The sequence below is a fragment of the Vigna umbellata genome, chromosome 4 (genome assembly GCF_029865625.1).
Source record: "Vigna umbellata cultivar VRB3 chromosome 4, Vumbellata_1.0, whole genome shotgun sequence".
In the NCBI taxonomy this organism is placed as follows: domain Eukaryota; kingdom Viridiplantae; phylum Streptophyta; class Magnoliopsida; order Fabales; family Fabaceae; genus Vigna; species Vigna umbellata.
The window spans coordinates 41,162,462-41,234,550 of record NC_142168.1 but is presented as its reverse complement, the minus strand read 5'-3'; the positions used below and the strand labels follow the sequence as shown (position 1 = coordinate 41,234,550).

Genomic DNA, 72,089 nt, shown 5'->3' with positions numbered 1-72,089 from the left:
GCCGACGCCAAGACTGGAAGAGGTGGTGGCGCGGTGGCTGGTTTCGGTGGCGCAGTGGCTGGTTTCGGAGGAAGCGGTGTTCGGCGATGAATGGGAGCGCTTTTCCCTCACGCGCGAAGAGAAGAAGAAGAAGGGGAACGTGGTGTAGTGGCCGGCGATGGCTCCGGTGGCGTCTGTCGTCGTTGACGACGCCGCGAACCGCGGCTAGCGGTGGCCAGTTTGTGGGGAGGCTGAGTCATGGCCGTGGGTGGCAGAGATGAGCGTCTCTGTTTTCTTTCCTTCAGAGGAGATGACCCTGGGTCTCAGGGCTGCCTACACAAATGAAATGAAGTTGGAGGAACCCCTAATGGGTTTCTGATTAGGGTTAAGAGGCCTTGGGCTGGTGCGGTTTGCTTCCCATCTCTTCCTGCCACACGTGCAGCTCCATTCGCACCCCTTTTCATTTGGGTCGAAGCCCAGTTTGTTTCTGCAAACAAAAATAAAAAACAAGAATTGGGCTTGAGCACATTATTTCAGGATGCACCTCCAACTTTACTGCTGCACCCCTATCTTGGGACCTGGATAAGAAATCTCGAGTTGCACTCCTGGTTTTTTATCTCTGCACCCCTATTCTTATTGGGTTGTTCTCTTGCTTTATTTTTATGCTTTTGTTCTTTTATTTTTATTAGTATTTGTTTGGTTATTAGTTTTTACTGTATGTAACCCCTTGTATGATAACCCCACTCCTAGATCTTGTCTTTTATTTTCATTTTAGTTTATTTGCTGCACTTTAAACACGAAAATGACGATAATAAAAATAATAATAAAAAATTACAAAAATGTTTTAAAGGTTTAAGCACACGTGTGACCGCTCGCGTCGTCCTTGTGCTAAAAACCTTTTCTTCTTTTCTTAAATAAAATTTCAAAAATATGTTTTAAAGGTTTAAGCACACGTGTGACCGCTCGCGTCGTCCTTGTGCTAAAAACCTCTTCTTCTTCCTTAAATAAATTTACAAAAAGTATACGTTTTGAAGGTTAAGCACACGTGTGACCGCTCGCGTCGTCCTTGTGCTAAAAACCTTTTCTTCTTATTAAATAAAATTTCAAAAATATGTTTTAAAGGTTGAACACTCGTGTGATCGCTCGCATCGTCCTAGTGTTCAATACCTTTCTCTCTTATTTATGTAATATTAAACGAGGGTATGAGTGCTCGTGCGATCGTCCGCATCAGCCTAGCACTCAATACTCTTAAGTTTTCCTAAATAAGTAGATAACGGTATAAGTACTCGTGTGATCGTTCGCATCGTCCTAGTGCTTAATATCATTATTTCTCTTTTAAAAAATGATTAAAAATTTTTAAATATCATTCTAAAGGTATGAGTACTCGTGTGACCGTCCGCGTCGGCCTAGTATTCATTACTTTCTTTTTTTCTCGAAAATATCAAAAATTATATAAAATCTTAAAAAAATTAAAGAAAACATCTGCTTTTTCAAATAGCAAACAATCTCTCAGCCAGAACTACGTGATCCTTGATTCTCCATCAAAAATGGAGATACGTAGGAGCAAGGCCAGTCCTTGTCAGGTTCATTTCCCAAAAATACAAAATCATTTCCAAACCAAATTCTCAAACAATTTCTTAATCAAAATTTTCAATATAGTTTCCAAAAGAACTACGTAACCCTGATTTCTCATTTTGAATGAGAATACGTAGGAGCAAGGTCAATCCTTGTCGGGCCCAAAAACTAAAAATGTATTTTGTTTATTTAGAATTTTGTTTTAGGGATAGTTAAACATTTTGAAAACCACATCAAATTCGCGTATTTAGTTAAAGGTACTGCTTTAGGGCAGGCGTTGTAGGGTGCTAATACCTTCCCTACACGTAACCGACTCCCGAACCCAGAATCTGGTTTTTACGGACTGTGTCTTATCATTTTATGGTTTTTCCGTAGTTTTCCAAAATAAACTATGGTGGCGACTCCAAAATCTCTTTTCAAAACCCGTTTCTTTTTGGATCGTCGTCCCGTCGCGATTCCGGTTGCGACAGATGGCGACTTCACTGGGGATTTTTTTTAGAGAGTCAAGCCATTTAACTATATGTGCGAATTCAATGTGGTTTTTCTTTATGTTTTTCTTCCCTTTTTCTTTATCTATCTTTGATATTTGAATAATCGCATGTGAGTAAATCTGCCTGTTGGATATTGAACCCTAGGGTAGACAATATGTTTATATCTGCCTGGGGATTTTTCTGGTTGTTTTGCAGGTGAGGGTTTGGGTATGCATTACATTCTCCCTTCACACACGCACCTTATGCATATCATGAGTGAGGCCCTATACCTGGGTCTGAGCGCAACTTAGAATTAGAGGGGTTGTGTAGCGGTGTCACTCTGGGATGTACTTCCTGTTTGGCTATCGTGAGAACCCCAGCTAGAGTTTGTTCTCTTCATTTGTGTCTTCACACCTAGTTTATTACTCGACTGTTGTGGAGATGCTATGAAGGGGGCCATAGCTCTAGTGACCGTCGACCTTTAAGTTTAGGGAACCATCCTGGTGAGATTGCATATGGTTGACCTCGAATCCGAAGCGTTGAACCTTATCTAGGGCACAAAGGGAGATGTGTGCAGCCTTATAATCCTCATTGTTTCTTAATAAAATCAGGCACCTTATACATATCTTTATACCTTTTTATACACCTTTTTCTTTTCTTTCTTTTTCTCATGCATTTTTATGGTCTTGTCACTGGTTCTAGTCAGGAAATTATAAATTTGTGACTAAGCCTTTGAGATAAAATGGAAATTAACATGAGATATGAAGTCAAGGGGGGTTCAAGTTTAGACAGTTTAAGGGAAAGGTTAGCCATTGAAGTAAAGGAGGGTAATATGGATGGCTTGAGAGAGCAGCTGAAGAAAATGAAGACAACAAAAAGGATGCATTCAGGAAGGAGTAGGGGAATTTGTTGAGCATGTTAGAGGTTGAAGTTCAAACATCGGCCATTGCTGTTTTAGCCCAGTACTATGATCCACCACTAAGATGTTTCACTTTTCGGGATTTCCAATTGGTGCCTATGATGGGAGAACTTGAGCAAATCTTAGAATTACTTCTCAAGGGCAAAGCTCCATACAAATACCTTGGACAGAATACCTCTATCTTGCAGCTAGCAAGAATCATAAAAATACAACCTTGAAGTTGGAGAGTGAATTCATATTTACAACAAGGGGCCTTACTCAAGGATGCCTAGAGTGGTTCTTGCATTGATTGACCAAGGAGGAAAAGTGGGAAACATTCATGAATGTACTAGCTTTTATCCACTATGGTGTCTTTCTCTTTCCTAATACCATGGAGTTGATCGACTGTGCTGCCACGAATGCATTTGCGGGATACAAAGTTCGCTCTGTGACGCCGATTCTATCGTCCTAGCCAAATCTTATGGGACCCTTTAGTCAATGCTGTGAGCCAAGGAGAAGGAAGATGTTACATTGTCTACCAATGTTGTATCTGTGATTCATCTCTCGCATGAGTAAGGGAGCCTTGAATGCTTCAGGTCTTGTGGAGGAGTTACTACAATGTAAACCAGAAATTGAAGGGGCAAATGAATGGGTGTAGCTCTGCGCAAGCTTATAAAGAAAATTTAAATGGCGTGTTTTCTTAACAACAAAGATCGTGTATCATACACCATTGCGGGAGTTATCCTGATGTCCCCCTCATGGGTATCCGATGTTGTATTAATTATAATCCTATGCGTCAGCACAAAAACAATTCTGGGTATCTGTTGAGAGGATCGCCCACGCCTGCATCTCTTGCCACACGGCAGATCATATGAGAAATGGATATTTGCTGAAATGCTCCATCAAGTTAAGGAAGCTTGGGGGAAATGTTGTTCGCTTCGAGGAAAGGCCCAAGATCATGGAGTTTTGATGAAGGTTCCCTTAGCCAATAGATCACAGAGAGGGTTAAGACAATCAAGTTGTCATTCAATGTAATTTCTCCAGACCCAAATTGTGAAAAGTAATTTCACACTGCTGAGTAGCGTGTGAAAGCAGCAGTGGGAAAACTAGAGAAGAAATGTCATCGAGCTAAGAAAAGAGGCATCAAGAATTTGTAATTCATATGAAGAAGCATATTGTTGAACAAGGGCGAATTGGAGGATAAGTCTCTCATAACTAGCTTCCCTCGTCAGTGAAGCCATTGAAGGTGTTCTAAAGTTATTAACTAATGTTGAGTCTGCAATGCCGATCTTTAACCCGCCTAAGGGGATTGAAACTTTCTTCAATCATTACTAGAAACTGATCGGAGAAATGAAGAATCTGATGGATGAGGCTCGAGTCAGTTGACCAAGACTGCCTATGACTTACTTTTTCGGAACTTCTGAATAATGAGCCACACCCTATTGACTCTGTTTCATGTTAATTTCCAAACTATACCGGGGCAATATTCTCATAACCTTATAATTTCCGACTAGAGTATTTGAACTACATTGTATCTTCTTTTTCTTTTCATTTTCTTAATTTGTTTCATCTAATAAAAAAAAACTTAAAAATACGGCTAAACAGCCAAGATACCCTAAAGGACTCGAACAGTTTATCAAATCTTGGAGAACCAAGGAGAAGTTCAAGAAGGGATGAAAGTAGGTGTCCAACAATTGAATGAGCAAATGAGTTGAATTCTAGAGCTTCTGAATGCCTTGCAAAGCCTTGTAGATTCGCGCTCATCACGAGCACAACAAAGAGTTCCAAGAGCACAAACTTTCCCTCCTTATGGTCTCCCCTAGAATTACATTACACCCTTGGGAGTGGACTCGGGACAACTTTGCATTCAAAAGGCAGAATATAACGCAGTTGAAGGAAGAAACAAGCTTAGGGCAACCACTTTCATGGTCCCTGCAGAAATGATTCAACCACGCCTTGTGAGTAAGACAATGACGAAGGAACCCGAGTTGAAATCTGCTCCTCGTGTCATTACGCCAATGGATGTTGAGGCTGACAGACATAAATTTGAAATGTTTGCGAAAAGCGTGAGAGCCATAGAAGTTGGAGGAAGCCTTAAGTTTGAAAATGTTGTAGGGCTATGCTTAGTCCCAGATGTGGTGATACCTCCCAAAGTATAGATGAAAATGAGATACCACTTGTCTTAAGACCCATCTCATGACATATGGGAAGGAAATGGTTGTTCATGCATGTGATGAAAGTTGCTAATTCATTTTTCCCAAGATAATTTGGTTGGCATGACACCAAACTGGGGCACTCACCTTGAACCGTCGTGCATCCGGTCTTGGGAGGATTTGGTAGATGCTTTCTTGAGGTAGTACAAATATATCAGGGATGGGGCACTGGATTGATTACAACTGCAGACCTTAATGAAGGAGTCCAAATTGTTCAAAGAATATGCCAAAGGTGGAAAGAGACTGTTGCTCAAATGAAGTTTCATGAGAGTGACAGGGAAATGGTTACCACATTCCTAAATACTCTGCAATCATCCTTCTGTGAGACCATGATGAGCAGTGTTTCCCTAAACTCCTCAAACTTGGTGATAATCCAAGAAAGATTTTAAATTGGTGTGAAGACTGAAAAGGTCGCACAAGGTTCTACTATGACAACAAATGTGAACAAGTCTGGTCTAAGCCTGGAATAAGAAGAGAAGAAAGAGCTCAATCACATCCCACTGCTCAAATACCGTTGGCCTACCCTTTGAAACTGCTTTGAGACAAAATTGGACTCGACCCAAACTCAACTTCCCACCAAACTGTTAGGCAAACATGTTGATCAAGACAAAGGGATTATGAGTTTCAATACTATCCATATGACTTATGCAACATTTCTTCCAAGTCTCCTGCATGACAAGGCTCGGTCTCTACTTGTTACATGAAACCTTTAAAGCCTCAATACCTAAAGACTCGTGATGCAAAAGGTAATTACCATGGAGTGGCTATCTGTCATTCCACCAAAAGTGCTGGTTGTTCAAGCGTAAAGGCAAACTTTGGTTCATTCAAGATGATTAAAGTGTGAAGAAAGTTAACCCAGACACTGAGGCAAGGCTTGAGAATGCCTCTACAAGTGCCATGAAGAAACGAAGTGGGCTTTAAGATCACACAAGAAATCATAAGTCATTATACAAGTGAATTTGATGTTGTGGAGTGTCTTGCTACTGGGAAGTATGCTCATCGGTATCACGTCTTCATCCATGACTTTGGATGCGAGCATTCACCACAGGGTTTCTCCAAGTAGTGCTGGAAATCGAGTCCTGAAAGGGTATCGTGGAAAAAAGGAAAACAAAATTGAAAAAAAATGAAATGAAGTCAATCTTGAGTCACTTATCTTTCTTGCAAATCGTCAAACTTTTGTTTTTCGAAAATAGAAAAGAGCAAAAGAAAAATGATGAATAATCAAAAGGAAAATTGGGATGTCAAGTTTTTCTAAGGTCAAGTGTTTAATAAAAAAATAACAATTTGACACTTTCTCTCGAGACGTTTGTGCGCATTTTGCTTGAAAACCTTCACCCTTCACTGTTCCAAAATAAAGGATGTTCCCCAACAAACACTGTCACTGCCCTTAGTAATGATGTAAGCCTTTACACTGGGGCAGATTGGCCTGGCCAAAATTTCCTTGCTTGCGCTAGTTGGGTGATCCCTGAATCCATTGAGACAAACAGAGGAACTTTCAAAAAGAGAATAAGTCCACTAGATTGAAAACCCGAGAGGACAGTCTAGAAAGGAAAGGAAAGGGAAAAATCACTCATGTTGAGGTCATCTAGTCGTAGAATTAATCTTTTGAAAAGAAAGCAATCAGAATTTGAAATGATGTGTGGCCATCTTTTCTTTACCAAAAAAAAAAAAAACAAAATAGATCCATTGTCACCCTGTTTTGAGCCAAAAATAAATCCTTTTTCAAAATTATTCCCAAGCAAGGGTTGTCATCAGTATGAGTCAACTTAGGAAGCAGTTGAAGAGCGCTCAATGATCAAACGGAAGAGAATCCTTCAAAAGGGTAAACAAAAAAAAAACAACAATAAAAAACAAAAAAATCACAAAGTGATGATGAAAAAATAAAAATGGAGTTCAAGAAAAGCAAAGTGCTCAAAAGGTCAAATAGTTGACACAATGCCAGATGACAACCCTTGCTTCAAAAAATGTATCCGATAAGCATTCATTTGGGCCTTTAACCCTTTCTTTCGATACCTTCTAGCCCTAGCCACATTACAAGCCTAATAAAGCCCACGCAGATTGAATAATGTTTGCTCAAATTTTCATAAAACTTAATTTTGCGATAATACAAAATGACTTGCAATGTGTCAAAAAAAAAAAAAAGAAGAACAAAAAAATAAAAACAAAAAAAACAAAAACAAAAACAAAAACTTTGAAAACGAAAAAAAAAAAAGAAAAAAAAAGTAATGTCTCAGGAATAAGGGATCTCTTTGCCAACTAAGCAAAAGCATGCAAAAGCAAATCAGACCAATTGGGGGCACCCTTTTAGCTTATCCTTTTCATGCCCACTACCTCTTCCAGGTAAGAACCCATACCCGAAAAACTGGTGCAGATTTGTGAATATCACACGAATTCTTCGCCTTGCAACTCATTGACACATAATCCTAGACTGAAACAGCTTTGCGGGTTTCACCTGAACTATCATGAATCCAAACCCAATGCTCATTTTCCCAAACACCAAACTGGGGCAACTTTTGGGTGTCTCGTTTCCTTTAAGCAATGTATAAGGAATGATGTGCTTATGTGGCTGTCCCAGACTTCTCCAAACCATTTTAAATAGCTCACATCCTTCACTTGCCAGTAAATTCAAGCATGTGTGCGTCGATGTCTCGAAAGAAAAAGTCAGAATGTAATCATATCAAACATTAGACCTCGAATGTATGACATTCCTCAATTTCACAAAACATTGAAAATAAAGATCAGTTTGATGATGATTGCAAGTAAGATGAATGACTTAAGCAAAAAAAAAAAAAATTAGATGAAACACAAAACAAAGCAAATGTTTTCCATATGTGTGCATACATCAAAAGAAATTCTTTCAGATCAAAACTCTCTTCATTCATATGAATGGTTGTCAAATCCTTCTTCAAAAATACAAAAAGAATAACATTATGGTCTTATCTTCAAGTCATGTTGTTTCTTGTTGATAATTTTTTCTCTCATTTGGGGTTTTAATACACATCTTTACACCCTGTTCAGTATTCTACAATGGTTTTTACGCCTTGTTTCCCATATCCTCATGTCAGGACATTCTCTTTAGCGAATGGTCACTGATGCCTTTTCAAAAATCAAATTTCTGTCAAAATTTCAAAAAAAAAAAAAAAAAAAAAAAACCATTTCACAAAATTACAAATTTCAAGAATTCCAAAATTTGAAAGCCCAGTTTCACTAGCCCACCAAGCCCAGTTTCGCCTGGCACTCTAAACTCAAGTTTTTTCTATCGGCCCTCTGCATGGCAATGGTCGGATTTAATTTTCTGCTCTGTGAGTTTGGCCCTCTGCGAGGCAATGGTCAAATCCAGGTTTTAGTTTTCTGTTATCGGCCCTCTACATGGCAATGGTCGGATTTAATTTTCTGCTCTGTGAGTTTGGCCCTCTGCGAGGCAATGGTAAAATCCAGGTTTTAGTTTTCTATTATCGGCCCTCTGCATGGCAATGGTCGGATTTAATTTTCTGCTCTGTGAGTTTGGCCCTCTGCGAGGCAATGGTCAAATCCAGGTTTTAGTTTTCTGTTATCGGCCCTCTGCATGGCAATGGTCGGATTTAATTTTCTGCTCTGTGAGTTTGGCCCTCTGCGAGGCAATGGTCAAATCCAGGTTTTAGTTTTCTGTTATCGGCCCTCTGCATGACAATGGTCGGATTTAATTTTCTGCTCTGTGAGTTTGGCCCTCTGCGAGGCAGTGGTCAAATCCAGGTTTTAGTTTTCTGTTATCGACCCTCTGCATGGCAATGGTCGGATTTAAATTTCTGTTCTGTGAGTTTGGCCCTCTGCGAGGCAATGGTCAAATCCAGGTTTTAGTTTTCTGTTATCGGCCCTCTACATGGCAATGGTCGGTTTTAAATTTCTGTTCTGTGAGTTTGGCCCTCTGCGAGGCAATGGTCAAATCCAGGTTTTAGTTTTCTATTCTTTCATCTTTCTCTTTTGGAAATCCAGACGAAATTAGTGTTTCTTTCTTTACTTAGCTTTTACTCTGATAATACAAAAATATCAACTTTTCATATTATCCAGTAATAGCTAAGTAAAGAGGGGCAGCTGTCAACACCCAATTTCGTCCGGATTGACTAAATAACGACTCTCTTTTTATTCTGCCTTATTTCTATTTTCCTTATTTTTATTTTTATTTTTATTTTTATTTTATTTGTTATGTTATTTTATTTCTTTAGTTCACTTTATTATATTTTATTATTTTATCCTTTTTGTCTTTCTTGGTTATTTTATTTTATTTTACTATTATTAAGTTATTTTACTTCATTTTATCTTCTTAATTTTATTTTACTATATATCATTTCATTTTATATTATCAGGGGTTTTTGATCCTTTTTGGGCATCCGTAACCACCCCTATGCTCTACACACATCCGTAACCACCCCTATGCTCTACACACACCCGTAACCACCCCAACCTTCATCATCATTCCCTCATTTTTCCTAGCCTCTGCCCACTCCAACCTTTGTCTCACCAACGGCCATCACCATCTTCATCCCCTTCATCTTTCATTTTCATCTCCAACACTTAATACCCGTAATCATCTCCAATACCTGTCATCATCTCCATCCCCTGCTACAACTCCCATTCACCATCACGGGCACACACAAAATTTCTATTCCTCCATTCACTCAACAGAACCTTATTCTCCCATCCAGCTTCGACTTTATCTTTCAAAATAAAAAAAAAACACACGCAAAGCCATCTTCATTTTTTCTCACACACACAAATTGATTCCTCTTTCACTAGAACAGAGAAACACCTTCTTCATCATTTTCCATTCTTCCCCCATCTTGTACCTGAAAAACAGAAAAGAACTCACTCGGTTCCTAACCTCAACCATGTTTCCCATCACATAAATTCATTCCAGCACCCAAAACAGAAAATGGATATCAGAGGGGTATGGGAATAATCGTCGGCTGCAAGTTCTAAGTTCAAATGAAGGGGGGTAACTGTCGGAGTTCGGTTGGTGGCAGTGTTGTGTGAAAAATGAAGGGGAAGGGGATTTCCCCATTGCAGGCGAAGACGAGAAAGAGGGACGAGAGAGAGGCGCCGCGGCTGGAGACGGTTCCGGTGGCGCTTGGGGTTGCCGCCGACGCCAAGACTGGAAGAGGTGGTGGCGCGGTGGCTGGTTTCGGTGGCGCAGTGGCTGGTTTCGGAGGAAGCGGTGTTCGGCGATGAATGGGAGCGCTTTTCCCTCACGCGCGAAGAGAAGAAGAAGAAGGGGAACGTGGTGTAGTGGTCGGCGATGGCTCCGGTGGCGTCTGTCGTCGTTGACGACGCCGCGAACCGCGGCTAGCGGTGGCCGGTTTGTGGGGAGGCTGAGTCATGGCCGTGGGTGGCAGAGATGAGCGTCTCTGTTTTCTTTCCTTCAGAGGAGATGACCCTGGGTCTCAGGGCTGCCTACACAAATGAAATGAAGTTGGAGGAACCCCTAATGGGTTTCTGATTAGGGTTAAGAGGCCTTGGGCTGGTGCGGTTTGCTTCCCATCTCTTCCTGCCACACGTGCAGCTCCATTCGCACCCCTTTTCATTTGGGTCGAAGCCCAGTTTGTTTCTGCAAACAAAAATAAAAAACAAGAATTGGGCTTGAGCACATTATTTCAGGATGCACCTCCAACTTTACTGCTGCACCCCTATCTTGGGACCTGGATAAGAAATCTCGAGTTGCACTCCTGGTTTTTTATCTCTGCACCCCTATTCTTATTGGGTTGTTCTCTTGCTTTATTTTTATGCTTTTGTTCTTTTATTTTTATTAGTATTTGTTTGGTTATTAGTTTTTACTGTATGTAACCCCTTGTATGATAACCCCACTCCTAGATCTTGTCTTTTATTTTCATTTTAGTTTATTTGCTGCACTTTAAACACGAAAATGACGATAATAAAAATAATAATAAAAAATTACAAAAATGTTTTAAAGGTTTAAGCACACGTGTGACCGCTCGCGTCGTCCTTGTGCTAAAAACCTTTTCTTCTTTTCTTAAATAAAATTTCAAAAATATGTTTTAAAGGTTTAAGCACACGTGTGACCGCTCGCGTCGTCCTTGTGCTAAAAACCTCTTCTTCTTCCTTAAATAAATTTACAAAAAGTATACGTTTTGAAGGTTAAGCACACGTGTGACCGCTCGCGTCGTCCTTGTGCTAAAAACCTTTTCTTCTTATTAAATAAAATTTCAAAAATATGTTTTAAAGGTTGAACACTCGTGTGATCGCTCGCATCGTCCTAGTGTTCAATACCTTTCTCTCTTATTTATGTAATATTAAACGAGGGTATGAGTGCTCGTGCGATCGTCCGCATCAGCCTAGCACTCAATACTCTTAAGTTTTCCTAAATAAGTAGATAACGGTATAAGTACTCGTGTGATCGTTCGCATCGTCCTAGTGCTTAATATCATTATTTCTCTTTTAAAAAATGATTAAAAATTTTTAAATATCATTCTAAAGGTATGAGTACTCGTGTGACCGTCCGCGTCGGCCTAGTATTCATTACTTTCTTTTTTCTCGAAAATATCAAAAATTATATAAAATCTTGAAAAAATTAAAGAAAACATCTGCTTTTTCAAATAGCAAACAATCTCTCAGCCAGAACTACGTGATCCTTGATTCTCCATCAAAAATGGAGATACGTAGGAGCAAGGCCAGTCCTTGTCAGGTTCATTTCCCAAAAATACAAAATCATTTCCAAACCAAATTCTCAAACAATTTCTTAATCAAAATTTTCAATATAGTTTCCAAAAGAACTACGTAACCCTGATTTCTCATTTTGAATGAGAATACGTAGGAGCAAGGTCAATCCTTGTCGGGCCCAAAAACTAAAAAATGTATTTTGTTTATTTAGAATTTTGTTTTAGGGATAGTTAAACATTTTGAAAACCACATCAAATTCGCGTATTTAGTTAAAGGTACTGCCTTAGGGCAGGCGTTGTAGGGTGCTAATACCTTCCCTACACGTAACCGACTCCCGAACCCAGAATCTGGTTTTTACGGACTGTGTCTTATCATTTTATGGTTTTTCCGTAGTTTTCCAAAATAAACTATGGTGGCGACTCCAAAATCTCTTTTCAAAACCCGTTTCTTTTTGGATCGTCGTCCCGTCGCGATTCCGGTTGCGACAAAAGGATTAAGGGTAATAAACACTAGGCTGATGCAGACGATCGCATGAGTATTCTTACCATAAATTATTAAAACGATTGAGGGAATTAAGTACTATGCTGATGTGGATGATTGCATGAGTACTCATACCATTATTTAATTATTAAAAGGATTAAGGGTAATAAGTAAATATTTTAGCTTATGGTATCGTCTAAGCTGATATACGTGCTTTTTGGAATATTGCCTTTTAGGGCTTGAGGGTTTAGTATGTTTCTTTCTTTCTTAATCTTTTTTAGGCTTATAGAGGGTTTGGTCAGAGACATTGTCTCGACACCTTTTTGCATCTTGAGAGTTTAACTAAATACCCTTAGGTACAGATAGCTTATGTGTTTATCATAACTCTCTTTCCACGCTTTGACTTGTGAGTCATTTAACATTGTGTCTGGAGGCTTTTATCCTACTTGTTTTCCTAAGGCTTTTCTATGTTGATGGATGATTTGGGAATCTTTTATCTAGCGTTTGTGTTTCTATCTATCCAATTCTTTGGGCTTGGGTATTTTTAGCTTCTCACCTCGTTTAATGTTATTTGATTAAACTTCAAAACATGAGAGCGTTTGGACGTGTAGACGATTTTGTCTTAACATGGGTGTGTGCGTGTATGTATGAGAGAGGGGAGGGGGTGTTTGTGTGTGTATATGTGGAATTGAATAAATTGATAAAAGTTGTGTGAGGACATTGAGGTTTAATCAATTAGCCCATAATGGTAACCTTTTATTAAGTTTTTAAGCCAATTACAAATCTTTTAAAATAGTGATCAGTACCAAAAGTGGAACACTTTGAGTAAACTATAAGCGTGTGTTCATTTGCGTGGATGCTCCTATTCACGCTGATATGCGAAGATTAGGACGTTCATTTGTGTTGATTTAAGAGCGAGTGAGACCGTGGATTTGAGGAATGGATGAAGTTTTTGTATATTCGCAAAATGCTCGGATTTGTGCGATTCACGATGAAATGAGGAAATTACGCTGCTATATTAAGATATTTACTTGATAAATGTTGAAGTATTTACTTCTCATGCGCAGACCTCGAGTGCAGCTGGAATCAATTCCAGGAAAGTTTATTCAATTCCAAGCCATGTGACATAATACAAAGCAACTGTATTTGATTCCGCAAGCAGTGTATTCGATTCCAACAAAGAACAAAGCACTTGTATTCAATTATAGAGAGAATGTATTTGACTACATCCTCTTCAGTTTCAGAGTTACGTATTCGATTCCAAGAAGACCGTATTCAGTTCCAGCAACGGGTTAACCCATTCCACAAGTTTGGATTGTGTTACATGGGCTTTGAAAGCTTGATGATGACCTTGTGCAGCGGTGAGAGACGTTGTTAATGGTAGCGAGAGTCCATTCAGCAGGTTGTTTGTGGTGGATTTATGGTGGATTTATGGTGGATCTGATGCAACTTTGAACAGGGAGAACACTTTGTCAAGGTGGTTGACGTTTATCTCAACGTGAAGGAGTTTATGGAGGTGGTGCGCGTTGTAATGGAAGCACTGCTAGAAGCCTGCACATTCACTGTAATGGAAGCACTACTAAAAGAAGTGTTTTCCCTATGAAAAATAAAAGAAAAATGTTCCTATGCACATTCTATTTCCTTGAAAAATGAAAGAAATAGGTTCTCTTTCTCTTAAACATAAACTATGCAAAAGCTCTCCTCAGTTTTCTCTTTCTTCCCATCAAAGTGGGTCCCACATGTCAATAATAATAATAATAATAATAATAATAATAATAATAATAATAATAATACAATTTATCTTCATCTTAAAAATTATTTTTTATTTTTCTTTTTTTCTTATAATAATTTCTACAATTATATATAATATTAACTATTATCAAATACTTGGTAGTAAATTATATTACAAAAAATATTAAATTTTAAAATAATTTCATTTTACTAAATTATAATTTATTTACATTTTTAAAATTAATTTTAATAATTAATGTTAATCTTTTATTCTTTATAAACTATTTTACAATTAAATATAACATTAACAATTATCATTTTATATTACATTAATAGAGCTGTCAAAACGGGTCACCCAGCCCGACCCGACCCACCACGGGTTGGTCACTTAGTGAGCTAACCCAACCTGGCTCATTTATTACCAACCCAGAAAAATTCGAACCCGGCCCGACCTACCACAGGTTGGTGGGTAAACGGGTTGGCTCACTGGCTCACTTGTTACAATTTTTGTTAAATAAAAAAAATTACAAACATTCTATAATTCAAATATAAACACATTTCACTCCCAAATTTCATTCCGAACATGGGTGTTTAATTAATTTTGAAAATAAGGAACTTAAATAATTTTTTCAAGCAAAACCAAAATAATAAATATTTTTTTATAAAATTAAAATTAAATTTTAATAAAATAAAATTAGGTAGGTGGGTTGGTGGGCCAACTCGGCCCACCACAGGTTCAACCCGCATGAGCTGGGTTAAAATCTGACCTGCATAAAAAAATTCAATTTTTTCAAACCCAACTCGGCTCAAACCCGTGGTGGGCCGGGTTGGCCCGCGGGTTGTGACCCATTTTGACAGCTCTATACATTAATAACTAGGGGCATTTTGGTAATCTTCAATTTTTACCAATTAAACAAATTTTTTTTATCTGTCACATCAATCAAATCCTACACTAATTCTCATAAACTTTACTCCCAAATCCACTCTCATTTACCTCTAAATCCACTCAAATAAACAACAATTAATTCACCCTCAAATCCATTCACTCACTCTCCCCCAAGTGAACAAAACACAAATTTCCTACATTTGATGGTTTCTAGTGTAGCGTCAAGCGACAAACAGGGAACATCAGGCATTGACTCATAAACAAACTAGGTTAGGGAGTTCCAAGCATCAAAGCGTTTGGCGTCACATTGTACCGTTGGGCGCCAATTCATAATGAGCTTCAAAGGTGTGTAACATTAGGCATTGTCTACATTATGAGTGGTTCTATTTCAGTGAGCTTCAATGGTCTTCAACATTGCACGCTAGGATAACATTGTTGGGTGCTCACTTTTTCAATGAGCTTTAATGGTCTTCAACATTGCATGCTAGGATAACATTGTTGGGTGCTCACTTGCAAGTGAGCCCTTAGAACGGACAATGTTGGAATGTTTGTATGTACTGCCCTTTGTGGACTATGCTTGATATAATAATATTAAATCCACATAGATGACAGATAATTGTGTGAAAATATATTGGAGTTAGTTATTCCTAATGAGGATATACTATCATGCGGTTTGTATTGGATGTATTGACGATAGGGACTGAATTGAGATTATCCCGACTCTATTAACCTTTGGAATCAAATAGATGAAAAATGTTAAAGGTGAGAGTCGAGGGAAGTTCTTGTTCCAACGAAAGTTGAGCTCGACAAGTATAGAATTCATTCTGTCATACTTTATGGATTTGGAAAAACCCAAACATATAATAAATTATAATTCTTGTAAGCTAGAATGATTGAGTAATGATAAATGTCAAATTTTGAGTGTTAGTCAAAACATCAGTCCTCTAGAGATTATATCAATAATATATATTAAATGATTCCTAAAAATTTGATAACATGAATATGGATGATAGATTGTTTGACATTATTTGTATATAACCAAATTTATGAATTTATAAGATTGTTATCCCTTTATTTAAAACTTTTAAGTTTTAAATTCCTATAGCTTACTTATGTATTTTAGCATATGATATTATTATTTGTCTGTCAAGATCTTAATAATCCACGTAAACAAATGATAATGTAAGTGTGATAGAGAAGTAGTTGAGCTGGTTTGAGAGAGAAACTAAGATATGCAGTTAAATTTTATAGGCTTAATACCAATTTTGGTCCCAAATTTTGTCAGCTTTATTCAAAATGGTAACTTTTTTTACGTTCAATGTAATCCTAAAGATCGTAATTTGTGTTTAATTTAGTCTTTTTTGCAAATGTCGTTTAAATAGTTAACGACCAAATGTCCAACTCTACAATCAGTTAATGACATGTCATTTAACTGCTGACGTTGACAACACCTCACCACCATCAAACCCCACTCGACCCGTCGCCATGAAGCCCAAATACACCACCACTCTCCCTTCATTGCGGAGCACCGCCGCGACACTACCTCACCACCATCAACACGCACCTGCAGAGAAGAACCCAGAAACGCGACCCAACGACAGCAATGATAAGCCACTTCTTATTCGCAACACAAGCAACGCCTACCTTGCCACCAATGCCTCAAGTCGTCGCCGCCATCAACACCGCAAGACCTTAGTGCCGCCACCACCATGCGAACCCTAAAAAATTGTAGAGTCGCAAAACCAGTTCAAAACCTGCACACAAAATTGCGATCACGCGAGAAGCATCAACATCGCGCCTCCAATCATCGCCATCAAAACATCTTCATCTTCTCCATTCAATCGCAACCATGTCACGACACCATGTGCAAGCACAATGATCACCGTCATCAACCTCTCCACCATCTCGCTAGTCATAGCACCACCAAGCTTCTTCACATACCTGCAAATCCATCCCTAATTCGCACCGCAAGGAAGAACAGAGAAGAGGCGTATGAGATCCCTTTCCCTAATCTAAAACCCTAATTTTGGGTGGGTAAGGGGCTGACACATGAGAAGGCCTCATTGGCCACATCCACCTCACTACGCCTTAAATTGTCCACTCTAGTAGTTAAATGACATGTCATTTACGGATTGCACAATTGGACATTTGACTATTAACTATTTAAACGATGTTTACAAAAAGGACTAAATTAGACACAAATTACGATATTTAGGATTATATTGAACGTAAAAAAGAAATTAGGACCATTTCGAATAAAACTGACAAAAATTGGAACCAAAATTGGTATTAAGCCAATTTTATATAGTCAAAACTTAAACTTATATTTTAATGTATAGGTTTTGATCTCAACTCCTGTCTTTTTAAAATACTTATGATATTTTAATTCATAGTAAAATGATAATACATTACCTTGTAGATTTTATTTATATTCATGTTATAGAACTACCTAAATTATCTTTTATTACAATTTGGATAAAATACCATAATTGGATTGTTATATATAAAATTAAAATATAATTATACATAAAATAACAAACTTATCAGATACTATCTTTGTGATTTATAATAAATTTATTTTATGAGCGGAAGCAAATTTTATATCCCAATAAATAAAAGTAATATATCTATACCTTTTTATCAATATGTTCAATTAAATTAATATAAAACAATTTATTCTTATTTAATTTAATTTAGTTCTAAAATAAATTTTTAGATATATAGTGTTTCAAATAAAAGTACTCATAAGCTCATAGAAATAGACAAACATTTAAAAGAAGTAAGCAATGTAAAATCATTTGCATAAAACAAAATTCCAAAAAATCACAAAAGCGGTAAAATAAATAATGAAAGCAAAATAAGTAGAACAAAAATGAAAAAAAAAAACAAGAAAATGGAACATGTAATAATGATATAAAACAACAAAAACAAAGAAAAACCAGGAAGTAATAACTAAAAAGTTTTAGGTAAAGAAATAATAATATTTAATCTTATTTTTATTATTTATAAAAAGAATTAATTTTATTATATGTTTTGTGTTGGTTCTCTTGTTCCCGTGTGTATAACCTGTCCACTTTTCTGTGTTGAGTTCTCTCTCACTGTCACTCCCCGCTAACCCTAAATTCCCAAATTTTCGACCATGACAAAGAAGTCGAAGCAGCGCCCTGCACCGGTGGAAGATCCTTCAACTGCTTCCTCCTCCGAATCTGAGGAAGATGATGACCGACCGCATTCTTCTCAACAGCATGCAGCAGCACCACAGGTTTCTTCCTCTGAGGAGGAAGACGATTCTTCAGAAGAAGAAGACGAGAAGAAACTTTCCACTCTCCCTGCTTCTATAAACCATCCCTCCAAGCCTCACCCCAAGTCCTACTCATCTGAATCCGAACCCGACACTGACTCGGAACCAGCTCGAGTCAAACCCAAACCCAAGCCCACGGACCTACCCCAGCCCAAGGTCCAAGCCCAGCGTTCCTCCACGCCGGTGAAACCGGGATCCAAGCGCCCCGCCCACGTAACTGAGCAGAAACGCGCGAAAAAGAAACCAGTTGAGGCTCCTTCTCCCTCCGTTGCTAACGACGAGACAGAGGAGGACGGGAAGAAGTCCGGCGGGCAAGCGAGGGTGTTGTTCCAGAGGATCTGGAGCGAAGAAGACGAGCTCGGCATTCTTAAGGGCATACTTGAGTTCATCTCAAAGACCGGACAAGAGCCTTATAGGTACGTCGACGCTTTCCACAACTTCATTAAGAAGTCACTCCACGTGGAGGTTTCCAGCCATCAGCTGAAGGAGAAGATTCGACGGATGAAGAAGAAGTTCGAGACTCGTGAGGCGAAAAAGAAGAAAGGGATTTGGCCTCGGTTGTTGAGGCCTCACGACCGGGCCGTGTATGAATTATCCAAGAAGATTTGGGGTGAATGGCCCAACGGACTGGTGGAAAAGCCCAAGCCTCTTGCGAAATACGTTACCAAGACTCAAAAGAAGGAATCAAAAGCCGAGGACAAAGTTCCGTCGCAGCCATCAGCGCCGCTGCTGGCGTTGCCGGCGCCTGAAAGTGGTGACGTGAGTTTGCTTTACAGCAGTATTTCTTGTTTTAAAGAGCTGGATGAGGATGAGATGAAGAGAGGACTTACTTTGATTGGAGAATCCAAGAGGAAGGAATTGGAGAGAAGGTGGAAAGTGTTGCAATATTCTGAGATGGAGCTGCTTGCGAATCGCTCTCTACTGATTGGGGAGCAGATTAAGTTGGTATCTGAAGCCCTACAGTCATCCAACAATTAGGATTCATTGTGTTAGGTATCGTTTATTGGTCCTTTGGTACTCTATGTATCATTCCTTTTGTGGATTATTGTAATTTTGGTGTATGTGGCATAGTCTTCTTTTGCTAAGTGTTGTGAAAACTTTCTGCACAGTCCATTGCCTGTTCTCTCTAACTCCAAAGTACAGACATTTACCGTTTTTATTGCTGGGTCTGTTTGTTTGTGCTGAAAAATGTTATTACATAAGAAGAGAAAGCGGGAAATTACTTTTGCTTTTTCAAAACAAGTTTAGCCCAATATGTAAAATTTTGCTGATAAGTGATTATGCTATTAAAGAATATTTCTTTATAAAAAATTTGAACAAATAGACCAAACTACCTTGCACGAAACGCAGTACTGGTCTGATTTTGTAAGTTTGTGGTCCTGATTAATTGTGCATGGAGGGTTTTGTTATAATCTTTGATCCTGCTGTTTATATGGGAGGCCATTTCATGCACCGGGGATCGTAGCCTCTTTTAATTCTAGCAACATGTAGCAACTTTTGTTAACTCTGATGGAGAATATGTGGTGCTAGTGTTGACAGTATGTTCAGTTTGGGTTTGCAATTTGGCATGGCAGGAACATTCATTCTCATCCAGGCTTGGATGGGGATGATGGAATGAAGCGTTTTGTTTTTGTGTTGACTGTCTAATGCAATGTCATGCAAATTTGCCTCTGCTCCTTTGGTGCTTATCCTTCAAAGGTGCAATTTATGTTGTGATACTTCTAAAATTGCTAATGCATATATGCTCTTTACGAAGTGTAGTTTTCTGCTCATAATCTCTTGGACTGATCATATTAACCTCCTTGATATTTGTTTAAATGTCACTAGCTAGCCTCCTTATTTTTTTCTTAAGTCACTAACCTCCCCTCAATACTATATAGCTACTAGTAGAAGAAGAAAAAGGAAAGAATCGAACTTCTCTTCTGGTTATTTGTTTTATTTCTCTTTTTACAACTTCTCTTGCAATCATTCAGGAAGATGTTAGTTAGGCAAGTTCATCACTCCATCCCCCAAGGAATTGATTCTCCTTCCTTTAAGGTAGATAATTCCAGAATCCAACGGTCTGACTTTTCAAATTCACTTATTTTTCTCTGATGGAAGCAGGTCACACTTTGGTACATCTCTGTTGACATTATTTCTAGTTCACAACATTTGATTAATGAGTCTTTTTCCAGACATTATTCTCCTCCGTTTTAGTTTTGCTGAAAGCCCAAACCCTCAACAGAAATCAATAACTTGGTTTTGAACTTTTTTAACCCTAGTGTTGACCATATAAAGTAGTATAATGTACTGATTCGTTGTTGTGGATGATTTTGAATTGACTATCATCTGAACTTGCAGATCTTTTGAAAGCAAGTGAAGGTGGTAAATGAAGTTATTGCCGTTTTGGAACAGACATTACTGTTTATCCTTGCTTTATTTTTTATTTTTTTTGCGTGTAGCTCTGTATAACCTTTTTTTCTTTTTGTGACTCCTTCCCTTTGTCAAGAGGTTCAAGAGTGTTCTGTATTTTGGAAATGAACTAAGTGGTATGCCCAAAACAAGATCAATCCCATGTCAATTACAAGTTTTTCTATATTATAAAATCATTCAAGGTGTCCTTGTAACTAATATACGGAATGCCGGCCATTATGAAATTTTTCTCTTTTGATTTTCGGTTTTTCTAAATTTTGTGCTCAGGAGTGTTTTCTATTGTTGCCCTCTTGCCCTTCAGCTAATACTCTGTAGGCAAAAAATTCACAAAATGGGTTTAGAAATAAATTGGATTGAAACTAAATTTAAATCTGTATTTTCTAAAAAAAGCTAGATTGAGTTTTTATAGATTCTAATTCAAATAATTGGATAAGTCGAAATCCATATTTCTATAAGAAAATAGTTTTGATTTATATGATTTGACTTGATGTTGATTTTAAAATTAGGTATATCTTTTCAAATTTAATTGTACATAAAATATAATTGAAAATTAACGATAATAAATATGTTTACTAGTGGTGAAATTTTATTCAATGTAATAATAGATACACTCACATAAAAAATATAATTCATTTAAATATATATTAATTAGGATTATAAAAGTTATTTTAATGTGATCCTTTTAAAGATGAAATTATAAATATTAGTAAGTTTGCATATAAGCTAGCATAATCATGTTATATTTCTGAGTTAATGCGGGAGTTTTGGAGTTTTCCTTTTCCTAATCTTAATAAGTGTATAAGTGTATAATATTTCTTTTCCTAGAAGGAACATACACAAAAAATGTTAGGGGCAAACCTTATTAAATTATTTTGTTGTTTAGAAAAAAAAAAAAAAAAAAAAAATATATATATATATATATATATATATATTTATATATATATATATATATATATATATATATATATATATATATATATATGTGTGTGTGTGTATGTATAATAATTTATCTTCATGTTTTAATATTAATCTTTTAAATAATATATCATTTTGTTCTTGTGCACCCAGGATCAAGAAAGACGTGTATCAAACATATATAGAAGTCTACAGAAAACATGTGCTAAATATGAAAAACTTACTTTTTAAAAAAAATTATTAATTAATTGCATATTTGTGAAATTTGGAAGATTTCAATAAATTTTCACTGTAAAAATTATTCTTAGAACTGATATTAAAAAACCTATCAATTTTATAATGGATAATGATACTTTAACAACATTCTTTTAACAAATTTTAACACTTACGTGTCATTTTGTGATTGGTCTATATTGGTGTTTATTATTATTATTATTATTATTGATTGTGAAGTAATTTTGAACCAATCAAAGAATGACACGTAGATGATGTTAAAATATTGTCAAAAAAATGTTATGAAAGTATCATTATCTTTTTATAATTGATACTAGACTGATTTATAAACATCTAAATTATTTTCTTTGAAAATACATATTTAAATATAATTTCAATCCAATTATTTAGATTTGGATCTACAAAATTTCAAATTAGTTGCTTAAAAGATATAATTTAGATTTAAATTGGATTTAATCCATACGCACCCCTACTTCTTATGAACTCAACACACCAATGTGAATTTGAAATCTATACAAGAATTCAAACAACTTTTTTATGTATATTTTTTAAGTTCTAATAGTTCACATATATAAATTTATATAAAAATGATATTTTTATTTATAGTTAATTCTATATTTTAAGAGTCTACTACGTCCACATTTTTTTAATGTTACTATAACTCTATTTGTTTCCCGTATTTGAGTAATTTTTCTTGTAGATTTTACGTATCTCATAAATACGGAAGTAGTAGATGAGTCTTGGTTAATTACTAAAAAAGGAAGAGAAAGGATACAAACTCATCAACTCATGTATCTAAATAGATAAAATATTTTTATTCATTAATAAAATATTAAATATCTTTTTCATTTCCTAATCTATCTTTAATATATTTTTTGTTTCTAAATTTTAAAAATTAATGTATATAGTTATTCTATCTCAATTGCATTAATTTTGTTTTACTTATCAAATACATTTTAGAATGACGTCTGGATTGTTTATATTATTTTGACGTGTTCTAACTCTAAAACATTATTTAATATGTTCAATAAAATTAGCGTTATTAGATTAAGAAAACTATCTTCGTTGATTTATATAGTTTAGAAATTAAAATGTATCAAAGTTGAAAAATGGATGAGTTTCAATTTTACATGGACTAAAACATCATTAACGGACAAAATTCTTTTTTGTTTTTTTATTTTTAATTATGTAAAAGTTAGGGTTTATTTTTTCTTTTACGTTTACTTTCGGTTGTAAATAGTAATTGTTAGTTGAAATTTGACTTTATTTGGACTCCAAAACTTTGTGAAATGTATGTGCTCTAGAAAGTCTCATATATTTTGCCATGGAGAAATGTCGTAAGATTTCATTTTGATTTAGAATTTGAATTTTCCTCTTTATTTTTTAATTCAATTTTTTTTTTATTTGGCATATAATATTCTAGGAGTAGCATTTACGTTTCATATTCTTTTGGTCTCTAAAAAACATAGTATCATGAATGCCAACTAAAATTCAAAAGTATGACCATTGTTCAAAGGGTAATAACATATAATGAAAGGTGTGTCGGAAGGCTTTCTAAAACAAACAAAAAAAAGATTTTTGTTAGACATTTCTTATTCTTATGAAAAATAATCCTATACCATATTTCAATTCTATTCAAAAACACATTTGAGGAGTAAAATTGCATCCAAATTAACTCTTTCATTTGTGAATTCTGAAAGCGTTTTCATTAAAAAAAAAACTGAATTTCATCTCTCAAAACCTTACGATTTCACATTTGAAAATGCACATTGAGAAGTAGAAGCAGAATACATGAAAAACTTGTGTAAATAATTTTTAATACTTCATAATTAGATTTTGATTTTTTCAATTTCTAAATTAATCCACTTTCATGTTTACACCTTCTAGTAGTATATTATTTGAATATGACAACTTATTTTACTCGTGATGTATTTCATTAAATGCATATAAGAGTTGGTATAACTAGAGTCAATTTCAAATTCAAAATTACTCATATAGTTAGAAGTTTCACGATCAATCATGAGACACAAGTTAACTCCTTCATTAACTTTGAAATAACCACTTGATAAGATGCATTATTGTCATCCTATGCTACACAAGCTTTTTTATTATGTTTTTCTTGTTTTTAAATCTCTCATTTTTTTTTTTGTATTTGGACAATGAATCCTTGTGCGTCCTTATTCACCACAACCAAAACAAATGAAATTATGAGGATTATAATCATTTTTTTCTTTTTTGAAAGTACTTTGATTGTGTGAAGTTTTTATTTTTATTCTTGCTTTCAAAATATCTTTCGAACTTTTTAAGTAAATGGGACAATTTTTTTTGAGTCACTTCCATCTTAAAGGTTTCCCCAAGTGATTCTTCTTGCTATACAATCGTTTTTTAGTATTATTCCTTTCTTCCTTTTGTAATTAAATTTTGGTCAAAAATCTATTTAATTTTAGCTTTTGATATCTCATCTTGCAAAAACACAAAGATGAAAGACTCATTGGGGCAATTACTTTTATTTGAATAGTATATTCCTTCTTAAAATCTTTACAAGTTCAATGAGATGATTTATAATGTGGATAAGCCTTTTCTGCACATCTAAAATAGCCTCACTTTATTGCAAATGGAAAATATCGTATTCTTGCAACAAAGTATATGTTCTTATTCTTTTAATATCATTTTTTTTTGCTTTCATGAGTAACTTCCAAGACATTCGATGTTTCCTTGAAACTTCTATATTGACAAACACGAAAAAATCATCAAAATTAAGTGTAGATAATGTTCTTGACCTTATAACATATATATTGTGCCTTATGATTTTTAATATTAGTCAAATCAATCCAATGAGAATCATAAAATTTATGCATTAAAATATATAACTCATTAGAAATACCATCCCAAATGTCTTCATTGGATCGGATTCTTCATTTTCACTTTTCAAAATTGGTAATTAACCTTTCTCCCAAAATAAATTATAGGTGGTGTGTTAATAGATACACCTTTAACAAAAAAAAAAAAAACAATTTTCTCTTAGCTATTTTCTTCAAAATAGATTTGAAACTTGATAAGTTTCAAGGTCGTCAAATAATTCTCTTTCTCAATAGTTAACATTCACCATAGGAAACTCAGTTTAAAGAAACTCATGTATTTGTGATCTTAAGAAGATAAAGAAGTATCATCTCATCAGAGTGGGTGGAAAGGAAAAAATAAAAAAGAGAAGAAGAAGATAGAGAAAATGAATAGATTTAAGTAGAAGATTTGAAGTAGAAATGATTGATGTGACTTAAAAAGAAATTAAAAGTAATTATGTTATATAATGAATTACTGATATGTTTTTTGAATAATAAATAGTTATAAAGTGATTAGTTTATGTAATGCAAGAAAATATTCCAATTTTTTTATTTTAATTAATTATATATACTTAGTTTAATTTTATTATTAACGTGTATGAATAAAAACTGGAAATTATTAACTAGGAAGTAATTAATTTATAAAATTGAAAATGATATTTAAATTATTTTGTTAATAACATTTCACAAAATTACCTGAATGTAAAAAGAATTAAATTTTTATTATAATTTTATACTTCTATATACATTAATTTTTTTTAATTTCAAATGAAAGGATCGGTTTAGAATAGAAGGTGAATAAAAATATCAATTATTTTAATAATGTACGAGAGTTCAACTTAGTTAAAAATGAAAGAAAAAATTAATCTACTTACTTGACAATATGAGTTATTTAATGTAGAAGAAAGAAAACATAGAAAAAAATGTTTAAGAAATTTGAAATCCTATTAGATGAAGTACAATATTCACTAAGAAAATATCATTGTACTGTTGGAAACATTGGTAAGATACTATGTAGTTTTCCTATAGAAGAGGTGACAATTGACAATGTTGGAAAAGTCTAAAAAGCTACATTGTCTATATCTAGAAAAGCTTGTAGGAATCTTTAAAGTCCACATGTTGGAGCTCTAACAATATCTTTATAACTAAAGGAGAAAATTATTAGTTTTCAATGCACAACAACAAAGAAGAAATACATTCTTAAATCACCCTCAAAGGTCAAATAACCATTCATGGACTATTGAAGAAATTTATAATTCTCAATTAAACAAGAGGAGAATATGGTTTTTAATTATAAATTTTCTTTTATGGGTCTGCTAATAAATCATAAGAAGTTAAAAACAATTTTTTTTTACTAGAAAAATATATTCATTATATAATAAACTTAAACGTATTTAATGATTTTATGTGTCCACAAACATTCAAAGAAAAAGTTGCATTACTAAAGTCTTCAAATGTGGGTAGTTCTAGTTGAATATTAAAGTTTTACAATTTTGTTATTAAATATAATTTTAACTTTTAAGACAGAAAATTGAAATTCTTTTTTTTTCAAACTTTAATTTAGTTAGTTTGATTTTCAAATTTTAAAAATAAATATAATAATTATTTTAAAATTTTTTAACGTATCCAACGGTAATGTTTCATGCTAATATTTATGTTTCAACTCAAATTTCAGCTCTACAGAAACTATTTAATAGGTAAAAATAACAAGTAGCCTCGTTGAATTAATAAAATCATATATATTCAATTTTAAAATTTTAAAAACAAAAATATATTAAAATTTGTGACAATTGTTCGATAATTTTCTTTAATTTTATTTTTATTAAGTATGGACTTAATATTTATTATAAGAAGGTAGTCTTTTATAATTAAGGTCGCTAGAAGACTATAACTTGAGAAAATAATATAGATACGTTTTCTCTCTTAGAAACACATTATATCACTCTATCATGTCATCGTTTTCTAACAATGTTAATACTCAGAGAAAATCACATTGACTATTTCTAACAAATTGTATTTCTAATAAATTGTGAGACCACATTAAGAAACAAAACTAAAGAAAATATTAAATAATTAAGAAAAATATGGAAAGGAAAAGAGATATTAAATTATGAAAAATATTTTTTTAACAACTTTTTCTTTTTACAATTTTTTACAACCATAGCTTGTGATTGATCCGTTTCAAATATACAGGTCAATAAAATAGTGACACGTAGTCTATTGTTAAAAAGTTATTAAAAAAAAGTTAACATATCATAGTCCTTAAATTATTTTGAATGAGAATTATAATAAGAAAAATGTCTTTTTAACAACTTTTTTGACAATTTTATTGATAACTTTTTTACAAGTGTGGTAACTTGTGATTAATCCGTTTCAAATATACATACCAATAAAATAATGACACGTAATCTATTGTAAAAAAATTAGAAAAAGTTGTTAACTTGTATTTATATTTATGACAATAGATGATGTTGGGAAAGGTGTTATAGTGGACTAAGAGTCTACATGGACACCAATGACATGTTCAGCTACTAAACAAACTTCACATGGCACGCACATACAAGTACAACCTGCGTTACACATCACCATCAACTCAATGCATAGAAACTTCATTTTCTTTTGTCTTTTTCAACTTTATTTTCAACCCTACCCTATACCAATAAGTGTCTCATGACTCCACTCTATTCCATTTTTCTACCATCCAATGCACAAGAACTAAACTAAAAGTATGATTCCTGCCTTACCCTTCAAGTAATTATTGTTTAAATACACTTCATTTCCTCACACAGATACCAACATTCTTACAATGACAAACCACAGTTTTGAACATGATTGCAAGAGAATCCATGATTCTATAGGGGATTTGAGTCAGATGATCCCATCTCTGAGTTGTAGAACCCTCCTTGAAAGACAAAAGCTCAAAGAGACCTTCAAGGCAATGTATGGAGAGGAGTTGGTAAGTTATCTTCAAAGGTATGAAGATGTGTTTTGTGCTTCCATGAACTGTTCTGCCTTGTCCTTGTGGATGCTTGACCCACATGACAGAGATGCTGTTGTGGTTAGAGAGTCTCTTCAGCAAGATGAGACCGATTTCAAGGCTCTTGTGGAGATTTTCGTCTGCAGAAAATCAAGTCATGTTCTTCTCATCACACAGGCCTACCACAGAATGTTCAGGAGACAGTTGGACCAAGATATTATCAATCTGGATCCTCCACACCCATTTCAAAAGGTGAGATATTATCATAATCACTCAATTTAAGAATACAAGGGTAAGTCTAAGTTTCATATTAATTAAAAATAAAGTTAAATACAAGGAAGAAGACCTACAAATCTATTGTTTTAAGATTTTAGATCAAAGATGATGTTAATTCTTTATGTGGATTATACTTAGATTGATGAATTCTTTGTAAATTTAAAGAAATAGGTTTGGTTTTTGTAGATTCTGGTGGCATTGGCTGCATCACACAAAGCTCACCAAGTGGATGTGAACCATCACATATCCAAGTGTGATGCAAGGAGGCTCTATGAAACTGGAGAGGGAAGCTTAGGAGCTGCAGATGAAGCTGTTGTATTAGAAATTTTAAGCAAGAGGAGCATTCCCCAACTGAAGCAAACGTTTCTTAGCTATAAACACATTTATGGGCATGACTACACAAAGGTATCAACAAAAAGAATATGCTATTCAATGTATTGCTGTGAAGGGTTTTGAAATTTACTGTCTTCAATGCACTGTGTTTCAGTCTATCAATAGAGGGAATTATGGCCAATTTGGTAAAGCTCTAATGCTGGTTGTAAAATGCATATGTAATCCAGCACACTATTTTGCAAAGGTATGCCTTTTCTTTAATTACTCATTTAGTTCCTATACTACTTATTTAATCTTTCTCCAAAATTTAGTTTAGGAAGAAAGTGATTATCTGAAAAGCTGGAAATTGGTTAATAATGACAGAAACTGTACAGAAGCATCAAAGGGGAAAGAAAAAGTTTTGCAAGAGCATTGGTAAGCAGAGCTGAGGTAGACATAGATGAGATCAGAAGGGTTTTCAAGGAAAAGTATGATAAGGAACTTGCTGATGTTATTTGTGAAGACCTTCCATCTGGGGACTACAGAGACTTTCTAGTTGCTTTGGCTACAAGGTCATGCTGCATATGATCTTAACTTGTATAATCTTTCAGAATAGTATAAATCATATCACCTTTTCTAGTTTCATTTTTTGGGGACATGAATTGAAAGTAACTGACTTTCTATACATATATTACCTTTTTATATATATATCATATTGTAATGATAAATAAGGTTTCGACTTAATTAACTTGACTAAAGTTTTATCATACAAGATTAATTAAAAATATTAGGATACAATTATTACCAAATAAATAAGTATATATTTGTACTATATAACTATAAAAATAATTTATTGAATAAAATAACTAATTCTAAATAGGATCAAATAATTATTAAATAAGAAAATAAATGATAATAAGAAATAAAAATTAGAATGTGTGTAACATTAAATTTAATAGTCAAAACTATTAAAGAAAGTTAATAAACACAAAAGCATACATAAACGGAATATTACAGTCATATCATAAGATATACTAAAATGATATATTAATCAATAGTGATATATAAATCCCACAATGCTAGAGATAAAACTAAAGAGTATACAAGAGTTTTTTTTAAAACAACTACTAAAACAAAAAACTGCAACTCCTACAACTATACCACAATACTAATATCTTTCTATGGAGATGTCCCCAAACCTACATTCTCGTTGATACCATTAAGATAATAATTGCAAAAGGAATAATACAAACAAAAAACAGACCAACAAAGAAAAAAGAGTATGCTAATAGATTACAAGGTGCATTAGATAACAAATAACAAGATCATATTCATACTAAAGAATTCACACAATTATAAAGCACAAGTCACAAAAGATAAAGACTCTTCTAGAATCAATCATCCGGATAAAGTGATTAATGTTGAACAACTTGGAAGTCATGCATTTGTACTGGATACTCTTCCACCTGACAAGGTTAATCCTTTACTGTCATAAGAACTACATTGTTTTTTAGACCATGACCTCCTGCTACTCTCAACTCCTAATTCATCCTTCTTTATTTGAGTATGAATGATTAGTAGAGTTTCAGGATAACCTTCAGTCTATATCCCTATTTTAATGCATACTTTATAAAACGCGTATTAACAGGATTTCCTTCCTAGAATTCCATATATCATTCATCCTTTCATACTTCCTAGTATTTCACAAGCTCATATTATCCACAATATCTATCACATTCCAAAATAATCTCACAAGAAAGCTAAACTAGTTGATGTCGCCCAACGCCATAAAACCCTGCCCAATGCCACCAGTCCAAAGGTGCCTCTAGAAGGCTCTCTCCCAATGCCAACCATAAATGGCACCCACCTCCACTTTCTCGCGTAGTCAACCCAAGGTTTGTTCAGTGAAACCACCATCTGAGCTCCCAAGATATAAATCCTAGAAATATTGCTTAGTAGTAGGAAGTGGCACCCAACAACAAACTAAACTGAGCACCCCTGCACAAGTGGCACCCAATGGTCTTGAATGGCGTTCAGCTACACAAAGGCAGTGAGCTCTTTGACTTTGATTTCTCCCAATGAGGAAACCCCTCACCCACCAAAAACCAACTCAGAGAAGTCTTTATCTCAATGACACCTAGGGATATCAGTGGTGCCCAATGCCCATATCAGTGCACTAGAAATCCTTCTTTGGGTTTGATTTGTGTAAATTAACATTACCTAAGCTAGTTTACAGTTCCAAACAATTCAAAATCATACAATTCGTGATTCTTAACTTAACCAATATCATACCAAATCAAATCCCATAGAGGTACAATATCAACAATTATTAATTCGAAAACTTCATTCATACCTCAATTCAAATACACAAACATTATTTCACAAATTCAACAAGAACTAAATACCAATACATCTAATTCAAGAAGACACTTAAACTTAAATTAAAAATATGCACAACATCAATCAAAGTATAAACATGAAATCCTTAGCTTCCCTTACTTGACAAAATAACTCTAAATAGCTCCAAAACAGCAAACACACCTCTAAACTCACATGATGTTTTATTTACATATAGAAATATCACAAACATGATCAAGTCGTACCATTATGATCAGTAATCAACATAGACTCATATAGAAGGTCAAAATCTCACATTCAACCAAGGAAAGGGTCACCCAAGATAGATTTTTATTATACATATTATCTTTATTTTATCTTTATACTTTATCTTTAGTTAGTTTGTTATTATTCATTATTTGTATTTTGGGCTTAGTCTATATTTCTTTTATTATAAATAGAACACTCTATGTATATATTCAACCTAAAGAAGATTAATATCACACATAATTTTCAATATATTCAATAGATTTCAATCAAAGAAAAAAGGGTAGAAATTCAACTTACAAAAATGAAGAAACTGATCGAACAAAAGGAAAGAACTTACTAATAAAATCACTCCACCAGTCTTTGGTATTCAAACAAACGACAAGAAAGTTAGAAGACTTAGAAAGAAGTACGATATCTCTAGAAAGTGATTTCTATAAAAATAAAGTATTTTAAAATAATGAAACTGGTTTATAAAATTTATATTTATACTAAAAAATTTTAATATTAAAATATTCAAGACTATTTTAAACTCCTTGTCAATTCTAAAATATCACTTTCTAAACTATAAATATTAATTTTAATATAAAATTATAAACCTAGAATGATACTTATATATAAAAGAAGAAAAATGAAAAATGGATTGTCATTTGGAATATATATTGTTTACTATTTTATAGAAAATGTAATTTTAATCCATAGAATAGTTAAATTACAACTATCTATTTTTTTTTTCTTCCTATTGTCATCGTTTTTGTTCTCAAATATCATGGATAAACAATAATGTAGCATCAATAACCACATAAAGTATTAATCCGACGTGCAATTACATTGAATTTTTTTAAATAAACTATGTTTTTTTACGAAATTTATTGTCATAACACATTTTTTTTTATCAATATCAGTATTTCAACAAATTATTCACTAATTTTAGTTTTCCAATTCTTATTTATCATTATTTTTTTATTCCTTCCATCTTGTATCAGCATTAATAATGTGGCACTCATGTCTACAAAAGTGTTGGTAGTAAAAACATCTTATAGTTAAGGTACTACAATATGTTAAATCATAGACAATTTTATAGGATTAGATAAGTTTAGTCAAAGTCTAAGAAAAGTGTAAGATCAATGTTAAATCTTGGAAATGCAAACTTTGAAATCATCAATTCTTTTTGAAATGACAAATAAAATATTAATTTATTCAAAAGAGCCTCTCAGTCAAGCAAAACATTATCCAAAACCAACAATAGTGAGCTTCCCCAAATTTCCTGAGTAACAACCCAACTGATTAACTACATCTTCATGGTTGTGAAACTTAAGCACTTGACGTTCAAAGTGTTCAAATAATTTTTTTCTACTATAATATTCAACATAGGCGTTATTCAGAAGGTGATAAAGCATTGAAAGGGATGAAACGGTAATAGGTGAGGGTTGAGAGAATTTTTGCCAAAGGGAAAAGGGGTTAATGAGGTTGGAGTTGGAGTTTGAAATTCAAAATAAGTATATGTGATTTTTTGGTGGTAAAAATACTTCCACTGATGGATTTGACGGTAAAAACTCGATGTTTTTGAATGGAGGATTGAAAACAAACTTCTGTTTATAGACTAAAAATATGTTTGACCCCAGAAAAATTAAGTAATTAAGAGATATTGTTGGACTAGTCCATGATAATATTCAACCTACATCTCTCAAAAAATTAAGAATTGAAATTTGTAATTGAGGACGTGAAGAGAACGAAAATTAGTCATTTACATTTGTAATAATTAAAGGAATATAACGGCTACGAATAAAAAAGGAATAAAAGAACAAATATAAGGGTCTCTAGCATTTCCCCATAGAGCTATAGTTATCTACATATTCTTAAATGTTCTTCTCTGTAATCTGAGCAGAGAAATTCCTAGTTGTTGATGACTGAATAATTAACTAATCTGCTTCACTTTCTTTAGGTTAAAATCTCATCTGTGTCTTTTAGTCGATAGGTTATAAGTTCCATATTTTATGTTTTAAAATTTACCGGGAGTCAAATCCTACACAAATACATTGAGAAACAAAAAATATGATGCAGGAGTTCCAACTATCTCAATGAGAATATGAGTAAGCAACCCACTTGTCATCGCTAATTGGCAACATAGTTCCATCATCATCAATTTCCACGTTTGTCTTGCGTGAGTAAACAACAATCTTTTTTATGCATGAGGAGGTGGTGTACACTGCAGTTGAAGACTTGTCACTTGTTTCAGAAACCATTTTGCTGCTGCCAGACAGAGAAGGTGAAGAATTATCATTTGACAAGGTAGAAACCTTGGTGTAGCCATTTGTATTTCCAGATGTAGAGACATTCTTCACTGTAACAAAAACAGAAACTCAAGATGAATTGCAGTATGATGTGTGCTTTAGATTATCAATTTCTCAATGCATTAGATTATCAATATTGAAAAGATATCTTTGTCTCATATTGGAGACCAATGGCATTCAAAGTTGAAAGTTTAACAGTATTTATCCAAACAGGATCCTGCCTAACACTTGGTCCCACTTCTTCAAGCCAAGATCAAACTTGCACCATATTGGAAAAACTTGGTCAGACCTATAGCTTCAATTGGTCTAAAACAACAAAACCAGGTTTACAGCAAACCAATGAATTTCATAGTGGTTTATGATGTATGGATTATCTTCCAAGTCGTAACAGCTTTATATGTGCATGTCATCTTCCAAAATTTATGTGGAGTTAGACTATCTTAAACTTGAGTGATGACCAAAGAATTCATAGAAGGCTTTTACACAGCCAGCTAATGGAGAATTGTATGCAGTTTTTGTTTTTCCAAACTATACATATCAGAATCTTATTTCTTAATTTTTGGAATCTAAGTATCTAAGTATAATATCATTTGTGCTCTGGATTAGGTATTATACTTGACAGTAGATAATCTACAGAACTGATAAGAAATCCAGAAAACTATTTCATAAGGGGGAATGAGGTAGAAATGACAAGGGCTTTAACGGCTTACATGTGTCTGTGCTATGTTCACTCGAGGTGACTAATCCAAGGCCCACAGATGAAGTTGGATTGGCATCGTGTTTAAGACAAAATACCACATTTGACTCAGAGTGGTCAGGCGAGAACTTGGAAACCTGTCCTTCATAATTTGAAAAGGGGAATGAAGAACTCTTATCTGACTTGCCTGAACAAAAACAAAGCAAGATAAAAAAGCACAATGAGAAACACTTCTAAGTAGATATAGGAGATACCATGCTCTTAAATCTTAATCTCAAATTAAAAAATAACAGCAATAAAAGAAAGATATTACTGTAATCCAAAAAGTATAACTAGTTTTATTCTGACCCAATTTCCCAACTAAAAATGTGGTTGATAGCCCCTCAAACCATGTAGCTAGTATCAAGACATGTGAAACATAAAATAGATTTGAACATGATTTAACTTCCATGAATGCACAATTAACTACCATTAGTGCGACATGATTTATCGTCCCTGTCAACCCTTTTCATGATTTTGGCCTCAAAATCACCACTCTAGATAAGCTTTCACAAATTTTATGATTCTAGACCGAATCATGTGATTCTATTCGCAGTACATGGCACAAAAAAAGATATGTTAAACTATTTACATCGTCAACTTCATGATCTGTATCATATCATTCAACTAGTTCGAATCTAACTACCATGCTAGGAGAAGCTCTCACCTTATAAGTTGATTTTATTGAATTGAGTTGGGTTATGGTTAAGTAGGTAACAGAGAACAAGAGCATGGCTGATGTTTGGAATAGAGAGACTAAACAAAAGGTTCAGTCATAGAAAAAAGGTGAAAAACCAAGAAGATGAGTGCATGCAATTGAACCTAGGGCTTGTTGGAAGAACACATCGTAAGTGGCTAATCTTGTCAATAGGTTTTGGTACCTCTAGAGCTCAATTGTTTGAAAGAATGAGTTTTTGTGTGAGCTTGCTAATAATTCATGAATATTCAAGAAAGCTGTCAGAAATACTGTTGGTTATAATCCATCTCTATAATTCAAGAGTACTTTCTCTTAAATAGAATACAAAGAATTGATGATAGAAAAATCCTAATTTATGATGGATATAATCTATATATATAATTCAGGATCAATGATCATGTACAATAGACATAAAATATACTGTGAGCCTATTAATTCTCCTAATTATGAAATGCAATTGAATATCCTAATTATGTAGTTGAAACTATACAAGGTACTATCTACAACATAAATTATGGGATTTTGACACTCCCCCTCAATTTTGGTGAGTGGATATCATTCATTCCCAATTTGCTAATAATAGATTGAAACGTAGCACCACTTAGTCCTTTTGTCAATACATATGCAAGTCAATTTCCAAAGAGCATACAAATGGTGTACATATTGTGCCATTGTCCAATTTCTCCTTTATGAAGTGTTTGTCTACTTCAACATGCTTAATTCTATCATGTTGCACTGGATTATGCACAATATTTATTGCTGACTTGTTATCATTATACAGTCTCATAGGCTTCTTCCAATCAATCTTCAGGTCTTCTAAAAATTATCTCTAAACTCTTCCTTAGTACTTGACCTAGCGACAACATTTTGTTTCTTGCTCCTCCAAATGACTAAATTTACTCCAAGAAAAGTGCAATATCTGGAGGTAGATCCCTTGTCGTCTATAGAACCTACCCAGTCAGCATTTTGTGTAAGCTTCTAAGATCATCACATTCCCCCTTTGTAAATAGAAGTCCTTTTCCACGAGTTTCTTTCAAGTACTGTAGAATGTGATAAACAGCACTAACACAAGTCTCCTTTGGAATATGCATGAACTGACTTACAATCCTAACAACATAGGCAATGGGGGCCTAGTGTGAGACAAGTAGATCAATTTCCAAATCAGCCTTCAACAAGATGTCTATCCACAAATACACCTTCAACTAATTCACCAAGTTTGTGATTCTGTTAATAGGTGTCTCTACTAGTTTGCATTCTAATTTACCAGTTTCAACTAATAAATCCAACACATTTTTGTTGGGAGATGAAAATACCAATATGGGATGAGCCACTTCAATGCCCAAGATATATTTAAATTTACCTAACTCCTTAATTTCAAATTTTGTTTTCCAACAATTTTTGAAGGCTTCCATTCCTACGTGATCATTTTGTGTTACAACTATATAATCTACATACACAATCAGTAATGAAACTCCCCTTGAAGATGAATTCTTAATAAAAAATGTATGGTCACCTTGGCTTTTCTTGTACCCCATGGTCTTCCTTACAGTAGTAGACCTACCAAACCATGCTCTAGAAGACTATTTCAATCCATAGAATGCCTTCTTTAGTATACACACCTTTCCCTCCTCATCTTTAAACCCAAGCGGGACCTCCATGTAAATTTCTTCCTCAAGATTACCATGCAGAATGATATTTGTGACATCAAATTTCTACAAACTCTAGAGAAAATAAAATTGTAACACTATCTTTTTAGTAGATGAAAAAGTTTCAAGATAATCAATCCCATATGTTTGAATCTATCTCTTAGCTACTAACCTTGATTGATACCTTTCTATTGTTCCATCTACCTTGTACTTAACAGTGAATACCCACCTGCATCCAACAAGATTTTTTCCTTTAGGTAGATCCACCAACTCCCAACTTTTGTTCCTTTCTAGAGCAACCATTTCAACCTTCATAGAATTTTTCCAATCCTTACTATTTGTTTAGAGTTCTCTAAATATAGAGATTGATATATTGTTTCAAATTAATAAATTAAATAAGAATATTTTTTCTTTCATATTAATTCTTTCAAGTCTATCCAATGACTCATTCATAGTTTTTGGAATAGTGACCGTATTAGATGACCAAGAAAACTTTTGTGATTATTGGATAGTTTGTTATAAAACACAAAGTGTGACAATGGATACCTTGGCCTTTTAGTACATGATCAAATACATTTCCTTGCTGCAATTGGAAGATCCTGAACTTCAATGGTTGGCATAATCTATTCTTCATTAATGTCAGATTCATGGAAATAACAGACCATCTCCTTTGTGAGTATAATTGTAGTGGATGGATAACACTGAGTTTGTTCTCCAGTTATCTTTGGGCTTGACAGAAAAGAAGAATGAATAGATGGTGAAGTATAAGAGTCAATAAATGGTGGGGTATTAAAGACTCAAGGTACAAGATGATTTGTTGTCCTAAAAGTCAGAAAAAAATTTGGAGAGTAGTTGAATGGGATTGTTATCTTTTAGTGTTTTAGAGGGTAGATGATTGACCAAATTGGTAGGAAAAAAAAATCCTCTATGAATAATGTTGTTAAATTTAGGAGAGAAAATATAGAGATAGAAATATTATTCCATTGTGTTGTTTTTCTATTACACCAAATGCCCTATATAAGGAGCAAATAGACCAGCACACAACAGCCCAAGACTAACAGTACAATTACACAATTCAATATATTTCAACACTCCCCCTAAAGCTGGAGCATATAGATCATATGCACCAAGCTTGGAACATATAAATTGAATCCTAGGCCCCCTTAGAGATTTGGTCATAATGTCTCCAAGTTGTTCATTGGAATTGACAAACTCCGTAACAAGTTCCTTAGTCAACAACTTCTCTCTAATAAAATGACAATCAATTTCTATATGTTTTGTTCTCTAATGAAACACTGGATTGGAGGCAATATGAAGGGCTGCTTGGTTGTCACAGTACAGTTTCAACGACTCATTTCCACAAAATAGAAAAGCATAAAGCATGGGAAAGAAATAGAAAAGCCGAACGGCATAAAGATAGGGGAAGATTGCCGAACGGCATAAAGGCATTGGGAAGAGAGCCGAACGGTATCAAGATAGGGGGAAGAGAACCAAACGGTATAAGAAGTTATTTTCCAGGGAAGAATAAGAAGCTCCTCACCTTCAAGGAAATAATGCAGACACGAGTATGGTCCCATAATTTTTGTTTCTCATTTCGACCACCACCCAAGCCTCCAGACAGTAAGTTGCAGGGAGTAGCTAGAGGGTTCCCTTCCTATGATAAGACCATATCACAATGTTATGGGCTCAAACTTCATTGTTCCAACCTTGAGGACAAGGTTGTTTTGGCAGCAGGGTGTAATGATAGGATCTAAGGTAAGAGGATAGAAAGGCGGGAAAATGAGAGAGCGGTTAGGAAAGGCGGGATGGGAGAGCTTATATAAATAGAGTTCTATTCATTGTTAGAAAGCAGCTAGCCATATACTTTTGTATAAACAGGTCTTGGACCTTGTTGAGGGGGATTAGGCTCCCATTTCTGTATTTCATTACACGTTACGGTATATACATTCACAGTGAAATTCATACTATTCCTTTGTTATTTCTTGTTTCTATGTTGTTGGGTGTTTGGATATTGTGAGAAAGTTAGGTTTCTCAATCGGAAACCTAACACTCTGTTTCATGTTTTTTACTCCTACAACCTGCCAATTACTGGATCAAGGAGCAGGGAAGGTGATTGGACTTGCTAAGGAAGATAGTGGGCTCTACCGTCTAGAGGATGCTAACAGGATGCATAATATCAAGAGCCAAATTCCTTTGTCTTTGATTTCAGAAACAACACTCTCCAATAAAGAAAAAATGGGGTTATACAACCTTCGTTTAGGTCATCCATCATTCGGTACCCTAGAAATTATGTTTTCCAATTTATTTCAAAATTTGACATAAAAATGTTTTATTAATCCAATGATCCGGTACAATAAATATAAAATATACTGTCAGAATATTAATCCTCCAAATTATGGAATGTAATTAAGTATCCGAATTATGGAATGTAATTAAATATCCCAATCATGTAATTAAAACTGTACAAGGTAATATTATAACATAAATCAAGGGATTCTGAAAATATTATCACCAGGTTCCTGTACATCATATCAATTTGATGTATGGCATAAATTAATATATTTTGCAGATTATTCCTAAACTCGAGACATATGTTAGAATGAGAAACTACAGCACTAGTATTAAAAGAATACCTTTGTGTTCTTTCAAAGCCATATAAGCTACCTTGGCTGCACTCATCTCTGCTTGCTTCTTGGATTTAGCTTCTTGCCCAGTAAAGAGCACCCCTTCTACCTCCACTTGTGACACAAATAATGGCATATGAGCTTCACCATTTATATTTGTGCTATAAATGGGTAATCGGAATCCTTCCTTTTGAGTCAATTCTTGTAAAAGATTTTTGTATAATCCAGTATGACCCTGAATTTTTTAGACAATCATAAGAATATAAGCAGCACCAAAAGAAAGCATTTAAGAAGTTGAATATTATAGAATAAGTTATATAATTAGTTACAAGTGATTGAGACTAGCCTCTTCAACTCCGCCTGGTAATAATGACATTAAAGCAGCTCCAGCGGCTGCATGCTCAGCATCCTTCAATGTAGAATAGAATTTGTCACCTCCATATGTATGTCCATCAATAGTGACTTTGCACTTGAAACGTGTGGCATGAGGAGGACCCTCAAACTCGGAAGAATATACTGGAAGACCTAGATTTTTCTTTTGAACAAAGCTTTGCAGCTGGTTCTTGTACAAATGTAACATGTCTATGACAAAATTAAACGTCAAAAAGTTACACGTAATTCAATTAAAGTGTCATTTATTTGATACTACCAACTTTCTCCATACTTTTATTTCTCACTATGCCTAAGTTAATATGTGTAGCCAACCTAAACTAGTGGGATAAGGATCAATTGTGTTTAGTGTAGACAACTCATGTTCAATATGCATCAATACATGTCCAACTAAAAATAACACACATGGTTTATAATATGAAAAAAAAAAACAACTGGACACTAGCGTTGCCCTACAATCCATGTCCAAATAATTTGGAAAACAAAATACAAAACCAAAGCCAGCCTTTTAGTTTCTAATACAACTGCATTGCATAGTGTATTTTGGCTGCAACAATCACTGTTTTATACAGGATATTTAATACAGGCTCATGGTAATTAATACGCACAATAGAGGAAATTGACTTTCTCCTAAATCAGATTTTATGTGCCATAAACTGTTAATAAATATAGAACATGTTTGTTCCTGATTTTAAACACCACTCTTCAAATTGAAGCTGCTTCAAGGTTGTTACAACAAAATAATTCACTCCCCATAGAAGAAGGTGCAAACAAAATAAATTCATTCCAACCACACTAATTTTATTCACATGTGGGAAGAGTTTTTTCCATGCAATTAGAGTTGTCTTCTACTTATATACACTGGTTTGGCCTCATCATTGGTTGATATGGGACTAAACCACCACTCTTTAAGCAACTCCAAAAGTGGCCACAACTAACGAAGGCTATGGTGCAACTAAGGAAGCTTGTTAAAACTCCTCCTCATGTCCAGGACTTCCAGCATTAATTGTGGCAAATGCAGGTGGGTTCAACAATGGTTCTGTAAATGACCATGATCCCATGTTGAGAGAGAGAAAGAACAGCTAAAAGTAATGCTAAAATTATGTGTTTGAATGTACCACAGAAACACGTTTATATCGGGTAGTAGTAATTAATATACATGATTGGAGGGTATTTAGGTTTCCTATATCAGAATGTACGCACCTATAAACGCTAATAACTACAGAATACATTTGTTCCTGATTTCAAGAGCCACAAATATTTTTTCTGTGAAATTGACTAGTAAGAGGAAAAACTGCATCTGATTTTAAGATCAATCAAATCATATTAAAACTAATTCAATCTCCCCTGCACACCTCACACCAAAAGAACTCTCTCTCTCTATTTCTCTCTCTAACAAAAGAAAGAATTTTACAGTACTAAACTAGAACTAACTATAACACATAAGCATAATAACCAATAAATATCAATTTGATCAAACAAATAGAAGATAAAGAGAAATCATATCACTTTTTTGATTTTCCACTGTTATTGTATCTCTAACAGCCGGTAGAGGGTTACTGATTTGAGATGTTTGGCACACTTCTTCCAATTTCAGTTGCAGCAATCCATTTGAGTGAAGATGTACATCATCAACAACAGATCTGGGATCAGGTGCACCTATTCGTCCAATACAAAATAAAATGAATCTTTAAAATTTGTAATCCTGAATGTAGTCTAACAGAAATCAAGAATTATGAATATAGTCCATCCAGTTCTTTTTTGGGTAAGCTTGGTACTGGTAAGAATTATTCATCGCCAGAAACAATAACAAATACCTGTTAAAGATTTTGAGCACACATAGGGGTTCCCCTCCCAACAACATGTTTTATTCCATACTAAAGTGGCATCACAAGAGTTCCATGCGTAGACCACTTAGTTAAGAGATTACCTATAATTTGGGTGTTTTGAAACTTGTTCACAAAGGATTTAAGATGTGGGCACATTAATTTTTAGCTTATAAAAATCACATCCATGTCATCACACCCAAAACATAAAAGATCATCACATCCGAATAGTATGAAATCACATCTGAAACGTAAAACCAAACACACTATTAGAAAAAGTAGAATCAGTTTACGGTTCAAGTATTCTTTTTCAAGTAATCAAAACAAAATCTCATAACAAATTCCTCGACGACACAGCAGCAATTCATGACAGCATATCCACGCAGCTTCCTCCAAACCCCCAATAAACAACCAAAACAACACACCAATTTCAACATATAAACATGACTAAGTGTTCATAAATTTATGCATTCTTTTGTTTCCGGTACTCATTCTAACGCTTTTTCTTTTAAAAAAAAAAAAGGAATAACATTCTAGTATTTTAACATTAGAAACAAAAGCTGAAACTGAAAACATTTTCGTGAGCACGACCAAGAAAGCTTTAATTTTGATTCAGTAACGAAAAACAGACTCATGATAAAACTGTTCGAAATCATGTAATAGAAAATAATATCTTGTAGTAAAAGCCCATCTACAAATAACAGCCCCCAATAAAAGTGAATGACAAACTCTGCACCTCAACTCCTTCCTCCACCAATACTCAACAACATTATTTTATTACTTAACATGCAATTTCCGTCTTACCAGAAAAAAAATTACATACCCTGTCATGGAAATCACATTCAAGACAATCATCACCAAATGCAAAAAAAAAAATAAATAAATAAATAAATGCGCACGTGCTAGAAGCACAATAATAACACGTGAACAAAGGGGGGAAGGTACCAGAAGACGAGTTGCAAAGCGAAGGCTGAGGGAAAGAAGAGAGAGCGGGAAGGGAGAGAGTGTGTTGGGGAAAAGAGGGAGACGGCGGCGACGGTGAGGGCGACGGTGACGATGACGGCGGGGAGAAGTGGAGGAAGGCGAGCATAGCGGCGTCGTTTTGGGCGCTTTTGGAGTTGCGCGTGGGGGCAGAGGTTTGGAAGGACACGCCGTTAACGGTGACGGTGGAGGTGAAGCGAGGATCGTGATCGGGACCTTCTCTGGTGGTGTCGTAGGTGGGCAAGGGCCACGACCGTCGCTGGCACAGCTCTTGCACCTTCGTTTTGTACATTGCTCGCTCCGTTCGTTCCTCTTTCGCCTTCAACGTTCTTCACAAGTTTCCCCCCTGCATAGTATCACTGTAATGAATGATATACGAAACGGACCGAAACCGAACCCTGTCGTTACGGTTTGCTTACTGGATTTTATTTTCCTTATTGAACCTTCGTTTTATAGAAAATTACATAAATAAGCCTTTGTCAATATTCTTTAGGCAACTAGATATGCTGACATAGATTTCCAAGAATATGGTCGATGTTGACATTGAAAAATAGTGAAATTTTATTTTTTTATTTTATAAATAGAAAATGTAGAATTTAAATAAATTAAATAGATTTTTAAATTTCTGCTGACCAAAAATAATAGACTTTTAAATAATGAGAATAACAAAATTAAATTAAATAATAAAATAAAGATATTTCTAAGAAATAAATATTAAGTGCGTTGCGTAAATTGTTATTATTAATAATTTTTATATAAATTATTATGAAAAACTTTAATGAAACATTTAAAAAAATGAAAAAATATATTACACTGGAATTATTTATCGTTAAAATTTGAAATAATTTGTTTTTAATATTTAAAAAAGACATTAGAAAGTATAACATTGTTACAAATGGAAAATAGTAGTTTAAAATATGATCAATTACAGTTGAACTTTGTACTAGCCATTGTATTTTTGTTGATAAAACTTGAAAATTATTATAAATAAAATAAGAATGTAGTTGAGAAAATTTCCTTTAGATTTTCATAGAAATATTGTTATATATTAATAAAATAAGAAATCTTCCTTTACCATCAACACATTGCTAGTGTCATAAAAATGCAATAACAATATATAAATCGACATAATGTATGAGTAACTGTAATATATGACATTAATAGTTTTGAAACAGAAATAATACAAGAATTAAAAAGATGATTATTACACATTATACAAATTGTAGTGCATAACTATGAGTGTAGTCTTGGTTATTGTGTGGTAGTATGATTAATCTTTATAATAAGATGACCTCAAGGGCAATGTGACAACACATCTTACTATGACAATCTTTCTTCTTTTTTTTCTATTAAACTGTATTTTCAAATTGAAACAGATACATTAGTGTTAAATTTACTAGTAATAATTAAGTTGTCAAAAGGAACTATTTAGATTTGGTTTCAATGGATTCACAACTTCATGAGTCAACTTAATCCAACTTACTTATTAGCAAATTTTTTTTTATTAAAAAAAATAACAAAAGTTTTCAAATTCAAATCAAATAAAAGAAAAAGGCCAGGCCTTAAATTATATTTATGGTCAATCAAACATATGATTTCATTCACACAAAATTTTTTCAAAGAAAATGTTAATAATTTCGTAATGATTCAAATTTGTTTCCTCATAAAAATTGAGTTACTAAATATAGATTTATGAATTTTTCATATTGTCTAATTATTTCATACAAAAATCATTTCTTTGTAGCTTTCATTTCAATATTTTGTAAAATGACTAACCAAACAAAAAATATTTATTAAAAAATTAGGTAAATTAGTGAACACAAATTGAACTTAGGTGGGTCAGATTCTTAGTGAATTAGATTTAAACTACTCTATTTTAAAATATTAATAAACTACTCTATTTTAAAATTAGTTATAATATTAAAGTGGGTGAAAGAATTGAAGTTAAGGAAAGATACAGATGGGTTAATAATTATTGCATTGCTAAGTTAGATTGAAAGAAAAAAAAAGTAAAAAAAAATTAATAAAAGATTGGAAATTATATGGAGTGATTCTCCCTGCACCTCACCAAGTTCATCTTGCACCTCCTAATTTTGTTTTAATTCCAACTGTACTCCTAACTCTACTTTTGTTATGTCAATGAGCATATTTTGATTTTCTAAAAATGTTGACTCATCCACTCATAAAATTGATAGTTTTCCTTAGCCCCATCTCACTTTAAACCCTACACCCCTGCTTCTTTCTCCTCTCTGCCGCATCTCATGTGAAACCCTACCCTTGAGTCTTTCTTCTTTCTCCTCTCTATGGTTATGCCTTCCTCCCTCCTTTTTCACAATTTTTTGAATGTGTTGAGTGGTCTTCCTTCCCCCTGTTCAGTTTTTTGCTCACTGTTTTTTGTGTTGGTGCCGTAGTTAGCTCTCGTCCCTCGTTTCTTCACTCGTGTTGGTTGTTTCTTCACTCGTGTTGGTGTCGTGGTTGCAGGGTGTCTTCTTCTCGTACATCAACGTCCAAGTTAATTATTTTATATATGCAGGTGGGGAAAAATGATAGGATGTTTGTGTTTGGTTGATCTGCATGTTTTATATATGCTTTGATTTGGGCGAAGGAGTTGCAAGCCAAACCGCACATGGAACTGCGGTTAATGGCCCCCGCACTTAGAAGTGCGGATTTGGTTTCGTCGTACTTGGATATGCGTGAGACAATAACCGCAGGTGGATCTGTGATTAGTTTTTGGAGGTGCATGGCCGCTGGCGCATTTGGAAGTGCGAATCTGGGTTTTCTGCAGTTCGAACTGCGGCTAAGGCCAACCACAGTTCGATTTGCGACTATATTTTTCGATTTAGGGTTGTACGGTTTCGGTCCTGGAATGTGTTATTTGGTTATTAAGTTAGTATATTTTATTTTAAGAATTTTTTGTTTTGTTTGTAAAATTTTTAATTTTTTTTGTTAGGTTTAAATGTTAAATGAAATGTAATATATTTTCGGAATAAATTTTGAATATTTTTTTTGTTTGTTAAATTTGTTTGAAATTGTTTTTATTCAATATTTTTATTTTTTTGTTTTTGAATTTAGATTTTTTATTAAATAATTTATTCAATTAAATAATTATTATTATTTGTAAATTTTATTGTCGTACATATTATTTAAGTAATTTTTTTGTTATTTTATTTATTTCTTTAATATTTTATTTTTGTTTGATAATTTTTATTTATTTATTTATGATTTTATTATTAATTTTTAATTTTTTGATTTCTTATTATTTGTTTCAATATTTATTATTATATAATTATTTATTTTTGTTCTATATAATATGTTAATAATATAATTGGTTAATAGAAATGGTTAGAACTAGAGGTGCATCATCTTATCCTGATGAGGCTTCATCTTCTCGTGGTGAACCATCATTTTCATCTCATGATGAAAGGAGACGACCTACGACATCTGCTCGTAGAAGACGCGTAGAAGAATATCGTGTGGACGTCATTCATGAGCATGATCATGAGGAGCAAAGGAGTTTATACAGCAAGAACATGCTCAGGACGATTTTGTTGAGCAAGAGGATGTTCAACAGCAGGATGACTATAGTGAGGAAGAAGATGAAGATGAAGATGAAATTTAAGATGATGGATTTCCAGGAGGTCCACGTGACACCTCCATGCTTACACATTATACCCAGTATGTTGCATTTGCCATATGGCAAGGCCAGGTTAGTCATAAACCTAAAACAATTTAATTGTTGATTAATGGTTTATTTATTTTTGTTATATAATTTTGTGTTTTTATGTAGGATTGAGGGAAGATCAAAGTGATATCCCATGGTAAAAAAATTAAAACATTTTAGAATGTATCATGAGGCTATTGAGCCTTATATCTTTATGTCGGGGTTGGCTTCCATAGTCAACCTATCATACGAGTATGTCGATCATGGATTGATCGTTTCCCTTGCAAAGAGGTGGCACCTAGAGACGAATATTTTCCACCTCCCGATAGGTGAGATGAGCGTCACATTAGATGACGTTCACAACCTGCTCCACCTACCTATCATGGGACAATTTTGTGACGTGGAGGACTTAGAATACGATGAGGCTAGATCTCATCTTATGGACATGTTTGGCGTCGACCGCGCCAAAGCTTCAGCCAAGATGAAGTAGTCACGCGGTCCGAAAGTTAGGCTAAGCTGGCTCCGCGAGGTCTACCAGGAGTGCATTGAGCAGGAGCTTTGGGAGTGCGCTGCTCGGGCCTACTTGTTGCATTTGCTTGGATGCACAATTTTTACTAATAAGAGTGGGACATTGATTCGGGTCTCGTACCTCCTTCTGTTGCGAGACTTGAATGCCTATGTGAGATATGCCTGGGGAGCAGCTATACTAGCACATACTTATGAGCAGATAGGAGATGCTAGCTTCACTGGTGTCAGACAAATAGCTGGATATTCCACTCTTCTACAGGTACATTTTAGTTTTACAAAATTTTTGTAATATATTTTAGGAATGTATAAAACAATTTAAGTAATGTTTTTTGTAGAGTTGGATATATGAGCACCTTTCTGGCATGGGAAGGAGGCGAGTCTCGGATAGGTACACATACCTCGATCCACGGGCTTCACGATATATACCTCTGAGGCAGGGTTGGAGTCATACGAAGGGGCGGACATATATGGATGGGCTCACTTATGATGCGCTCATCTAGCATCCATACATTTCGCACAAACGTACCTATCCATTTATGGCCATATGTATGTTTTCAGGATGGATCCGACTAGGTGACATGATTCACCGACATTTGCCTGAACGTGTGTTGCGTCAGTTTGGTTTTCAGCAGATCATACCACGTTCGCCTGAGAGTCTTCTGATACCAGACATTCCTACGATTGATCTAAATTGGCTGAGGTATGTAGAGCATGCCATTAGTGGTGTTGCTAAGGCTCATGAGCCCTCTGCGTATGTTGATGGATACCTACTGTGGTTTAGACGAGTGTCCCACCCGTACATCACTCCAACTGACGACGATGATCGACCTAGTCTTGCACCGCGCATGAGGCGACACCTTCTGGATGACATCTTGTGCCCCCAGTTTGTCGTAGACGGTCTCCTGAATCTGGATTGTTGGTATGTAATGAAGCTAAGTGTGATTGTGTATTATATCAATTTTTCATACATAGTGAATTTAATTTTTTTTTATATTCATTTCAGGGTGGTATGAGGCGTGTGATCAGGATGCTGCACTAAATCGGGATGTGTCCAAAACAGGTCACTAACTACGTCTGAATCGTCCAAACATCTACTTCTCTGGATGTATTTGTCTCTATCTAACAACAACATCAACTACTGCATTTTCGTTCTTGACCCTCTCAAAGATCGTTTGAAAATGTATCTCGCGTTATATATTTGCTTTATCGTCGTCACGTTATCTTCATTGTGTTCCTTAAGAGTCAATAGAATATTTGAGGGCTTAACTTGACTCTTAGTCATGTCAACAAGAATTGACTGTTCAGCAGCATTTAACCTCCCCGCAAAAGGATGACCAACCAAAGTCTCTACTAATTCATGGTTGTGATAGTCGCACATAACTTTTAACACCCAACCGAGTCCTTTAGGTTTACCCCTTAACCTAAACAGACACTCACATTTTCTTGTGCCAGATAAACTAGGCTAAACATCTGCCTTATACTTTTTATACTTCTCACTCCTTTCACATCCTAACACAATGAATGTCTTTCTTCCAGCTTCATCAGTTGTTGTGTCAGATCTTATAATCACGACAACAAATCCAAGGTCGAATGCAATCTTTCGAACCCATTCAATTAAATCGACGCGTGATGGGAAGATTTGATTAGTGGAAAACTTATTGGTGTAATCACCCTCACCAACTTCATCTAGAAAAGAAGAAAATTTCGACATAAAAGCAGAATTTATTTGAGAATCGAGAAACGTGTAGTTATTCATCTTATATAATGAAATAAGACCTACAATAAACATTACAATATTCAAATTTAAAAATAACAATTACAAAATTAATAAAAACTTTTAAAATTTAATTAAAATTTACCTAATATAAACATCTTATAAATTAAATCAAAATTTTAAAAATTAACAAATAAAAATATTTCATAACAAAATATTAACTATTACGTAAAAAAAAACCACTTAAATTATTAACTAATACATAGAAAATAAATACAATATAACATAAAATTTTATAAACTAAATACTAAATAAAAAAAATTACATTAAATAATAATTCATTAACACATTAATAGTTATAAGATTAAGAATGACAAAATTCTTTTAAAATTTTATGTATGTTATTCTTAAAATTTCATGTATGTATGTGTATGATAAAGTTAATATTAATTGATATTTATTTGTTGTTTTATCTATATATAATTAGAGTATATATAGCATTTTGATCCTATAGATATTTTTTTAAGTGAATTTTTTAGTCGGGTGAATTTTTTTACCCTACCTCATGTGGAATATAGCCGAACCTACACTAGACCAAATTTAAAGATATATTCTTGATAAAATGCATCACAGGGCGATGAAAAAATGACACCTTCAACACTTCATGCGTTGGAAGCATCCAATATTTTACTCAGTAAAAGGAAAATGTTTTGTTTGTGGATTTTTAAAGATTGGGAATTAAGGATTTTATGGATTGCTCAGAAAATAGATTGTATTTATAATTAAACATATAAATATTTATAAAATAAAATAAAGAACAAAAATTGTACTTATAATTTTGATCCAGGAAATAGATTTATGTTATGAAATATAACTTTCTGACTCAGGTATTCATGTCACTCGTGTAAAATACGTGTGGACCTAATCATTGAGTAATACAAGTTATTTTAGAAAAAAAAAATATATTCTGAAAGAGTTGTGAACTTGTTATTAAGTCATGGCAACAAAATTCAATTTTCATTCTTCTTATATCTATTAACAATTATTTCTTCTTCTCTTTTTTTTATCCATTTTATGCATTGTCATATTTAATTTTGTACAGCATAGCCATGCATATGGTAATGTTGGCTTTTCTTCTTTTAGTTTTGGAAAAAGTTTTTTTAACAATTTTTTTTTTAATAATTTTTTTATAACTGCTTGTGTGATAGTATGTGATTGATTTATTTTAAATATACGAACCAATAAAACAGAATCTATTATAAAAAATTATTAAAAAGAATTGTTAGCATGGTCCTTTAGTTTTATCCCAGTTTATTTATTTTTTACTTCAATTGAAATTATTTATTTTTTAGTGGTATTGAAACAATAAATCTTTAACAGGTTCTTTGTGGTTTAATGACTGGTCGGTTTTAAAAATATTGGTAAATTGTTACTCTGTTTCGTGGATATTAGGTGGCCAATAGCGCATTACACAAAGGGAAAAATTGTATTAATGTATGAAGAAAAAAAATAGAATATTGCAACTGCATATCAACGTAAACAGAGGCAATGCCACAAGAATACAGAAAAGCAGGGAAGAGTGTACTAAGCCGCTAAATATTCAACACTCAGTTATTGCAACAACCAAAAAAGCAAATGTTCTTTTCTCCGTGCATCCAGCAGAATCACGATGATTGCTGAAATTCTACTTTGGTGCCACCATTCACTTGGCAAGCTGGTTACGGATGAGTTTTGTGGCAGCAACCATGTTTGTGAGAGCTGGATTCACCTCGGCGTACTTACGTGTCTTGAGACCACAGTCAGGGTTGACCCATAAAATGTTTCGCTCAAGCACTGCAAGCATCTTGTTGATCCTATCAGCAATTTCTTCAGTTGGTGGTATTCTTGGAGAGTGAATGTCGTACACTCCAGGGCCAATTCCAGCTCCATACTTGACTCCTTCGCGGAACACTGACAAGAGCTTTTCATCAGAGCGAGAGTTCTCGATGGTGATCACATCAGCATCCATATCAATGATTGAATGGATGATATCATTGAAGTTAGAGTAGCACATGTGGGTGTGAATCTGTCAATTGTCAAGAATACACACATTGTGTGCAAGTTCATTAGTCTTTTGTGTAAACCCAGATGAAAAGTAAATTCGTTCTAACCCATTGATTGTAGTCCAGAAGTACCTGAGTTGTATCCTTCACACCAACATTGGTGATTCTGAAACCATGAACAGCCCAGTCCAAGTAGTTAGCTTGCTCTGACTTTCTCAATGGTAAGCCCTCTCTCAAAGCAGCCTCATCGATTTGGATAACAGTAATACCAGCCTTTTCAAGATCTTCTACTTCGTCCTTGATAGCTAAAGCAATCTGGTAGGTGGTCTCAGACCTGTAGATAGTTTAATTAACACTATGTTAGAAATAGTAACAGGGTTAGTTCTGATTGCGGTATTGTTGTTTTCAATGGGTCTCGAGTTTGTACCTAGGCTGATCATTTCGAACAAAGGACCAGTTGAGAATAGTGACAGGGCCAGTTAGCATTCCCTTCATCGGGCGTTTGGTCATGCTCTGAGCAGTGTATGACCAGAAGACGGTCATTGCCTTGGGGCGACTCACATCACCATAGATGATTGGTGGCTTCACACAACGAGATCCATAAGATTGCACCCACCCGTTAACGGTGAAGGCAAAGCCTGATAACTGCTCACCAAAGTACTCCACCATATCATTCCTCTGCAATTAAAGGCTAACCATTTGTCAAGATTATGTTGCTCTTCAAAATGAAAGAGGTGGATGAAGATCTATAAAGATGTTTGAGTGTAATGGATCGCTCTTATTTGCTATTCCAGACTGAATATTTAGTTATGTGAGGATGAAAGCTGACCTCAGGCTCCCCGTGTACCAGGACATCAATATCAAGCTGCTCTTGGAGTTCAACAACTTTGCGGATTTCCTCTTTAATTGCATTAACATACTCCTCCTCGGAGATCCTGAAAGCAAGAAAAACAAAATAGTCAGAAAAAGACACATGGAAAGGAAAACAAGCCAATCTATTGACTCTTTGCCTATCTTACTTGCCAGCCTTGTATTCCCGACGCACCTTCCTCAGTTCAACAGTCTGAGGGAAGGATCCGATGGTGGTAGTTGGGAGGATTGGAAGGTTGAGCTTCTTTTGTTGAGCATCCAATCTAGTGCTGACATTTGTGGCGCGGCGATGATCAGAACCCTTCAATGCAGCAGCCTGTGAAGAAAATAAAAGATGTCATGAATAACAAGAGAATAAATTTCATAACAAATCCTGCTCAACGAAGTTGATCAGAAAACCATAGAAATTAGAACTCACAGCCTTCTGAACGGCCTCATTAGTCACTCTTGGAGAGGACTTTCTTGAAGCCTGAGCAGAAGCATTAGAAGAGAAAAAGGCCTGAAATGAGAAGATAAAGAAAGTAATTCAGTGAACAATATAGTCAAACAGAGGAAAAAAAATATATGAATATGAATATATTTGCTGTCACTGCTGACTTGCTAACAAAATAGTTGGCTAATTTCGTCATACATGCTATTGTTATTATGGGACTATCGTACTTTCCCTCAAATTTCTTAATTTTATGTCAGTGATAATGCTATGCTATTGTAAAATAAAAGGAACGGAGTTTACCTCATCCTTTTGACCAGCCAACGCCTTAGCCAATGCATTTACTTCAACAATTTTTTGGGCCGCAAAAGCCAGCCATGATTTGATCTCATTATCCAACTTGGTCTCATTAACAAGATCAACAGCCGTGTGAAGAAGTGAGCAGGAGGTGGACACAACAAGTTTATCTGCATTATAGTTTAGTATATAAACGAATCAAGTGACTGCGTCAACAGAAGAAGAAATCTCCCAATTTTTTTCATGAAGTACAACAAGTACCTTTGCCCACAATCCCCTCAAGACTATTCAATGTATCCAGTGAAGTAGCAAGATTATTAGCCCAGATGTTTCTTCCATCAACCACTCCAGCAAACAAGTACTTTCCACTGGGAAATCCACCCTTGATTAGATCAAGGGTCTTAGTTCCACGGACTAAATCAAATCCAAATGCCGTGGCTACATTAAGAGATGTGAGAGTCTGGTATGCCTCGGCAGTAACGTCAGCGAAGTAGGTCTCAATGAGAACATTTAAGCCAGATAAAGCAGATTCAAGTTCTGCGTATGCCGTAGAAATTGCTTGCAACTTTTGAGACTCAAGGTCCAAGACAAGGATAGGTTCATCAAATTGAATCCATGAAGCACCAGCAGCTTTAAGATCAGACACAACTTCCCTGAGATTTTAGTCATAAGCAAGATTGAGAATTAACACAAATATAAGCATGAAGCCCAAATTCTAAAACTGCACTGTACACAATTTAAATTCTTACTTATAGACAGCAAGGATTTTTGGGAGGAGAGAAAGAGTACAAAAGGATTTATCAACACCCTTGGCAGGTTTGGAGAGAGCCAAGTATGTTACAGGGCCGACGAGGACTGGAACTGTATCTACTCCAAGCTGGAAGAGAAAATAAACATTCAATGAAAATGTCGATATGAATAATAGCCACTCAAAAACATCATAATGACCCCCACACAGAACAACAAATATCCCCAGAACTTTTCCTAATGAACAATACGCAATTTTCTATGCCAATGCTGCTCAACTTAACTGAGCTCTTTTTAGCTAACTTAAAGTTTGCAAATAAGCAGAGTATGGCTACAGATGCATACCGCCTTGGCCTCCTTGTACTCATTCACGGCCTTGTGAGAAGCATAAGTAAAATTCATATCAGGTCCCAATTCAGGGACAATAAAGTGGCTGGATCAATGGTCACACAAATGAGATCAGTAAACAAATCATTACCATCTCTGCATCATAAATTACAATCAATACAACAAAAACCTGAGCCACCACTTACTAGTTGGTGTCAAACCACTTGGTCATCTCCATGGCCGGCACAGAGGCATTTCCTCTGGCCATGGAAAAGAAGGTATCAAACCCAATCTCGCCGCCAGTCCACCCATATCTGGCTGGAACGGCGCCAAGCATGGCAGTGGTATCGAGCACCTGATCATAGTATGAGAAAGTGTTGCTGGGGATGTACTTAATCCCAGCATCAGTCATTTGTTTCCAGATGGATGCTCTGAGATCAGAAGCCACCTTCTGCAAATCCTCTGCACTGCTCTTCCCGTCCCAGAATGACTCTAGAGCAAACTTCAGCTCTCTCTTGGGACCCATGCGAGGGTATCCAACAATATGGGATGCCATTGTTCTGCAAACCAAATCAAATAAATTATCAAATTACAAACCAAATATTCAGTCGCCCACGTATCAGAAAATATTATCTCACACGAGTCTCATCTCTATACTAAATACTCAACACGATGCATTCACATACACATGACTAAAATCATGGATTAAAATCGCGCCTTGAATGCATACACATTTTAAGTTAATAACATGGTCTTGTCCATAACTTTCCACAACTACTCACAACCTTGACCATTTACTTGTCACCAATAGGTGTAGATTAGGTGCGAAATTCAACTTCCATGATTCATATTACATCCAACCACCAGGAATAAAATAGCATTGGATTGGTAAACAAACTCAATTCACTAATCACAAGGAGGTGTTGAATTTCATGGAAGATCACGTTGTATGCAATTGAATTGTTTAAAAAAAGATAACAAATTGAGATCCACATTTAGATCTACACATTAGAAGAAGAAATAGTAAAAGCATGGAAAATTACCGGTATGGAGAATGAGGAAAAAGGAATAGTAAGAGTAGTGTTAGTAGAAATGTAAAAAGTGTAGTTAGAGGAATGTGTAGAGAGAAAAGGTTGTTGTGAAGAGAGGAAGTGAGAGTGGTAAATTTAATAAGGGGAGTGAATGGGTGAAAGGGGAAAAGGTGAAGGTGGATGAACGAATGAGAGTGAGAGAAGGAGAAGAAGGTGTTGTACCCTTATTTGCTTGTGGTTATTGACCAGTTCTCTCTTCGTTTCGGGAGAAGCAGAGAAAGAAAGAAGGCGCGAATGAAATGGAGTGGCCTGCGGAGTATTTATAGCCACTTTTGGATCCACCAACTGCTCTTATTCAGACATCATCATAAATTAACTTTAAGGGATGATTTAGTCTTTGTTTTATTTTAGTTTATTTTCGTTCTTTTATCATTTTTTAATTCAATTTATATTTTTAATTTGTTTCAAAAAAGTTTAATTTGATTATTTATGTGAAGTTAATGTTAACATTGTGTTTTGTCATGTATAAATTCGTGAAATTTTTAATTTTTAATTTGTTTTAAAACATAACATGTGTTAGGTTATAATTGTGACTATCATGTGATATGTGGCACGTAATAATTTATAATTTATTTTTTGTTTCTGCTGAATGGGACTGGGGAAAACTCCTGATACTTTCGTCTGGAAACACTCCTTCTTCACCGATCCGTTCTTCTCCCTTCGTTCTCCTCGCGCTTGTTCTCCACACAAATGGGTTGACCTGCAGCAAACACTCCGATGCTCAAGTCAGAATGGGCTTTTGCAAGTCTATATAATTATCAAAGAACCGAGAGTTTACCTTCTCCTTTGACCGCTATTTATATGATTTCAGGGAATATTACCCATTAATTTACCTTTTAATGGCTTTCAATGCACATCTTAAATATTCGACAATGACCGTTACCTCATTAACTACACATTCATGAGCCTTCAACGGCTGTCTCCAGTCCACAGTTTTAGATATCTGCCCGACCGGACATATTACGCTTAATAGATCCGATCAGACATATTAGGCTGAGACACCCGATCGGACAAATTAGTCTTGCTTCTATCCGCTCGGTATTGTCTAAACCTTCCCGGTCGGTCGCCTGCCCTCGGTAGTAACACAAGTCCCCCAAGCCCTAGCAAAAATACTTTTGCGTAGGGTTTTGAAGTGACCTCCGTTCGGCCTTTCTCTTTCTCTGTCTGACCAAGTCTTTAACACGCTAACACTTGCTCTGGCGAGAGCTATAAAGTCACGGCTGTAACTTTTAGGCGGGAAATGTGAAAAAACGAAACGTCTTACCGCTTGAACCGTCAGATTTCTCTATCATTGAAACGTCACGTCTCTCAGACCGTCAGATCTCTTGACGTTTGACGCTTCAGATGTGCCAGTTGAGTCAGTTTTAATCTTGGTATAAATACCCATACTTTTACCCTAACTTTTTACTTTAATCTCCTCACCGTCGCCAGCCTCTCCTTCCTCTGAATCTTCCTCTGCTCTTTTCGTTCTCCCCGCCTTAGGTAACCATGTCTTCTGATTTCTCCGACGACGAGGGTAGGGGGTATGCTGATGATGACATCGCCAGTCCTTCTTTATCCTTAGTTGCCTTTACTGGTCCCGATGCTAGAGCCTCGCCTTCCGGAAATTCCTCCGATCTCTTGGTCGACAGCGATGCTCCTGACGAAGTTGTCATCCATGTGGACTCCACCGGCGCTTGGGATGGGAAACCCCGAGCTTGGCCCCCTGTTCCCGGCTACAACTGGGTGCCTCACGAAGTTAGGCAAATTCCTTCTTCCTTTTACAATCGCCAAGCCTTCCGGAATTTAATCAGCCACATCTGTCTGGTCAAAACAGCTGCTGACGCTAGGCATTTTAAATTAGCCATCTGTTAGAGGACCGAGCGCGTCTGTTTCTGCTGAATGGGACCGGGGAAAACTCCTGATACCTCCGTCCGGAATTGTTTTACCAACTCCTTCACCTTATGAAAATAGTGAAGCAAATGATCATCTTTGGTTTGGAAGCTCTCAGTCTGCTGTCCTACCACCAATTGGGAATCCGTTCGACATTTGACCGAGACTGCCCCCAAGTCCCTAGCCAGCTCGAGCCCGGCTAGTATTGTTTCGTACTCAGCCTGGTTATTACTTATCTTGAACCGAAAGACAATTGCCTGTTCCACAACAAAGTCGTCCAGTCCTTCTAACACAATTCCTGCTCCACCACCGGACTTCTCAGAAGAGCCATCCACATAAAGGATCCACTCTTGGCGACCTTCTTCGTCCCAAGGTAACTCGACCGCAAAGTCAGCCAAATGTTGCCCTCGGATTGACCCTCTCGGTTCAAACTGGAGGCCAAATTCAGACAACTCCACGGACCATCCTACTATTCTCCCTGCCAGATCTGGCTTGCGCAGGATTTTCGCGATCGGGTGATCTGTTCGCACTATCACTTGATGACTCTGGAAGTATGGCCTTAAGCGCCTCGCCGCCATTACTACTGCCAAAGCGATCTTCTCGACTCGCTTGTACCTAGTCTCTACCGGTTGCAACGTTCGACTGACAAAGTACACGAGTTTGAACTCAGGTTGCTCTTGCACCAATGCCGAGCTGACCGTGTCCTCCGAGACCGCCAGAAATAGCTGTAATGGATACCCCGCATCGGGTCGTCCCATGACCAGTGGGCTGACCAATATGCGTTTTACCTCGTTAAAAGCTTGCTCACACTGGTCGTCCCAATCAGTTACCGAACTCTTCTTCATAATTCTCACGATCGGCTTTATCCGCTTGGCTAACTTGGGAATAAAAAACGAGATAATGAAGTCAGTCTCCCCACCAACCTCTGGACCTCCTTCAACTTTTGCGGACTCCTTATTTCCAATATTGTTCTGCACTTGTCGGGGTTCACCTCAATTCCTCTAGTTGTCAGCAAGAATCCTAGAAATTTTTCCGCCGGCACCCCAAAGGTACACTTAGTCGGATTAAGGCGCATGTTATATTTGCGCACCTGGTGGAACACCTCTGTAAGATCTCTCACATGGTCTTCAACCGAGCGGCTCCTCACCACCATATCGTCTACATACACCTCCATGCATCTGCCAATCTGGTCGGCAAAGACCCTATCCATCAGTCGTTGGTAAGTAGCTTCTGCGTTCTTCAATCCGAACGACATAACATCATAACAGTAATTCGCCCGCTCGGTGATAAGGGATGATTTAGTCTTTGTTTTATTTTAGTTTATTTTCGTTCTTTTATCATTTTTTAATTCAATTTATATTTTTAATTTGTTTCAAAAAAGTTTAATTTGATTATTTATGTGAAGTTAATGTTAACATTGTGTTTTGTCTTGTATAAATTCGTGAAATTTTTAATTTTTAATTTGTTTTAAAACATAACATGTGTTAGGTTATAATTCTGACTATCATGTGATATGTGGCACGTAATAATTTATAATTTATTTTTAAATTTAAAAACTTTACGATTTGATACGTGACATGAATGAAAATAACATTAATGTTAATTTTACAAAAAAATTAAATAAAATATTTTTATAAAGTTAGAAACTAAATTAAACCTAAAAATAATAAGAAAATTAAAATAAACCAAACCAAACAACTTAAAGATTAAATCACTAATTAAGTCTAAATATTACCACTTTCTTATTTAATAACAATAACTTCAAGTAAATGTATTTATTTTTTCAAATTTTCAATCATATTTCTTTAATTTCGTCATAAAGTTGGTTTAATATATTAATAAAGATGTTATAATAATAATAATAATTATTATTATTATTATTTAGTATACACCGTGAATAAATAAGGGATCATATGTTAGTTTTGCATTTAAAATAGTAAGATAAAATTAACATAATAATATTAAAGGAAAAAAAGTTATTAAACTAATAAAAATAGACTAAATTATACTTATTAATTTATATGTTTTTTTATGTTGCTTATGGATTATTATGCTAAGAATTCAAAATGATTTGCAAGTCTCGACTAAAAATCAATAAAATAAATAATATATAAATATATAGTTTTAAAATTGAGTTAAAAGTAATGTTATAATTTTTTATATAAAATTATTCACATCTTATTCTCATTTAGTATCAAATTTTTAGTACTTCTAATTAAAACATAAATAAGTTAAATTTAAAATGTCTTAAAAATATAAATATGATTATTTTGAATATTTATTAGGTTAACCAAATTTGTAAAGACTGTGAAAAATATATTTTAGAGAAGGTAATGGTTTAAAAATAATGAGATTTAATTATTTTAATATTAAAAAGTTTTAATATAAATAGTTTCATTATGAATCCGTTTCATTGTTTTAAAACACACCATCTCTCTAGAAACCATTTTTCTAGATTTTTTTTACTTCTCTAAGGGTTCTCGGTCCCTGTTAATCTATTTAAGTATCAGAGATTGTCTGAGTGATCCTCGCGATAAGATCTTCAAGTTTAACGAATCAGTTTCTCAAATAAAGTAAGTTGGTTTTCTTCTCCTCTTTTTAGGCCCGTTACGTTTTTGTTACATGCTAGCCCTTTTTGTTTTGTTTGTGAAGTTTGAGTATAAGACTATGTGTTGACAGTGGTTCTAACAATGTATCTTGATCGTGTTTTTGTGGTTCGTAAGAGTAGATAGGACTTGTTGTGCGTTTGAAGTTGCTTTAGGTCTTTTAGAGCGACTTGGTCTGTTAGGTAAGGGAGGCTAAATGTCTTGTTTTAAGTTTTAAATACTTTGATAATATGAGTTGGTATGTTTAAGTTGAATTAAATTGATTGGGCTTACTGAAATTTTGTTGTATTGCAACATAATTGTGTGAATTTGATTTGAATATGCGGTGTCTGATATTGAAAGAACCTTGCTATGATTATTTGTTGAATGTACTTGTTTTGGATGCTTGAACTGGTGGATTTGGTGTTGTAATTGGTTGAAAATTTTTGTTGGATCTTAATATAGTGAAAGTTAGAGTGATGGTTGTTTTTTGGTCTAAAATAGGAGGTTTTGGTAGGTGAAATTCTAGAGGAGTTGAGTTATGAGCGAATCTGATGTTTGGAATTGGCTTTTGGGTCATTTAGGATTGGTCTAGCTTTTGAAATTACTGGATTTTGGTCATTTGGTATGTTGACTTGTTATTTGAGCTTTTGGTGGTGTTTAACATGATTTGACAAATTGAATTGCTAGTCAATTAAGCAAATTTGTATTTAATCTAATGTTTAAACATGTTTTAGAATCTATTGTAGTATCAAGAATATTGATTTGGTCATTTAAGTAGGTTTTGAGTTCATTCACTTTATGTTTTTGAGTTGTTGTCTTCTGGTATAGCATTGAGTGACCATTATGGGGCGCTGAGCGGTGATTTTGGACGCTAAACGCTACTTCCCACTGCAAGTTTGGACCTCTCTTCTCCATATTTCGCTGGGCGAAAGGTTATGCTCGTAGGGCAAGCATGCTTGTACGAACATTAGCGTTGAGCGACAAGAAAGGGGCACTGAGCGCATCCCGGTTCATTCATTGATTCAAGTTTTCTACGATGTTCTGGTTTGATTATGTTTAAATTAAGTTGTCTTATATCTTATGCTTGTATATTATTATTATGATGATTCTTCATGGACTGAAATATGTTTGGTATTTATTGCATACCCGGTATGGTGGTTATGATGAATATGTTGTTGGGTATGTGTATAACATATGTAGTTGACATAATTCCATTGATCTTGTAGAAGGATTTATGGTGGTGTTTTGAGTAGTGTGAGTATTGATGTGGGAGTTTAGACGTTGGAGGTTATCCTGATACTCTAATAACCATCTTTCTCAAATAGAGATTGATGATTATGTGGTGAGAGGAGTAGGAGGTCCTGTTATAAGGAAGACCCCAAAAGTTTTGTGACCTTGACAAGGACTAACTTTGTGAGTGGTAGCTTGGCAAAGCGCTTAGGTGGATCGGGTATCAATACTGGTATTGACGATCAAGTCTAGTATATATGTTAATTGTTGTACATTAATTGTATAAATGATCATTTGGTACTTTAGCTTACTCTTCTTCTATCTTTATCTGTTTACGTGTGCTTGTTTTCTCTTTTGCAATGATCACCTTAATGGTGTGAGCAAAGGAGGATGTGTTTGATGAGCAGGTATTAGAAAGTGGGTTTAAGCCTAACTCAAGCCCACAAAACCGACTTGTTAGGTGAGGTTTGCACCTCACTTATATATTATAAATTGACCTTATCTCTAGTCGATGTGGGGCTTCCAACACCCCCCCTTCACACCGAGGTATAGACATATCATGCGTGATAGTATAAATTAATGGGTGGTGCGATAGCGACCCGACAACGGGTGGAAACAAAAATGTCTACTTAGAACTTGTTAGGATAGACTCTAACCATGACTCTGATACCATATTAGAAAGTGAGTTTAAGCCTAACTCAACCCTACAAAACCGGCTTGTTAGGTGAGGTTTGCACCTCACATATATTATAAATTGGCTTTATCTCTAGTCGATGTGAGACTTCCAACAAAAGGTGCTAAGAGGAGATGAAACTGAGACATAAAAATAAAAGTTTTGTTTCTGTTTCATCTGTTTTTAAAATATCCTATTACATTTTTTGTTCAGTGTAACATTTCATAGTAGTTCATGATATTGTATATATATTTTGCTATTATAAATTATATCTAAATATCTATAATAACATCTTATATATTTATTTGAGTTAATTGTTTTGTATTATTGAATGTGTAACTAATAGCATAATAATTAAATACTATAAAAATTGAGATGTTTTATTTGTTCATTAGAACATACAACGCTTTAGTTAAAAATATAAAATAAATAAATATTTTTAAATGTAAAAGACTAAAAATGACATTTGGCCTCATAATTTTGGAAATTCTTTTAAAAGTAATTTTATTGAATGAACTTTTTTTTTTCACGTGTATCATATTAGAATTGTGAAATTAGAATTCTGAAATTGTGTGAAGAGACGAAACTTTCCTATAAGATTCGGTTGATGTCAAAATATAATGTGATAGCTTTATAGAATATTCTCTATACTTTAGAGAATCCAAATTTTATCAATAAGATGATATTACAAATTAAACAAAGAATGAACAACTATTTTTTATCTATATATTTTATATTTATTTTTTGTTGAAAATATGGATCTTTTAATAAAATTCAAGTCCTACCATATCTAAAACCAAAAGGTTTATCTTAAATGTAAGTGAAACTTAAATAACTTTATTTTATTTAATAAATTATTAACCAAAGAGAGTGTGATAAAATAAATTTTGTTAATACCGTGTCCAAATAAAAAAGTTTGTATAAACTCTTCATCCTAAAAAAAATATTTTTTATTTTAAATAGTAATATTTTATTTTAAAAATTATATTTCAAAAAGTACTCTTGAATAAAATTTATAGAATCGATTAGTATAGTATTATTTGTATTGACAAATAAACATAATAGTAATAGACAAGTTAGATGAATTTTAGTAAAAAGAATTCATATTAATTAATTATAATAATTTTTTATTAATATGTTATAATTTAAAAGACTCTTATTTTAAAAATATGTAGATAAAATTGAGTTGCTTGTTGTAGCCAAATTAATGTAACATCAATATCATTGGTTGGTATACATTTTGGAGAGGTGGCCAACCATATCGTGTTGACCGTTACCAACCCCACATCTTTATTGAAAGAATTACTTATAGCATATAAAATAGGGTCCTTTTCTTACCTACTTCTTTAAAATTATTTAAAATTTCATATTTTTTATGAGTATACTAAAAATATTCTTATTCAAAATTAAAAAAAATAGAAATAATGTTTTTTCAACTCACTTTTTTTTGTTTTTTTTTTATCAAAATCACATGCATATTTCATAAAAAGCTAAATTGAAAGTGTGATTGTTACAGGCATCAAAATTTTCATACGAGTTAACACAGTTGCATATCAAAATTTTGAATTTGATATGGTTATATTAACTAAGACCACTCTATATTAATTGACCCAACGACTTATGGCAAATTTAAACTATTATGAATAATTATTAAAATTAATACATAATAAACCATTTTAAAACTTATTAATTTTGAAAGCAACCCAGTATAAAGAAAGATTTTTTATCTGAATAAAAAAAATATGAATTGTTATTCATAAAATATTATTAGTTAGACGTTCATTAAATTTGAAAAATAGGAATACGTAGAGAGTTATTCATTTATGTATTTAAATGAATCACGATTCTTATTTTGTTATGACTTAACGTTACCAAATCTATAATAATGTTTTAAAAACCATTTGTGGATTGTGATTTTTTATTTTTACATAGCGTTTTAAAAATTTATTTAAAAAATTAAGATATTTTCAAAATAAATTAAAAAATACAAATGCTCAATACTAGTAATTAATACTAATAATTGAAATGTTAAAATGAGTTAAAATATGTGAATTAATCTGACCTATCACATATGGGTGTTACTCCTTTCACCACCACACCTTTCTCCCTCCACCTCCGCAATTTATTTTAATTCTAATTATATCCTCATATTAAAATTTTTTACTTTTACTATTTTAATTTATTTCAAACCTAGTTCTCCCACTTTACTCCTGCACCCAATCTTTCCATCTCTCATTTTCGTTTAATAATTTGTCTTTCGTTTTACTCTGCAACCTAATTTGTCTTCTCCGTTTCACTTCTCCTCCTCCGTTTCTTTCTTCTTCATTTTCCTTACATTATTAAAATACATTAAAAATATATTCAAAAATAATAAATCAAAACATTTAAATTAAATTATTAAAATATTTCCAAAATAAAGAATAAACTAATAAAAGAAACCCTAAAATAAAAAACGTAACTTTTAAACGGAGGTGACATCCTTCAACGGATGTCAACATCCGTTTAAGGAAAAACGGATGTCGACATCCGTTTTACCTTAAACGGATGTTGACATCCGTTGAAGGATGTCACCTCCGTTGAAGGATGTCACCTCCGTTGAAGGATGTTGACATCCGTTGAAGGATGTTGACATCCGTTGAAGGATGTTGACATCCGTTGAAGGATGTTGACATCCGTTGAAGGATGTCTTAAAGGTTATGTTTTTTATTTTAGGGTTTTATTTGAAGGTTTATTTGAATACGCACCTTGCGGAAGCAACACACACTGCACCACTCCACACACTGCACTACGAGAGCGACACTGCACCACGAGAGGCAGGCTGCTTGATAATTCTTTCCACCACCACCAACCTTTGCAACTTGTAAAAGAAAGAGAAAGAGAGGAAGAAATATAATGTTAAAATGAAAGAAAAATATTTTACTCATGTACGGGACACTAGAATAGGTTATTAGTGGAATAGGTTATGAATGAGTAAAATTAAAGAATAACCTTAAAAATAAAATTTTACTTAAGGGCAAAATAGTAAATGGGAGGTGGAGGGAGAAAGGTGTGGTGGTGGAGGGAGTAACACCCTTCTTTAAAATATCGGAGATTCTCTGCAACAGGACTTCTTTATTTACTACCACTTTCTAACATTAAATCTACCCCTGGGCTTCAAAACTAGTGTGAAATGAATTTGGCATGCCAGAGAGGCCCAAAAGATCTGCAAACATTGAGCAGGCTGGCCACTGAAATAGTAAAGCCACATTGTTTGAGATTGCAACTCCAAATTCCTATGCTTCATCCTTTAAAAAGTGGGAGGAGAGAGTATTTAAAGTAAAAGAAAAGTAGAAGCGAAAAAAAAACTGACAAAAACCTGTATTGCATAGAAAAATAGAAAAAAAGTAGAAGAGAAAGAAAAATAGTTAACGTCGTTTGTACATGTAACATCCCAAAAATACAGTAACAAACTATATATTAGAATAATCACATTAATAACAATCCAGATCAGTCTTACACTGGAGTCGAGCGTACGCTCATGGCCGAACGGCCTTACAAACGTGAATTACAAAATTTGAGATGTACAAGATAAACAAACCTGACCGAACGGTTTACAAAACAGAAATACCGAACGGTCATACCTAAAAAAAGGGAAGGTGATCGAAGGACCACCTTACTATAACTAGACTATTGACCGAACATCCTACTGTTCGGTCTTTACATCAATTTCTTCCAAATTTTCTTCTTTCAGCGCCTCTTCCAACCGCTCACCTTCTTCTGCTCACATCCACCCGGATGATCATTGCAATGACAAGGACGGACGTACAAAACCAGACAACACAAGGAATACACAGGGTAAGCTTATGTAATTTAATTCAAGTAATAACATACATTTTCATATGCAAGCACATTCCAATACATTCCAATAAACAATTCAATCAAACCCTGATACTAGACCGACTGTCCGGACTGTATGAATTCTGTGTAGCTACGACGTTCGTGCACCCGGGTGATGTAGTAACTGGAATTCTCATCAGCTGTCACCCGAGGTTAGTCCTATCTGTCCAAAGTACCCCTAAGGACTAGGACCTCCTGCCGTTCCCACACATGATCTACTCCCCTCTACTTGAGGACGAGTATTCACGGAACATCAGGATGAATCGCCAGCTAAGCTTTGTCCACATTCATACTTTACGATATCAATATTCATCCAAGAGTCGTTCCTCCCTGGAACGCTCGTTCAACTTCACATCATTTCATTCATATCACATTCTCTTCTTATTTCATACATAATCATTCTCAATTCCATCTTTCATTATCACTTTTCTCAAATTCATCTTTTATAATCTTTCACTTTAATATCATTTCCATCATCCATTCCAAGGACATAAAATACAGAACGTTCAGCCCTCTTCATAATGAGGACAAACGTAGGAACGAGACCGATAAATCTCCCGTTCTAGAATAGAATAAGACCGATTACAATAATATACCCTATATGATGAACATTATTTACCACGTGAATCAGTTGAATGAACTGACTCTCGTGAGTTCAGACCCACACTCAAAGAATAGAGTAAGTACGTAGGCTCTAGGTCGGATCCAAATGAATGTAGACACATCAAGACGTTAAAGAATCATATTTAGAATAATTCAATTACAGAAACCTAATACCTGTCAATGACCGAACACGGTAAAAGGATTTACTGGATTTGGACGAACACTATTTTTCATCAATATAGATTATATAAGAAACGAATACGAGCGCTTGGTGTAAGACCGAGCACTACTCAGTACGAGCGCTAGGTGTAAGACCGAGCACTACTTAGTACGAGCGCTAGGTGTAAGACCGAGCACTACTTAGTACGAGCGCTTGGTATGAGACCAAGCACTGTTCAATACGAGCGCTTGGTATAAGACCGAGCACTTACGAACGACGAAATTATACCATTATATATATATATATATATATATATATATATATATATTACTTTATCAAGGGATATTCGGATACAACTATGCTTGGCCGAACGCTCAAACATAGTATTACCACACGAGGACGCTCGTCCTCAATTAGGGTTCTCTCCAAATGAAAGAATCCCATTTTTACTATGTTTACCAGGAAAACCGAACGGTCAATGACCGTTCAGTGACGAACGTACTTTTTCATATGAGACTTTCATACTAGAATTATTTCTTTCCAACAATCATTTCTTAATATATAAACTTTCATAACTTTATACATTCCTATCAGATTCAACTTTCATACTTCAAACAATTCATATCACATAAATCTCATATAACTCATACATCATACATAACTCCACCATATTTCATTTCCACTCATTAAATAAACGAACGTTCATGAAATCCATTCATATCAACCATCATGTCAGTATTCATACTTGATATATACATTCACCCATTCAGCAACATGCATTCATTTTCAACAAGCGTACAACAACATACAATTAAATTAGATAAGCTTCCCTTACCTCTAGTGTGAACGTACATCCTTCAGAATAAATCTCACTTCACGGAATTAAGATTTCTTCTACTCTCAACGCTCAACCAAACTCTTCCAAACTAAACCAAACAGTAAGAAACCAAGATAACTTAGACTACACCCTCGTATGAAACCAAAACGTGGTTTGCATGTAACAAAAGAACGAACGACTAAGGGAAGAAGACTTATCAGCTCAAACTGGAAACTCAATCGGTTCAAGATGAAGCTTGGGACGCCGGGAATGCTTCCACGGTGCCTGAACGGTGATCGAAGTAGAGAAGGGTAAGTTACAGTAGAGAGAAGGGAGGGTTTTCTAGAGAGAAGAAGGAGGAAAATGAAAGATCAGATTTTGGAAAGAGGGTGCATGCAGAGGAGAGTGGGCAGGGTTTTCAGAAAAATCATTTTTGTTTACCCCACGTCCAACGGACGTACACTCTCCTGTCGACACCTGCCATCCACTAACTGATTTTCGGATCCCCTTCGCTTGACACCTGGCGTTCGTCATCTGAGTGTCAATTTCCCCTCTTGACACGTGAATTCCCACTAAGCGATACGTGCGTGGATTTCTTTTCTGGTTTCTGACTTTTGATTTTACTGGTTCGACAGTACATATCTAACGGAATGGATTTCATTGACATAATGTCAACACCCAATTTCGTCCGGATATACCAACAGATTTATTTTATTTTCATCATGAGTGGCAAATAAAAAAAAAAAGAGTAAAAAAACAAATAATAAAAAATAAAAGTAAAAATAAAAAAAGAGCGTTCGTCCTCTGACGTTCGGCTCCGTCCTCTCTCATGCGTGACGTTCGTCCACTGCATTGTTCGACCGTTCGTCCTCTGCCTTTCGGACCGTTCGTCAACTGCATTGTTCGACCGTTCGTCCTCTGCCTTCGGACCGTTCGTCCTCGCCTTTATGCGACCGTTCGTCCTCTGTCTTTCTGACCGTTCGCTTCTCTGCTCCAAATCTTTTTGACGATCGGTTACTTCCCTCTACATGCAAACGTTCGTTCTTTATTAATAATATCACAGACGTTCGTCTCGGTCCTTTAGGACGTTCGTCCTTGGCTTCAACCGTTCGGCATCCTCAACCGTTCACTATTCGACCGTTCGGCCATTCGGTCCTTCTGGACGTTCGTCCACTAAGAGGACGCTCGTCCACTACCGCTCGTCCACAATTCAAAGTTGATTTTAGAAAAACGTTAGATTTATAACGGCGTTAAGTGGGTAGGATTCAATTGATACAAATTTCAAAACATAGGTATCAAATGCCTACATTTTTAAAACCGGGTACTAAACAGCAAATTACCTCCGAACATGGGGACTAAGTAGGTAATTAAGTCTTTATTTTATTTTATTTATTAAAAATTATTGCAAAATATACTATTTATTTTATAAAATTGATTTCTTCCTTACCAGAAACTAATTCATCTTGTATTGTGTTGTTTAAAATAAAAAAAAAAAAGTTTATTTTCTTTGTGTTGTTTGGAAATGTATAAAGTTGTTTTTGTTCTTTACATGAGTGGAAGTAATAAACGAATGTTGGAAGAGAATTTAGAAGGCGAAAAGGGTGCTTGAGGAAAATTTGCATATGTGATAAAGAACTATATCTTGATTTTAAAGAAGAAGAACTTGAAGAAGACACGTAAAAATTTAAATAACCTATGACAAAGTTGAAAAATAAACATTTGGAAGAACATATCTTCTCGAGGCTCACGATACTCCATGAAAATTGAAATTCAAGGAATATAAAAATCATAGTTTGAAGCATAATTATACAATAGTTTAGACAATTAAAAATATTTGTAATTCTTTTAATTACAAAAAATTTGTTTTTATATTTTTTAAATTTAAAGTTATTTTTAGACTTAATGTCTTTGTCTCCTTTCTTTATGTCTCCTTATTATAAAAAGGAGATCTTTAAAATTGCAAGGATGATCATCGGCAGGCTTGCTTGAAGGATTGCAACTCTATTCCAGTAAATTGATCGGCCCAGTGTTAAAAAACTACTTGTTTCGGTGTAAACTTTGTCCGGTGTGTCTTTGTTGCTCCTGGCTGTCTGGGATGCTTGCTCTTTTCCAATTGTTGTTCATACTCGCCAAAGGAGGGGGAGGTACTTGCAAAGATACTCCGACGCTCAAGTCAAATGTGAGTTATGGAGCCTCAGCTCTCAAGAGAGTGATTATGATACTGATCTGAAATATTATTTGGAGTCTCTAGACATAAGAGAACGTAGAGGGAACCTCTCTGGCCCTTGGCACTGTTACTGTGACATCCCAAAAATACAGTCATAACTATAAATTCAGAAAGTCACATTTAATAATAATTCAGTACAGTTTTTCGCTAAAAACAAAAGCCAAGCCGTACACCTTACAACACGAATCACAATCCGAAGTCGAACGCACAAATAAAACCTGACCGAACGGTTTACAGAAAACATTTACCGAACGGTCCAAAATAAACTTAAATGAAAACGAGAGATGGTCGAACGACCATTCAATTCAACTAAATACAATACAGGCCGAGCGGTCTCACTGCTCGATCTTCACTTCAACATCCACCAGGTTCTCTTCATTCAACGCATCTTCCAAACGCTCGTCTCCATCTGCTCACATCCACACGGATGATCATTGCAATGACAAGACGGACGTACAAGGACAATGGACAACACAAGGAAAACGAAAGGGTAAGCTTACGTAATTTAACTCATGCATCAACATACAATTTCAGGTAAATAATTCAACATACATGCATATCTCAATTTACACATTCATTACATAACAGTTCACTTTAATGTATTCACAAGTTAAAACTCAACACGACTGACTGTCCGGACTGTATGAAATCTGTGTAGCTTCGGTGTTCGTGCACCCGGGTGATGTAGTAACTGGAACTCTCATCAGCTGCCACCCGAGGTTAATCCTATCTGTCCAAATAATCATCAGGACTAGGACCTCCTGCCATTCCCACACATGACGTACTGTCTCTACGTGAGGACGAGTACTCACGGAATATCAGGATGAATCAACCGGCTAAGCTTACCACATTCATACTTTACAAATCTCAATAATCAAGTTCTGAGTCGTTCCTCCTTGGAACGCTCTTTCATAAATCATAACTTTCCATTCATCTCATATTCACTTTTCATCATGTATTCATATTTTCATTTCATCTCATATACTGTTCATCATTCATTTTTCATCATTCATAAGAAACCACCAAGACCGAACGTTCTGTCCCCAGAGATCGAGGACGAACGCTGTAAATGAGACCCAAAAGGAGACGCTCGTTCGAATCAAAGAACGAACGGTTTAAGTTCATAAATGTACAAGTCTGGTACTGTTCATTGGACGAACGCTGTGGAAAATAGTACGAGCGCTCAAAATAACGCCGAGCCCCATTTTGGGACGAACGCTCAGTTCAAACCGAGCACAATCATAACGAACGCTCAGAGTTAGACCGAGCACCAAATAGAGCGAGCGCTCAATCTGAGACCGAACACCGATTTGAACGAACGTTCGGTAGGAGACCGAACACCAAATTCGAACGAACGTTCGGTAGGAGACCGAACACCAAATTCGAACGAACGTTCGGTATGAGACCGAACTCCAAATTCGAACGAACGTTCGGTATGAGACCGAACTCAAATTTTAGAACGAGCGTTCGGTATGAGACCGAACACCAATTTTAGAACGAGCGTTCGGTATGAAACCGAACACCAATTTTAGAACGAGCGTTCGGTATAAGACCGAACACTCCTAAGTACGATCGTCAGGTGTGAGACCGAACGTTTAATAACTTAAAATACAGAATTGATAAATATACTAAGGGACTTTTGAAGAAGTGTTTACGAGTGGTAAAATACACTGTTTCACACATGCATACAACAGAAGGGAATTTGTCAAAGTATACCATATTCAACAATACTTGGCCGAACGCTCAAGCATAGCCTTTAGACACGAGGACGCTCGTCCTCAACAAAGGATTGATCCAAATGAACGAATCCCACTTCGGTTATTTTCATCAGAAAAACCGAACGGTCAAAGACCGTTCAGTAACGAACGCATAGGCAAAGTATTTCAGCCGAGGACGCTCGTCCTCCACCAGAGTTTTACTCAAATGAAAGAGTTAACATTTCAATCAGGTTACTTAAGGAAAACCGAACGGTCAATGACCGTCCGTTCAGTACGAACGTACAATTTCATGAGAAATTCATTTTCAATTCCAGATTCCAGTATATTTTTCATCATAGACTTTCATAGATTTATTTGTTCATATCAAAATCAACTTCCACATCTCATACGATCCAGAACATCAAAATCTCATGTATTTCATGCTTCATACATAAATTCAATCATATTTTATTTTCATTCATTCAACAACGAACGTTCATGCAACTTAATCACAGTAACATCATGCATCATATTCATGTAAATAACGAACGTTCACATAGCCAATCATAGCAGCATCAAACAGTAAAATGACGAACGTTCACATAGCATACATCAAACCAGTTAAATTAAATAAGCTTCCCTTACCCGGAAATGAACGAACGTTCACAGGCGCACACAGACGCTCTCTACTCAAATCCTTATCACCAACGCTCGTTAATCCACTATATGAACGAACGCTCAGAAACCCACCTATATGTGGTCATATACTATTAGGACGAACGTTCAGAATATTAGAACGAACGCTACGGGACGAACGCATGAGCGAACGCTCGTCAGGCTAAAGAAAAGCGAGCGTTCAAATTAACGTGGACGAACGTTCAATTCGCCTTGTTTAGGACGAACGTCCAATTTTGAAGCCAAATTGGACGAACGCGATTCTGCAGATTCTGCAGAATCGCAGGTTTTCCAGAAAACCAGAAAACCTCCATTTTTAACTTTAAAGCTTTTAGATTTCTACAAAAACAGTAAGATTAACTCATCAAAACGAAAAATCTAGCACCCCTTACCTCTTGAAGACTTCCTTTGTGAATTCTTTGAGTCTAACTCCTCCAAAACTTTCAGCTCCAACTCAATTCCACCAAGCTTTGAACTTCTCCTTCTCTCACAAAAATGGCAGCAAGGTAGCAAGGCTTCTTCCCCATTTCAGAACCCAGTACCTCCTTTTATCTTCCAAGCTTGCATGGTGCCAAACACATGAGGGAAGTCACGGGTGTTCTTTGCTCCCCACTTCCAAAAAGACAACTCCCGTGACTTCTAATTGCTTCCTCTCTGCCCCTTCAATAATGCAGCTCAATAAATGAAAAAGTGGTGCCCACCATGTCCCCACCGTCCTCAAAATTTACGGGTCTTACAGTTACTGTATTTATAAGCAAAATAAGAAATAACCACCTTACCTAAAAATGTGGTTAGTGGCTTTATAAATATCTTAGATATTTTACGTAATAAATATAATATTTAAGATAAAATATCTTACTACATAACATGCCCCCCAAGTCCGAGTTAACCGCTCTGTTTTATGGACGCGGTAACTATAGGACTTATGGATTTGAGGGAGGCTATGTTGGGGAGCGTGTTTCTGGTTGTCGCTCATGTGTGGACTGAACGTTTTTAAACCAAGGACGACCGAGCGGTTGAGTTTGATGGACCAAAAAGAGGCGGTGACGAACGACAAAAAGCTGAAACGAGTGAGGCCGAACGTGAGGATATGTATGGCCGAGCGGTAGAAGCCGAGTGGCATGTGAGGCCGAGTGGTTGAAACCGAAGGGAGGACGGACGACTGACTGTGTGAACGTTCGTTAACATTTGATTGTCGAGCGTTGAGGCTGAACGACTGACTGTGTGAACGTTCGTTGACATTGATGGTTGAGCGTTGAGGCCGAGCGACCGACTTTGTTAACGTTCGTTGACATTGATGGTGGAGCGTTGAAACCAAATGACGAACGCTTTCGATGTCGAACGACAGAATCTTTGAAAATTTGATGTTCTTGGGCGAACATAAGCTAGGCTAGAGGATGGTCCCCTAGGTTTGATGGTCTGGGTGTTCTAGGGCGAACATCTACCAGCGGGAGTGAGTCCCTTTGTTCAATGCACTTGGGTGTTCTGGGGCGAACATCTACCAGCGGGAGTGTATCCCTTTATTCAATGCACCTGGGTGTTCTAGGGCGAACATCTACCGGGTCTAGGAGTGCTTCAGGATGAACGGCTCTCAGGTGTCCGCTTTGATGTACAAGATATGCTTATCTGCACTGTAAGAAACAAATTTAAGCATATAGGTGAGACCGTTTGGTCAAGTTGCAAACCTGGTAGCCGATCGTCCATTAGGCCGAATGCTGGACGCTTGAGGCCGTACGTCGAAGAGATCGATTGATCGAACGCCAGTGAGTCCGAATGACCAAACGCTTCCTGCGGGAATTGCCGAACGTTAATGAAGTGATGGGCCGAACGGCTGGCCAAGATGCCGAACGTTAATGAAGCGATTGGCCGAACGGTTGAAGCCAAGATGCCGAACGTTAATAAGGCCGAGGTGCCGAACGTCAGGAGGTCGAACAAGAGTATAAGCGCTCGTGTTGATGTATGGTCGACCTGGAAAATGGCGACCGGCAATGGGGAACAATGGGAGCGGCCGACATC

The 72,089-nt window shown here is 35.2% G+C and overlaps 5 protein-coding genes and 1 long non-coding RNA gene across 9 annotated transcripts; 3 read left to right on the top strand and 3 right to left on the bottom strand.

The window, feature by feature from the left end:
- Window positions 1–17,932: 17,932 nt before the first annotated feature.
- LOC124847728 (putative transcription factor At1g61730) lies at window positions 17,933–19,343 on the top strand. The gene has a single exon (XM_047325281.2). It carries the CDS (start codon window positions 18,023–18,025, stop codon window positions 19,160–19,162), a length of 1,140 nt encoding a protein of 379 aa, XP_047181237.2. The 5' UTR covers window positions 17,933–18,022; the 3' UTR covers window positions 19,163–19,343.
- Window positions 19,344–27,301: 7,958 nt separating this feature from the next.
- LOC124847731 (uncharacterized) lies at window positions 27,302–28,835 on the top strand. Of its 2 annotated transcripts, none has more exons than XM_088114360.1 (4): window positions 27,302–27,814; window positions 28,025–28,243; window positions 28,326–28,415; window positions 28,546–28,676. In XM_088114360.1, exons 1-4 carry the CDS (start codon window positions 27,392–27,394, stop codon window positions 28,597–28,599), a joined length of 786 nt encoding a protein of 261 aa, XP_087970486.1. In that variant the 5' UTR covers window positions 27,302–27,391; the 3' UTR covers window positions 28,600–28,676. The 2 variants fall into 2 exon arrangements, with proteins under 2 accessions (XP_087970486.1, XP_047181242.1); XM_047325286.2 differs by having other exon boundaries at window positions 27,307–27,814; window positions 28,535–28,835.
- Window positions 28,836–32,551: 3,716 nt separating this feature from the next.
- Window positions 32,552–42,368, bottom strand: LOC124847729 (double-stranded RNA-binding protein 1-like). Of its 2 annotated transcripts, XM_047325283.2 has the most exons (6): window positions 41,913–42,364; window positions 40,651–40,800; window positions 39,098–39,333; window positions 38,761–38,986; window positions 33,759–33,932; window positions 32,552–33,098 (listed from the first exon to the last, which is right to left on the bottom strand). In XM_047325283.2, the coding sequence occupies exons 1-6, from the start codon at window positions 42,238–42,240 to the stop codon at window positions 32,833–32,835; spliced, it is 1,380 nt and encodes a 459-aa protein (XP_047181239.1). In that variant the 5' UTR covers window positions 42,241–42,364; the 3' UTR covers window positions 32,552–32,832. The 2 variants fall into 2 exon arrangements, with proteins under 2 accessions (XP_047181239.1, XP_087970087.1); XM_088113961.1 differs by lacking the exon at window positions 33,759–33,932 and having other exon boundaries at window positions 41,913–42,368.
- A 4,124-nt stretch (window positions 42,369–46,492) lies between these two features.
- On the top strand, window positions 46,493–47,391 carry LOC124847733 (uncharacterized). The gene is made up of 2 exons (XM_088112218.1): window positions 46,493–47,056; window positions 47,141–47,391. The coding sequence occupies exons 1-2, from the start codon at window positions 46,674–46,676 to the stop codon at window positions 47,148–47,150; spliced, it is 393 nt and encodes a 130-aa protein (XP_087968344.1). The 5' UTR covers window positions 46,493–46,673; the 3' UTR covers window positions 47,151–47,391.
- A 1,927-nt stretch (window positions 47,392–49,318) lies between these two features.
- On the bottom strand, window positions 49,319–53,883 carry LOC124847730 (5-methyltetrahydropteroyltriglutamate--homocysteine methyltransferase-like). 2 transcript variants are annotated; one of them, XM_047325285.2, is made up of 12 exons: window positions 53,818–53,883; window positions 52,771–53,124; window positions 52,583–52,670; window positions 52,240–52,367; window positions 51,752–52,143; window positions 51,497–51,660; window positions 51,182–51,262; window positions 50,913–51,079; window positions 50,723–50,828; window positions 50,321–50,571; window positions 50,026–50,227; window positions 49,319–49,916 (listed from the first exon to the last, which is right to left on the bottom strand). In XM_047325285.2, exons 2-12 carry the CDS (start codon window positions 53,118–53,120, stop codon window positions 49,554–49,556), a joined length of 2,292 nt encoding a protein of 763 aa, XP_047181241.1. In that variant the 5' UTR covers window positions 53,121–53,124; window positions 53,818–53,883; the 3' UTR covers window positions 49,319–49,553. The 2 variants fall into 2 exon arrangements, with proteins under 2 accessions (XP_047181241.1, XP_047181240.1); XM_047325284.2 differs by having other exon boundaries at window positions 53,608–53,876.
- Window positions 53,884–67,814: 13,931 nt separating this feature from the next.
- Window positions 67,815–70,700, bottom strand: LOC148200225 (uncharacterized). The gene is made up of 3 exons (XR_015785768.1): window positions 70,466–70,700; window positions 70,044–70,148; window positions 67,815–68,110 (listed from the first exon to the last, which is right to left on the bottom strand). It is a non-coding gene; the product is annotated as an uncharacterized LOC148200225 (long non-coding RNA).
- Window positions 70,701–72,089: the final 1,389 nt, after the last annotated feature.

Excerpts from the sequence above, each read along its gene's own strand:
- LOC124847728 (XM_047325281.2), top strand. The coding sequence starts at position 18,023 with ATGACAAAGAAGTCGAAGCAGCGCCCTGCACCGGTGGAAGATCCTTCA.
- LOC124847731 (XM_047325286.2), top strand. The coding sequence starts at position 27,392 with ATGACAAACCACAGTTTTGAACATGATTGCAAGAGAATCCATGATTCT. Across the intron at positions 27,815-28,024 it reads CTCCACACCCATTTCAAAAG|ATTCTGGTGGCATTGGCTGC; the intron begins GTGAGATATTAT and ends TGGTTTTTGTAG. Across the intron at positions 28,416-28,534 it reads CAGCACACTATTTTGCAAAG|AAACTGTACAGAAGCATCAA; the intron begins GTATGCCTTTTC and ends TAATAATGACAG.
- LOC124847729 (XM_047325283.2), bottom strand. The coding sequence starts at position 42,240 with ATGTACAAAACGAAGGTGCAAGAGCTGTGCCAGCGACGGTCGTGGCCC. Across the intron at positions 39,334-40,650 it reads AACAGTGGAAAATCAAAAAA|ACATGTTACATTTGTACAAG; the intron begins GTGATATGATTT and ends ATTTTGTCATAG. Across the intron at positions 33,099-33,758 it reads TGAACATAGCACAGACACAT|TGAAGAATGTCTCTACATCT; the intron begins GTAAGCCGTTAA and ends TTTTTGTTACAG.
- LOC124847733 (XM_088112218.1), top strand. The coding sequence starts at position 46,674 with ATGGCCATATGTATGTTTTCAGGATGGATCCGACTAGGTGACATGATT.
- LOC124847730 (XM_047325285.2), bottom strand. The coding sequence starts at position 53,120 with ATGGCATCCCATATTGTTGGATACCCTCGCATGGGTCCCAAGAGAGAG. Across the intron at positions 52,671-52,770 it reads AAGTGGTTTGACACCAACTA|CCACTTTATTGTCCCTGAAT; the intron begins GTAAGTGGTGGC and ends CCATTGATCCAG. Across the intron at positions 52,368-52,582 it reads AGTACAAGGAGGCCAAGGCG|CTTGGAGTAGATACAGTTCC; the intron begins GTATGCATCTGT and ends TTTCTCTTCCAG.